Here is a 63,579-nt window from a genome sequence, read left to right as displayed (position 1 = left end):
AAGCGAGGTCCCTCTGTACAGAGAGATACCTGTGTTTATATTAAAAAAAATACCTAGGCAGCACGAGGGTGATGAGGGGACTGGAGCATCTCTCCCACGAGGAGAGGCTGAGGCAGCTGGGCTTGTTCAGCCTGGAGAAGAGAAGGCTGAGAGGGGACCTAATAAATGCCAATAAATATCTGCAGGGTGGGTGTCAGGAGGACGGGGCCAGACTCTGTTCAGGGGTGCCCAGCGACAGGACAAGGGGCAACGGGCACAAACTGAAGCAGAGGAAGCTCCAGCTGAACATGAGGAAGAACTTCTTCCCTCTGAGGGTGATGGAGCCCTGGCCCAGGCTGCCCAGGGAGGCTGTGGAGTCTCCTTCTCTGGAGATATTCCAGCCCCACCTGGATGCGGTGCTGTGCAGCCTGCTCTGGGTGACCCTGCTTGGGCAGGGGGTCGGGTTGGGTGACCCACAGAGATCCCTTCCAACCCCTGCCATGCTGGGATTCTGTGACTGATAACGCCGCATGTTTCTAGCAGTCGCATCTCGGGCCGGAGCAGAGCAGCTCACCCCAGGAGCCAGAGAGAGGAGGCCGCACAGCCCGGCTTTACCCAGCGTGGAAGATGCCTCGGGCAGAGCCCGCTGCTGCAGCGAGGCATGCTGTGCGACGGGCAGACGCCTTCCTGGGCAGCCAGGGCACGGCGGCTCCGCTGGTGCTCGACGGGGGGCCAGGCCGTTTGCTTTTTACCAGCAGTTTCATTGCTCAGCCCTTGAGCTCTAATGCTTGAGGGACACACACCTCGTTCCCCTTCTGCCCCCCACGCGTGTTCCAGAGCAACCAACAACGTGTCGGCGGGCGGTTTTCCCCTCGGGTCTCTTCCGAGCTCCAGTTTCAGCGTGCTTCTCGTCATGGGTGGAAGCAACATGCACCGAATGCACACGACTGGAGTCTACAGCTGCGAGGACTCTCCCTGCGCTGAGCCGTAAGCGGCACCAGGCAACCAACTGAACCCAAACCGACGTGGAACACGCGTTCCGGCAGCCAAACGGCTGCATCACTGCTGGCCTGCAAGAGGCAGGAAAGCCGTGCCTGCGCCCCAGCTGTCTGCCTGCGTTTCGCAGCGAAGCCGTGTTAGTGCTGTTCCTCTTCTCCTTGACAGGGTGACGGTTTTGCTGCGATGGCTGGTCAGCGGGGTCACTCACTAACCCGGGAGAAGTTACAAAGAGAAAGCAGGACGGCGGCCTGAACTTCGCAGTGCAGAGGGGGCCTGAACGACGGTGTTCACAGCATTTCTCAGCCCCACCTGTCCCAGCTCACCTCTCCTCCAAACCAGTGCCCCACCAGCATTTGGCTTTTTCCTACTAAGGAAGTACCTAAGCTGCGAACAGGAGAGGGACCAAAAGGCTACTTATGAGGCTACTTTCCAGCAATTCAAACATAAACCACCCTCACTGCAGTGGCAGCAACAAAAATGCAGCCCCCAGCCACATTACTCGGGTTGTGCGAAGGCCGACGCTCAGATACAGTCCAGATAAACCCCTCCCACAGAAGACACTGGGCTATCGCATGCAGCGGGTGCAGAAGTGAAAATTAGCTGAGGAGGACAGATCCCTGGGCTGTTTCAGTCCAGCAGCTTTGAAAGGAAACCTTCTGCATGACACACTGTTGTATTTCGCTTTTCCCTTCCTGCCTTGTTAGAGTTCTCCCCACACCCTACATTTCCACCTTCCGTTGTGCCTGGCAGATGCGGAAGCAGAGATTTTCCTCTTCCCAGATCACAGCTCCAAGCTCTGGTGCACAGCTGCAGCCAGTGCTGAGGAGACAGGGAGCTTCTGAGCAAAAGCTGTCTGCAAACCAAGGCACGTGTGACAGCTGGAGGCAATCAAGCTGTTGGATTTCCTCTTTTAAAGTTTATTTCTTCTCTCCCTGTTTCCTTCACTTATCCATCCTACCATTTTCCTCATGTCAGCACCAAAACCTCCTTCCCCGCTTCCAGTTTGACCAAATAGTGCTGGGAACTCTGTTCTGTTCCATGAGCAGCACAGGAAAGCAGCTCCCACCTCACCATTCCCCCCCAGCTACTGTGAACAAAGAGCACACTGTCAGCGAGAGCCTGGAGTGTTAGCAGAAGGCACCGAGATCCTTTGAAAAAAACCCCCTGAAGTTCACCTCTGTAGCTATGGGCCTGCAGCACACCACCTGCATCCCTCTACCGTCAGGAGAGGCTGTATGAACTGCACTTGGAGTCACACCCTGTGAGGTTAATGTCTAGATGATATTTAGCTTATGCCCACACCCCTGCAAGCACAGCAGGGGCTTCTCCATCTCCGTTCAGTGCTGGCTGAGTCACAGCTGCCGTCTGTCTCTCCAGCAGCTCCACACATTGGCTTTGCCACCCTGCAAGAGAAAGGAGCTACAACTCTATCACCCCCTCTCTTACTGATTAAGGGGAGCTTACATGGCAGGACAGAAGCTTTATGTGTCCCACCTGCACCCGAGGGATTCACCTAACATAGATCTATTGGTATGTCTCTCAGGGCTGGAAGAGGGGGAATGGCTTGAAAACCAAGCACAATGCTTCATTCTCTACCCTGAATGTTCTCTTGCAAAATTCCCACCTGCGTCACTCTTGGACAACCAGAGCCCTATACTTGTCCCCCAAGGGCCAGGATATTCACAGAAGATTGCAAGGCCTGGGAAAAAACAAAACAAAACACCTCACTTCCATCATTCAAGTCCCTGGAGACGAGGAATCAAAATTAATTTGTGCTTTCTACATTTGGAACACAGAGCACCAAAGCAGGAAACTCTCCTCAAGTTTGTAAGCCCTCAGGCAGAAACAAGGCTGGACGCAGCTGCTGCAGATTCACATCGCCGGAAAGGATGAGCAGAGCGAGCAGAGTCCAGCAGCGGGGCTGCCTGCGCGCTGGCATTGCCGGGGCGGGTGCATTGATATCTGGGGACTCGCTGTGCTGCTCCAGAGCACGGGGTGAAGTGCCTTCATCTTGCTTCTGCAGCGAACACACGCATTGCTGCCAGTTGCTTCCTCTGAGTTGAGAGGTCACTCGTGTGATTTCAAGCAGAAACATACCCACCCCCTCCCCAGGGAAGGTTTAAGGACTGTTGTTTTGCAATACAGAAGGTCCCTGACCAGCTGCTGCGGGAATTTTCATGGTAAATGCAGCACACATACCACCTTGCTCATGTCTGTCCCCTGCAGGGAGGGAAGGGGAAAGGGAAAGGCATTTTCACAGCTGTGTGCGAAATACATTCTTGAATAAAGACCACTTCTCATCCACCCATGGTTTAATGATTGCTGGAGGGAGATTCTACACCTTCTGAAAGGTCAGTATGGCCGTACCCAAAACGCCGAACAGCAGTACGTTCACCTGCTCCTGCCATAATGAGTGTTCTTCAAACAAGTCTTCAGACAACTTATTTTCTTACTTTCTCAAGCATGTTTTCCAGTCAAGCCCTTGTAGGTTGTATCGAGCGTTTTGGTAACAATTCTTATCAGAATTTAGTTCCTAAAAGGACACATGTTCTTTCTTGGTCAGAAGGAAACTTCATGTTTGTGCAGGGCTGCCAAGACACACATCAGAGTTGTTCTTCCCAACCATGATACTTTATCTTGAAGTCCCAAAGCACCAAAATTCTTCCAAGCAAAAAAAGTTATACGAGGCCAAGAAGTCTCAGTGAAAATCATGGGAAAAGTCACCAGAGCTTTAGGGAGGAGGAAAGCGAAGAAAACATTTGGCTCCCACTTATAAATAATTTAAGACAACCCAGAAGTATCTGTACAAACGCACATAGAAACAGAAGAATCTCATATTGCACAGATGTTGAGAGATTCAGCGACCTCTTGGGGGCACAGGTGGAGGATAAAAACCTTCACAGCTTACAGGCCTATAAAAAGACAGAGAATACAAATGCATTAAAGAAAAAAAGTAGAGAATAGGGTTCTGGAACAACACACTGCATGCAGTAACATCGCATCTAAGAATACGGTACCAGCAATAGCCATACAAGAAGAAAAACAGGCTATCAGTGATTCAGCAACAGAGCAGATACCAAGCATGTCAGAGCCCTGTTCCTGTTTCTTCTGCTCTTCAGCTGCAGGAATTCTACTCTTATTGCAAAGAGATGCTGCAATACTTGTTTGGAGTAAAACTTTGATAGTACAGTAGCTTTCTCCTGACAATTAGATGAAGAGCACTAGGAAGAGAGAAAGATTCAAAATCTTTTTTTCAAACTAACTACAAATATATTCCAGCTATGTTCTTGTCAGAGCCAAGCCAACATACAGAATTTAACTGCATCCACACATTAGTAATTACTATTTCAAACAGTTGAAGAATTTTATTAGCATCTGTACTTAGATAAGCCTCTGGGGCCTGGAGTTCAGAGACTTGCTCTGGTTGGACTAAAGGAATGTTTACAAGTTACTTCAGTTTGTGGTGGTCTGATCAAATCAAGGCAAAACCCCTCAAGACCTTTTACAAACCCAGCACAGTTCTTACTTTGAGGCCAGTCATACACATCAACAAGCGTGCTTTGCAGAGATCCGAAATTTGTAAAAGGACAGAATGTCCAAGGGAATTCCCCCTGCGCTACGCTTTTTATGTGTGAACCGCCGTAACAGCACCGCAGTAGGCACGTTACCAGCTAGGAAACCAGCTCCACCAGGTATTGCAGAAGAGAAACACGGATCCTGCGGTTCCTAACAGCATGTGTTTATAGGCAACAGACTGGTAGATTTTGTTGAAAGACACATCCGCTTCCTGCCTCGCTTTCTGCCCAAGGCTTCCCTATTGATTCACCGAAAGCTGATGTTCGAGCCGCATTTTAGCCCTACCTGCTTGCACCTCGAGGAGGCACTCTGGGAGGCCGTTCTGGGAAAGGCAGCCTCTCGGCTTGGTGGGCAACTGGGCTGCGGCTTCTCGTTGTTTCCTGGACTTCGTTGTCCTACAAAATGAAGAGAAGTGGTTACAGACCACCAGAATTTGGTCGGTCCTTGTTAGCTTCACAACAGAAGTGGCGACATTTTGCCATTTCTGCACATGCAATGCCATCCCCGAGCTTCTTTTCTTCTGCATGCACGTACTGAAGAACAGCAGACCAGGATACAGCAGAGATGAGAGCTTACCTCACTGTCCCCTTCCATCCCACTGCTGACACTCAATATGCTCCGAGTGCTGGAGCGGTTACTTGCACTACCTGGAGCGAGTAAGCAAGAGAAAAAAAACTGATTATTAAATCCTGGTGATGTGACTGCAAATCACTAACCCAGGACGACTCCTAACCCCATGCTTACCTCCTACACACATCATTTAATGCCTGTTTAGATTAATTTATTTCCATGGTTATTTTTCACATGTTCAGGATCCCAACAATGGTACATCATACATCACAGACCACAGAGCCAAACCATTCAGTTTTGTTTTCTTTCTAGCAGATTTCTGCCCTATCTAGGTCCAGGCTTCTGGTTAAATGCTCAAAACTGAAAGGATCCAGTGCCAGTATCGGCTGGCAAGTCAGGTAAATACTTTCACAAGTGTGACACACCCAACATTTCTGTGTATTTCAATTATCAGTCCCCAGGTCCTTAACAACTGTGTGGAGGTAGATGACTCGAGCACTGTCACACAGTCATTCCTGGAACAAGTGACTGCTGGAGAGGTTATTGCTCCCAACAGCTGTTCACCACCTCCCTCACAGCAACCCTTATTCACCACAGGAATGTTTCCTAGTCTGTTTCCGAGCTAAAAATTACAAGTTTGCCGAAACAACCTTCAGCAACCATTTATGCAAACCCATTTAACTTGCACAGACTCAGAGTAGGGAATGTTTTGGCAATCAGTCACACCATCTCTCAAGGGGACAGCAAGGCACAAACCTATCCTACACTGCTAGGGCTGGTTTCACGCATAAATACATAATGTTCTGTAGGGCTGCGCAGTACTGGAACACTGATGTTCAGAAACCTACACACTGAAAGGGAAGCTAGAGAGGTTTTCTCATAAGATGCAGTCCCTCCCTAGCCTTGGTGAGGTAACTCTCACTATCAGCTGGTACAAACAGCAGCACTTAAGAGTGCTAAATACCGTGTTAGAGTTCCTTCTCACAGCTCATGCCATGGGGAAAGAGAGCCAGGCTGCACACAGTGAGCTCTGCAGGCTCGATAACATTTCTCTCACGACTGCTTATATGCAAGTTACTGGCTCAGTCAGCTGCCTCTGGCACCGACTCCGGATGTGTGCCAGATTGCCAAGAGCCACAAAGGTAGCAGCCTCACTGGAACTCAGTTTTCCTTTCAGAGGACCAAAATCTTGACGATTTCTGCAAGAATTGCTCAGTCTGCAGTAATAGCGAGAATGCAGGATTTAATTTGCACAAATTAAACCTAATAAAAACCAAAGATAATAAAAATGTGCAGACTGTCCAAGTCACTCAAGAGGTCCCACAGTTCCCCATGAAAAATGCTGTCTCATCTACAAGAACTGAGGAAACGGCACGTAGAGACGGTTCCCAGTCTGCAATGTAACTATGCCCTTCAAACCAGAAGAGCACGCTGCCTGCTGAGAGTCACAGCAAGGGAGCATCCTTTTTTCCCAGAGAGCAGCTGCCACCTACTTTTGAGAACGGAAGATGGGTGATATGCCTTCCCTGAGAAGGCTCAAGGGAATCTTCTGCGCAGCTTTCAGGTTCTCCTCCTGCACAGATGCAGACACAAGGTGCCCAAACCACCTGATGTACCTGGAGTTGTTTCTCCAGTTTTGAGAACAGCCAGCCTGAGGCATGCAGGGTTTGGGCTGGCGGTGTCAGTATGGGGATTCAGGAACAGAAGTCCAGTCCCCTGAGCTGACTCCAGAGTCAGGCTGGAGAAGTGTTTTCCATCCAGCTTTCCTGTAGAGAGGGCAACACTCGGGGTTTGCTTACTTGTTGTGCTGGATGTGCTTTCTGTTTTCCAGTCTCCTCGCTTTAACTCCTTTTTTGGTGGGAAAACGTTTTTCCTGGGGGCGTATTCATATATTCCACATTCTGGTTTCCCCAAAGTATTATGAGAATGTCGAATGGGTACTGTAATTTCCAAATCTGGAAGGGAAAATGAACAGCTCAGAAGGCTCTTTGCAAGTATAGCCTCTGAGAGACAGCTTTGCACCTGAGAGCAAAGTCAGGCACAGTCACGTAAGGGCGCTCATAACTGCAGATGAATGAATCAAGATTCGCCCCACAGATGTGGCCATCCTTTCCTCAGTCTGGGAAACTGAGGGGTAAAGCAGCTTCCCTATGTGTTAGCCAACAGGCACGTGGATGTGAATATTAAAATATCACATAACTGTAATACACACAGAGACATTTCTGCCTGAAGAGCCTATTAATATTGTTAGCTGCTTCACTACCAGAGAATGTCAGAATCGGAGACTGTTACCTGCACTTTTGTCTTTTTTTTGCTTCTCCATTTGCCTCCTGGTTATGCTGTCTCGTAGCCGTTTCAGATTTTCCTAAAAACATCACAAGATATTATTTTCAGAGCTTTGGATAAAGGAGGATGAGCAACGTTCTGACAATACCAATATTGTATTTCAGCTAACTTTGCAACCGAGCTGTAACAAAGCCTGCCAGACCTGGCTGAAGTCCAAATCATGCCAACAGGTTTTAATCTATTCCCTTCAGAAATCCACGTGTGCCTTCCAGAAGTCCGTTTTTCTTCAGATGTTCATCGTGTATGTTAAGGTCACGTTTACAGACGCACTGTCAGCTGCAGGTAAGTAGCACATTGGGTTTAGAACTCCCTCTATTTTCTGTTTCCACTGTGACACTGGCACAGAAACAAGTCCCACGATCAAGTAACTGCACAGTCCTTTCTGTACTAACGAACAGGTGATTCTCACTGCAGGAACAGAGGAAGCTGCCACGCATCCCCCAGGCGTGAGGGACAATTCAGAAAGAATTCAGAATGTCCCCATGGAAGCAAGAGGGGACACCTGGAAATGTCACTGGGAGCAAAGTCTCCTCACCATTGTGTGGCAGCATACTGCACCTTACAGTAAGGGAAGGTAGGGAGGAGAGAAAAAAAGCGACAACTTTTCCAGCAAGAAAATATGGACATATGTAAGAGAAGGAAACCCCTGAAGAGGTGGAAAAGCAGACAGAGCAATTGCTGTACTGTGAGGCAAGATCTGGAGCAGAGACTTTGAAAGCTGCTCATGCGATGGGGCACAGAGCAGGCCGCTTCATCTCTGCTACAGGCTTCTACTAAAGTAGCACTGAGTTCTTTATTGACAGAAGGGATTCCTCTGACTGTTTCTGGGTAGAGAGGACCCTTCCAAGTGAGAATCAGGAGAAGAAAAGTCTTGGCTTTGTTCTGACAGCTCCCAAAGTAGTGTCACACACCGGAGACCAGCAGCTCAAGTGTGAGAGCAGTCTGCCTCAAAAGCCACAAACAAAAGGCTCCAAAAGCAGCAGGCAATGGTTTTGAAGAGGGAGCCTCACTCTAATGGGAATGGAGATTATAAACTAAGAGCGCTAGTTCCACCAGTCACTATGTTGCTACTGCCAGTGTAATGACTCCCCTCATTCGGCTCAGCCACCCAGACACTGTGCTTTCACTGATGACTGTCGATAGACCTTGCCCAGCTGCAAAGAACAGATAGTCCTGGAGCCGTCAGACACCCAAGGAGGGATCAGACAATCTACTAGACAGGACTTTCAAAAGGAAACACACCGATACACCGTCTGGGACACTGAGTCTTCACTGCTCTGAAATGGATGAGAACTGACAAGCTGAATGTCTGTCACAGATGTCCCCTGCCAGCAGGTAGGTGCTAGGTGACCTCTAGAAAGGTAATTTAGCCAACTGGATTTGGCCCAATTCCTAATGTGCAGATCTCCAAAACCTAACAATACTACTGCAAATCAAACAGCTCTGTAAAACAGCTACCTGCTTGCTGCTGCACGGGAACAGCCCCTCCACGCCAGGAGAGAACTCGGCTAGCCGGGGGACTGTGTTAGCAGCCTTCCTGCTCCAGCCAGGAAAGCAATGTACCCCCACTGAACAGCTTGTGATGTGTACCCAGAGAGACAGCTGTATTTCTGAAACACTGGAGTAAGGCTGTACCTGCTGGAACCGAAATGATTCCGATCTCTTCTTTTGGTTCAGCTGCCACTCCTTAAAATGAAGTACAGCTTCATCGACGGTGAGTATGCCCATTTTCACTTGCTCCTGTAATGTAATCAGCTGCCGTTGACCTGGGGTTTTCATTCCGGCGAATGGATCATATATGCTTGATTGAGATGGGTCCCTTACAGGCCTGACTATTGTCTCTGCAGAGAGAAGCACACCAAAAATATTACTGAAGTTGCAGCATCTGCCCTCCTCACTGAATACAAAGAAACTCAAGCACCCTTGATATACCAGAGATGCCAAAAATAATCAATATTACAGACTGAACGTTTCCCTAACCAGAAGAGTGTTTTGTCCTTACGCCATCCTGCTATTTGTCAGTGCTAAAAGCCCAGCTGAGAGGTAGCCTTGTACACAAACAAGTCCCAGGGATAATCTCTGTTCTTAAAAACATAATTTAAGTGAACAGCACAAAACGTAGTCCTTAAAGTGCTCTGCTTCCTCACTGCAAAAAATCTCTCTCTCCTCAGCAACCCACAAAACAGAGCTTTCACCTTGGCAGTCAAAAAGCTAGGTTCTTGCTAGGTAATCCGTGCAGTGTAACTCCAGAAACAGCAAGGTGAAAACTCATCCCACTGATGCTGGCTCTTTGTAACTCGTTTGCAACATAACGAGGAGTTCCCAACACACGATAAAAGCTCAAATGTGGTTCCTGGCACTCTGACAGCGCACAGGATAAGAGCTGAAAGAATAGCGGCACAGTTCTGGAAGTGCAGAGATCAATGGCAAGAAGTTCACTAAAGGTTAAATCCCAGGAAATAATGATCAACAAACAGTGGCTACATGCAGAAGATCAGAAGTGGGACATCAACTCCGTGAAGTAATATGGGTCACAACATCAAAAAGCACTTCAGTGATCATTATGGACCTGACTGAGTATAAACCCCACAACAGTGGGTATGCACAGTATGTGATAACAGGGTACTCCCCTCACCCACCGCAGCCAGAGTAAGTTTCCCATGTCACATGAGCTCAGAAAGGTTGGGTCACTCATGCAGGACTATTATCCCCAAAGTCTGGTAAAACAGACTCTTCTGTCACATTTCACACAAATGAAGCTACCTCAGCAGCTTTGCTTTTGGATTACTGGAAAGATTTTCAGGGTGAACTTCTGACTTACCTTTCTTAACCCTTCCTCTAGGGACATAGAGATTCTCAGCTCTTTGAGTTTTCTGTGCAAAAACTGTAAAACAAACATTCTTTAGATACTTCAGTGCATCTCAGGAAGACAGAAACAGCAAGGGTGATTATGGGAAGCATACACAATTCTGCACTGTGTTACAGCTCCTGCTGCCCTACTAAGTCCACTGCAGAAAAAAGATACGGAGCTGTACAGTAGAACTCCCCTTCCATTGACCTCAAAGAATTCAGCTCAGCCACCTCTAAGAGAAATGTGGACATGCTTTCCCCACAGCGCTGTCACGGGGGGAAGGAGGAGTCACTGAAATTACTCTCCCACACGTTACTGTAGTTCTTGCTAGCACATTTGTGAAATATGATCAAGATTTCAAAAACTGCCTAGCAAACTGAGAGGCAAAATTTTCTTCAATTTAAATTAAATTTCACCTCAGAGGGAGGTATTGAGGTATGGAATCATGTCCTATACAAATGCTATTGAATCAATGGTACTGTTACAGAGCAACAACATCTCAGTTTATTAGCTTGATTGTGTCCTTACAATATCAGGATCTTTCCTCTCTAGTTGGATTTGTTTATACCGTTTGGGGGTAATCTGTCATCCCACTGATTTCATTAAGAGCAAGCTCAGGCCAAGACCTCAGGATACAACATTCTCGCATTTTCAGAGTAGGCAGAAGATGAAAAACAGATCTGAAATTGGATCCCAAAGGTAATCCAGCTCCAGAGCCAAATAATTTAGGGGTCTCAAAAACGTGCAGATTTTCTTTGCGTTTGTTCAGCAACTGGAGCCCATGCAAAGGCCATTATACAGTCGAGCAGTCTACAGTTTAGGTCCTGGTACCCAACTCACTTTTGGAGATGTACAGCTCATTGTCCGGCTGTGGAGAGCTGGATTCTGGTCTTGGAACAGGAACTGGAGGTCTGCTAGCCATTTCCTGTGGAAAAGTATCTTGTTCCACCGAGTAGTACACATCTTCACCATACCGTTGGTAAACTCCTTCCTCCGAATCTGGCACGTCCATGCTACTGCCTACAACAGAGTGGAGTTCGTAAGAAAAACAATCCGACCACTTCACTGAACACTGGATCCCTCCAGATGCACTATGTACCACATTCTTACCAGGCAAAACCACCCAGATCTGCAGTGATTTCAAGTGCCAAAGCCCTTCAAGATAGGGCTTCATAAAGTCATTAACATCTAGAGGCATGTAGGTGTTTGCCACTAAGCCTGTACCATCTGTTTCGGTGAAGAAACCATAGCAGAAGATCTCATAACAGTTTTAAAGAACTTGAGGAACAGCCAGTTCAATTCATTCCAGCTCATTTACGTATTATAACAGTTTGCAAATCAAACAGAGCACTGGTTTCCAAAAGCTACTTGTGGTGGTCTACAAAGCACTACAGAAAATGATTCCTTTGTCTGAAATGAGCAACCACCGTCAGCTGACAATATATCTGATCTCAGAACAATGTGTGGCAGAGGGAGCTGGGTACACACATCTTGTACTTAACAAGACCAGCTATGATTATACCACCTCATCATCTCCGTTCTGTTCTCACTCCTAACATGATAGCAAAACCATCAAATGCTGTCATACCTGATTTAAAAACTAGTTTCTCTCTGTTTGCATGCTAGCAGAACAATTAAGAGCCCCTGGACTAACTCCCTACTCTGTTACCAAGTCACAAGTGAACACCCTAACCGCTGGACTGACTTTCCTTCAGTGATAACACCACCTAGTTAAGTCAATGCATCAGGACTGCCAGAGCACCAGCGTTGGCAGGGAAAACAGAACAAGATGTTAAGACTCCCAGACTTCATCGTGCTCCGAGTCCAGCTGGGTCACCCACAAAACGTAAGCCTGTATCCCATGGAGCGTGGTGAGTCAGGAAAAGGCTTGGACAAGCCAGTCATGCTCAGTGGGGTTAGCAGGGAGCTAAGGTCTGGCTTTGGTCAGAGAAGGCAGAGGGAGCATTGAAGAGGCAGAGCACAGATCAGATTTGGGACCCAGTAGTTCTTTTCCTCTTTCTAGACTGCTGCTTTCAATGGACACTTTTGAATAAAGCATCTGCATTAAAGTTCACCACTAGCCTGTGCTGCTCTACTTTATACTCAGCCTCTGCCCATGAGGGGAGCCTGCACCCACATCAGCACACCAGAATTAATCCCCATCATTAAGATAAGGACAAAAGACAGCCACTCCTGAACAGATACCAGCTGTGTGCTTGCACTCGCTGGTAGGCAGGGACTGGAACTAGGAACTAGAAACCATTCCTCCTCTTTGGTAAGAAACTAACTGCATTTGGTAAGAAACTAACAGCTGCTTTTTCTGTTGAGCCTCGTTTGTACCCAATAAGGCCTAGCTGTCCACGTCAAACAGTGTGGACTAGCTCCTATCCTTCACAGATCAAGGAGAAATCTCAAGTTCCATTTAATTGCTTTAACTGTGCTACTGCCATCCCTCTCTCCAAACAGGTCTCACCTTCCAAAAACTTGCGGAGCATTGAATCTTTCGTAGTTAGAGAAACTTCATCTCCAGCAACTGGAGTGTCTGGTTTGGACTGAAGCATCTCCACATCTGAAAAAAATCAGAAAGAGGAACCTGTGGATTATGCCCTTATACATGTGGAACAACGTAATATAAGAAAATGATGGAATGTTTCTGACTGGACTTGATTTTATTGTAAAAATCAGAGGAAGGCAGGCAACCGGCCAGACATTTGCCTCAAAAAAGGCTCCTAAGTTGCTCCGTTCAGTTCACTCTCCACAAATCTTTGCCAGCTGCCTGATGCTTACACTTGAGGGTGACTAACATTGCTTATTGAGAAGTTCTGACATAGCTCCAAGCAGACACTAAGGATTAGCAATTATTGAACGTGTGTGTTGGCCAGGTGAAGGTTTTCGCCTCTGCACAGTGCTCCTGAGAGGCCAAACAGAGGAAATCCTGTGACTTGGCAAAACAAGGCATTAAGGGCAATTTGCCCGTGACACAGAAGATAGTATTTGTTTTGTTTACTGGACAAAAGTCGAAACAGCTGGCTGAGCTAATGAGTTGGACTGGAAGGTGCTTACAGGGTCAGATGATAATTTAGTATTGAGAAAGGAGTGACAGCAAACAATGAGATACTTTGTCAGGTCAGTGTTTTGACATGAAGAATTTTGATTTTTAAAAAAAAGTGTCAACCTCATTGTAACCCTCATCCTAAAACTAAACCTAAAATGTTAGGTAACCATGCTCCTAATGATATTAAAAACAAGAGTGATGTAAACGAACTGTTGAGGCTCACCGATAATAAGTGAATTGTTGAGGCATATTGTGAAATATGTATTCCTATATAAACTAGATGGTTTGGGTTACATGAGAGAATATGAAATATTTGTGTATAAACGTCTTTATTATTTGCTGACCTTTCTTATTTTTTCCTGCAAAGATGAGATTATGAGAAAGGGATTAGAATATGCTAGCAAGATTTTGCTTTGTTAGAGTGTTGTGGGGTTTTTTTAACCAATAATTGCCAAAAGACCCACTGACAGTCACGTGAATGCACCCAGCCTAGCTCTAACCTCACAGGAATACCTCCAGCATAGCCACAGCAACTCTGCCTGTGCATTATATACGTGGACTAACCACACCAGCAGCTTCTCAAGAGCTCTGCAGTCCATGCCAAGCTGCATGCTGCTGGAGCTAGTGTGCTCACCAACCACCTAATATAAAGGTCACTTAAGTACTGCTGCACTACAGGGAAGCACAGATTTGACATTTGAGCGTCCTAAAGAATCAGCACTACAGACCTGTATTTTTCTGCAGAGCATTTTTTCCACCTTGCAGCCACCTTGACTATTTTTAACACAGCTTTTAGACAGGAACCTGTAGCAAACACCGCCCCAGAGGAAAGCTGCTGCTTTATGGATTTGGGGGCAGAGCAGCGTGTGACAGGTGTGCAACACTGCTTTCATTCGCTGTGGAGGGAACAGTACCTTCCCAGTGTTGGCTGTGCTCTGCGGGGTAACTAAACTAACAGTGCAACAGGATACTGCAAGGTTTGTTTTCTATCACATAGTCAACGCAGTTAAATTCATCAACTAATTAGTTCTCCTCAGAAGACATGATTACCACCTCGCTGCCCTCTTGCACACAGGCCTGCCTTGCATACAGATGAGACCTAAAATCTCACCCATGTACTAAAACTGACAAGAAGTTCTTGACTTTGCCAATGACACCTTCTGTTTTACTTGCTGCAGAAACAGGCTAGTGAGACAGAAGTGACAAGAAGGTGGCGCACACAAACTTCGGGTACCACAGGAAAGGTCCTCACATTTTCCTGAGGCTACTGGGAAAAGCTGGTCCGAAGGGTTAGCGGGAAGAGGGTTAAGCAGTTCCTAGATGTCTGAATTTAGTAGCTGAAAGATATTTATTCAAAGAGTTTCAGTTTTCTTTTGCAGGGTTTAAGGCTTCAGAAGGGAGCTCAAATGATCTGCAAGCAGACAGACATACAGAAGATGAGTTATGACCTACAGACCCTTCACAAGAGCTAAAATATCCATGTGCAGGATCCCTCTAGGAAGTAGGAACACCCTTCTCCCCTTAAACACCTCTAAGCAATAGACGCTGGGTATTCCTGAACATGAAGCAAGCTACCTCTTCACAGAGACCAGTTCTTTATTGTACAAGACAAAGGCTTCAATGCATTGGTATAAATCACAGCTTGGAACTTTATCAGCAGTTACATTTTTGCACACAATTCTCTCAGTTTGCTCAAGGATGGCAAGGAGGCTGCTGTTTCTTGCATTAACTCAGGAAAAAGATAACTATCAGTGAAGACAGTGTTGAAAGCTTCGTCTGAAGAGAATAAAAATGGTGGAGGAGGGAGAGGACATGCAAGAGAGGAGAATAAGGGCATGACCACTAATTTATATGTGAACTAACACCTACTCTTTAGGTGTTGGAGGTCTGCAAATTACAGGACAATAGATTTTAGTCAGCTGAAACTCCCTAGGATAAAGGATTAAATCTCTGCACGAAACTCACACTATCTAGAGTCTGAGTGCCCACACAGTTCAGACAGAGTCCGGACTTGTTTCCACCAGCCCCTGGCCACTGCCACTGCCTGTCCCTGGACAGAGGACACGCAGCCTAACTCTTTCCCAAGTAAAACCGCAGAATAACCCCCCCACACCAGGCAGTTGAATCTTGACGCAAATCAAAGAGGTTTTCAGCACTTTCAAGAGTCCTTGCTCTCAGAGCCACCTCCTGCACACAACTCCAGCCTACTCAGAATACTGTTTTGCAGAAATCAGCAGGAGGTGCTGGCGAAAGGAATGCAGAAAACGCAAAGCACTCTAGCTGATGCTGTAGTTCACACTACCAGACTGACAGGATGGAGATAACTCTCTTTTTGCTATTCAGCTGCTGTTTGTTACAGTGTGTGACTTGGCTAAATGACATTTACCTGCAACCTGGAGCATGTTCTGGAAAATTATGTTTGATTTCACAGGTATTGGAAAAGTGTAGTAAGAGAGAAGTGCTCTTCTGAAGTGGGAACAAGTAGATTAATGATAAGAAATTAAATAAGGTAATTCAGTCTCCTTATTAAAGAATAGCAAACAAGGCGACAGCAGGAGCTAGTAAGTTCCCACTGATTTAGTTAGGAGCACTTTATGGTCTGCACTGCTCAGGGCACCAAAACCTACCCAGGACAGAACGCTCCCCTCCAGCAGCAGGGGAGGCAGGGTTCTGCAGGTGAACAAAACCTCGTCCATTTTTTTTTTTTCTAATTCCATCACTTATCCCAAAACTTAAAGTGACAACTAGCTACTCAACACAGGTGCGTGCAACTCTCATGCAGCATCAGTTTAAGCAAAATCGGGCCCTTGCACAGCTTCTGCACTTTCTCTGTAAATGTTTCCCCAGGACCAAATGCAGAGAGGAAAAAAACAACACATAAAAATGCATTGAAAAACCAGAAGTGGGACAAAGAATACAAGAACTAACAGAACACTCCAGTATTCAAGTATTTGTTATTACTTTTAACTCACTACAGTGGCTCCAGTCCTGTGTTATTCTCAAAGCAGTTCCCGCCAGACAAATTGACCCCATAGTATCTAACCTTCCTTTGATCAGGCTCTGAAAAACCATGGTGGAAGCACATCTTGACCACAATAAATGGGCATGCTGCCACGGTATGGCTACACTTCAAATAGCTCATGTGTTGTCCTCTACACCACAGCCATAACTACTCACATAAGGGCTACTCTGACCCAGCGAAAGTACCTCCATAGGAGTTGTTTATGATTTCCCAGGGAGTTTTTCATCCTCACAGATCTTTAAGTCAGTACAAAAGCTTGAAGCTTTTATTTGTGATGGCGGTTCTGAACCAGCCAGCACTCCCACTAATTTTAGCGAGGGTTTGCCTGTGTGCTGGTATTCTAAACAATATCGAAACACCTTTACTTTAGGAGCAGCAATCCAAGCGTTGAGCATTGTGCCAATTTATCCTCACCTGTTATAAACCGGTAGATTTCAAGCACTGTTCAGACAAGCTGTAAAGATGCTCCAGACAAAGACTAACAGACTACATAAGAAAAACAGAGATTTTGAGTAAAAGAGTGGAAGGTAAGAGAGATCTGTGTGCAGGAGCAACACACTAGGAGAACTCCAGAAGAAGCAGGAAACACCCCCACATTCCTTGTGCTGAAGTATTACAGAGAAGCCATACACAGCACCTCACCAATGAGGAAAATATTTTAAAATGCAGACTCATTCAGCCCTGCTTCTCAGCAAAGGAATCAGAAGTATTTATTTTAGGGACAGCTTGGGTTTTTACCTTGCTAGTTCTACTAGCCCTGCGGAGCCTGCAGCACATTTGCTGGCAAATGGTTTTCTTGTCAGGAAGCAGTTCTGACCTAAATCTGAACCAATATGAGAGTATTTTCAGAGGCATTTCAGAGTCCAGTTCAAAACTGGTAATTCACAGGGAGCTTGATCTGCATCCACAAAAGAAAGGAATATCCCCTGCACAGTTTCTGGGAGATCTGGACATTTCAGGGGTGGAAGACGACAAGTTGGGCTAAGTGGTTTTAAACATGTTTTTTCCTCCTCCACCGTCTTAGTCAATCAACCCAGTTCAGAGGTGCACTGACTGCAGGCAGAGCTTCCAAACATCCAGAAACTCTCACCCCCATTACTGCGAACAGCAGCAGCTTTGTTCCTTAGGCATCCAACCCGCCTTACTGCTTATCTCCACCTGAAGGCAGAAGAATGCTGGGTTTGGCAGCAAAACTCCCTACAGCGGCCAAACAAAACTTCACAAAGAAGAGTTTATGATTTCAGCCGGAGAACCGAAAAAGTCTTCCGGACTTCATAGCCAACAAAAATGTGTTTTATAACATCGCTTCATCTAAAAGAGGAGAAAATCAGCCCAGGACAGATATAGTCTATAAGCAAAAGTGGTTCAGTAAGAAAGCTTTTCCCCTGAGGTAGCACACTTAAAACTGCAGAAACACTACAATTCCTTATGCAGGTACTGAAACTATAGTAAGCTAGATTCTCTGCTCATCATGAGAATCATAAAATATGTCAGTGGGATGAAGCCAGGCCAAACAGGCAGATAAGTAAGAACAGCAAATTCACAATTGCTTAACACAGGTACTTAACCTGATATTTGCAATCGGCCCCAATGAATATTAGTGGAATGGTGAAAAAGTTAAACATCTGCATATTTATCAGAATTAGGTCTATATTTTTAGCAATAAACAAAGTGGATTAGAATAATGATTTTTCATTTATAATCTCATCAGTACACATATTTCTAGATGTTCACTTTCTTTTGTTCTCAAGCTGTTGAACTGTTGTTCTCAGCTCTTGTTTTTCAGCTTCCCGGCTGTCAGTAAAATCACATCTTACACGGTGCTCTTTTCGACCAGTGTCTGTAAGTCAGAGTGTCCCTGCGTCCCTGGATCTCAGGAGGAGGACATGGTAGAAAATTTGGTCTCTTCCAAACACTAATTCACTTGCTCAGGGTTCAGGGTGTCCTCAAAGCACTGAGGAAACAGCTCTATCTTGTACACTGGCAATCAAAGAAAAGTTTAGAGCAATTTTATCAGCCAGCCAACATCAGACCTGCAGCATGGTTTCCTTGTGGTGAGCGCAGCAAAGCTATACCCAGCCCTCACTGAAACTCAGCTGAGGCGCTACCGTGTACGAGAGAGACAGATGAGCCTAGGCCTCTTGGACAGGGCTCTGAGCAACCCGATCCAGTTGAAGTTGTCCCTGCTCACTGCACGGGGTTGGGCTAGCTGACCTTCAGAGGTCTGTTCCAACACAAACCAGCCCATGATTCCGTGATTCTATGAAGATACATACAGAGATCTTCTGAGGCAGCAGGGACAAATCCAGCCATGGATTCATAAAGCTCTTCATCGGAGCCAGGATTCAAGGAACATTTCATTAGCAGATCAGTGGACAGATGAGCCATGGACTCATAAACAGACTCATCCTCCTCGCCTTGCATCAGCTCTTCTTTAATGTGACTCTTCAGCATATCTGCAGTTTCCTGGAGAGGAAGGAGGGCAACAAAAAAAAAATGTTCACGTCTCATTTAAATAAAGAATGTGGAGAATCAAAGCAAGCAAAAGATGTCTCACTCTCCCATCACTGATGGAAAAAAACTTCTAAAAGCAGCCCATTCCCAAAGACTAAGGCTTCTCAAAGGAATTAATTTCCCCCTATAGCTGTCTGGGCCCAGCCTTCAAGATGTACATAGTAACAATAGGTAAAGAAGGTGAAACAAGTAGGTGCTGACACATTCTGAATGACCATTACAGCCTCCCATCCCCTCAATCTCACGTCCTACCTGATGTCTGCAAACTCCTAGAACATAAGCAAAGCTCATTCTAAAGATACAAATGCTTGTCAAAGGCTATTTTGGGGCAAGCGTAGCTGACCATAAGGGGGAAAGCTTCCCACATGTGGAGCACTTGCAAGAAAGCAAAGTTTTAGCTTTGGTGTAGACTCAGTTTCAGTTTCTTGGCACTAGCAGCAGCACGTAATACCCAGAGTGGGAGTACACAGACCCTTTTCTGTGAGATTAACAGGAAACCTCACAGCAGGCAGCTGTTCATGTAATACAGGCAACTTTCGATTCACAGGACAGCAGAACCCTTTCCTCACATATTTGCAACATGGGGTGTGGGGTAGGCAGTGCAGATCTTTACCAAACCACGCAAGGGGGCAAAAGTAAAGCTTCATCCCAACTTCCTAATGAAGTTCCAACTACGTCACAAGCACAGCCGTATTAACCGGTGCAGAGGAACTTTTGCCAGAGAGAGAATTAGGTGAGTAAAGGGGTTTACTGGGATTTTCAGACACCCATTCTAGTAGTGCTTCTAGTCACTACCTTGCAGTGGACAGACTGGTGCAGATCATTTGTGTGCTCTGGTACTAAGCCGCACAGACAGCTTGATGGTTAGTAAGCAGGACCTGCTCTTAACACAGCTCTGTCACTGGTAGAGAGGAGGATGTAGGAGGAGAACAGTACTGCAGTAAGAGGCTGGAAGGACTTCCTAAGAACCTCTCACCCCAGTGCAAAGATTTTAATCACACAATTTACAGTTTCTGCAGCCCTCCTGATCTCAGAACAGGCAATGATCTTTATTTAGCCCTAATGTATAACCCTAAATTCATGCCTATGTCAAGAAGCAAGCCCCAAGTCTAAGAACCACCCATGCCTTCTAAATAGGACTTAAACACTACCGTAACCGGCTGGCAGATCTACCACCCACCATTCCAGTTACGCACAACTTTTCAGCTGAAAGCAAAGGCAGATAAAATCTGCTCCAGAATTCACATGATCCGAGTCAAGGAGCTGCTTGTTATTTGGAAGCACACAGGCTGAAAACAACTCAAATGGAAAAGAAAGGATAAACCCCATGCACACCGCAGGGCCCCACAGAACAAACTGCCTGGTGCAGCTGCAGTTGGGTCCATGTCATAATCTGGAGAAGTCAGAGTGCTGTTTTCTGGGGAGGGGCTTAGCTCAAAGAGAACCGAATTGTAAACTGGGTTCCCCAGAGAAAACAAGCAAGGAATGGACAGCTATCTTAATGCAGGAAGAAACGGATTCCCACTGGAGCAGGCAGACTACACAGATCAGCTGTGAGTGAGCTAATCGGCAATCCAGACTGTACTATGACTAGTCAGAGAGCACCTCAGATTGCACCTTCCCAAACATATTCTGTTCCCATATTACCACCTAAAGTAGGTGGGATGAAGGGGCTGTAGTTTTCCCAAGACCAGAGGTTAGAACAGTACATCAGGCACCAGCCACACCCCTGCAGAAACTTCATTAGATGGATGGATGATACGGAAACCCAGCACAGCAGTCTCCCTCTTATTTGCTCTGTACAAAAGCCCCAAGAACTTCACCTCCAGAGATGCACCCAACCCTCCAGGCTGGAAGGTCTCAGTGTGGCTGGATGTGTCTTCTACACCCTACCACACTGCACCCTTCATCACCCCATCACTCCTGCTTCCACAACGCCAAGCTTGGTGGCACTGCCCACACCTGCTGTGGGACAATGCAGAAGGACTGCTGCTTCCTCTTACCACATACTCATCGATGAACTGGCGGAGGTCCTTAAAGCCATGCTTTTCTGCTATGGTGTTTGGATAGTGGCCATATTTGTTGGCTACACTGTAGGCCTGCAGTGCTCCAGGGCATGTAAGCAGCAAGGCAGTGAGGTTCTTCAGCCCGTATCTTGCAGCAAAGTGAAGCAGTGTTGGCAACTCCTCATCCCTCTGATCTGTGAGAACACGAGCCTGTTAGAATCTAGGTTTCTCTCTAGCAGCAACAGAGCCAGTAAGTGAGAAACAAAACTCCTAGCAAACACACAGACCAAAGCAGGTGTGAAAGCCCTGAAATGTACACATACAGTTTCAGAATGGAACTAACTCCGCACAAATTAACTGAGGTAGTTAGTACATCTGCGGGCTTAAGTCCTATGGCCTTTAGTGGGGATTCTGGCACTGTAATAGCTTAACGTATGTAGGATCTCAAGTTTGCAAGGACCTCTTAGATCATCATTCCAGTAGGAACCAGCTGCTATAAGGCAACCATGCCATGGTGCCACACCAGTCCAACTGCTGAGTGCCTGCTGTGCACTTCAGAGCAGAGGCACGGGGTTGGGAGAAAAGGACTGGGCAGGGGAGAAACGCCAAGTGGGACTGGGAGGAGAACAAGGGAGAAAACATAGGAGACATTTTGGGCAGCATCATCTTTTCACTTTAGTTGTGTTTGAAGCTGTCTACATAGCCACATCTGTCAAAATGTAAGGAAGTGAGACTCATGCATGTAACAAAAAAAGGGTCACCTGACCCAAATGGCAACCCCTCTTCTACAGCCACCATCAGAAATTTAGCTTTCTGACTGAGATACAAGATTTCTGAGACAGCCTGTGCAGATACCACACACTGCAGTATTAAGGCGGTCCAAGGAAAAACTACTGATACAGACAAAGTTTAAAGGAGAAAACAAAAATCTTTCAGCTTACTTGTTGTCATATCTTCTTCTTCCAGCTGGTTGATTCCAAACAGGTGTAAGCCACTGGCAGGAATGTTCTTCTTGAGTGACTCAGTCAACAGTTTGTCCAAGGCTTCTATGCTGTATGGCACGATTTTAAAGGCCTAGAGACAAATGGAAAGTGATTTTGTTTGGGGGAGTCTGCAGATTCAGTGAGGGTGAGATTTACAAGGCATTTCTTTATTTAGCACATATCAGAAAACTGTAGGCATAAACACTGAAGGTAGCAATGTTCAGGTCAAAGAACACAAATAGCTTCCTGGTCTAGAAACAGAGTATCATTAATCTCAGCAGAGGAGAATCGTACACGCCACAACAAGACAGAGTACAATGAGAAAGTCAGTCATGCAACTGGAAGCACAGAAAACTGCTACCTCCTACTTCATTGACAGGTATAATCTTACTTCTGAAACTGTTCCAATCAGGTGTCACTCCTGCTCTAAGTATGAACTAGTCCATTTTGAATTGCTCTAGTGTATACTCTGCGTTTGGCTTTCAGAATGGTTCTTAGGCAAAGACTGGGAAGCATGCCTATTCCCCAAGCAGAGCCACAGCCCAGTAACAACTGCTCCACAGCTTGAACTAAAAAACAAAAGGGAAAGACAGTCTCCTCTGCCCCAGGTACGCTGGTCACTAACACCACTACTCTGTAGGCCTCCACTACATGGCTGACAAGCGACATGCAGGCAGGTAGCAAAGACAACACACCTGGAGAACCTGCTTGCGCAAGCTTTACTCCTCTAATAGGGTTCAGATACCCCAACTGTGCAAAACGTAAGAACTGAGGAGTGGCTTTAAAGAAGTAAGTGCTAAGAATAAACAAATGGTTTTATGTTACTCCACTTTATTCAGCTAGTATGAAGCTACCTTCACTACCTTTTCACATCTTTTCCAAGAACCCTTAAGTACAAATTTCCAACCAATTTATTTCTTTATGGTACTTTCTGTTATATCAAGTTCTGCCATCCCTATCTTTTCAATACTTCAAGGTCTAAATGTGAGTGTTGATTGACTGCATTTTTTTTTGTTTGAGTCACCTTAGCCAGCTATTTGCTGCAGAGACAGAAAAAGCACCCATGCTTTCACTAACAGTGGATGTTAAGGCTATGTGAAAATCCCTTAATAACCTTGCATTTCTTCATTTTCAAAGAGCTACTTCATGGTAAGCACTTTTGCTTATGCCCACTTGCCTAGCCTCTGAAAGAGCTGGTTCCAAAACAGCTGTTTCTGGAGTCGTTACCTGGCACATGAACTGTACTGGGTTGGCTGCGTTACCCAACAGACTGCTGATTTCTTCCATGTCGGTGTGATAGGTGATGCTTGCTTCTCCCACCATTAAGTCCCCTGAATAAATCTGCAGAGGTACTGTCCCAGAGGTTAAATCTTTGAAAAGAAAAGAAATCATTGTTAAGAACAATGAAGGGTGGGTGTCAGGAGGATGGGGCCAAGCTCTTTTCAGTGGTGCCCAGTGACAGGACAAGGGGCAATGGGCACAAATTGAAGCAGAGGAAGCTCCACCTGAACATGAGGAAGAACTTCTTCCCTCTGAGGGTGACGGACCCCTGGAACAGGCTGCCCAGGGAGGTTGTTGAGTCTCCTTCTCTGGAGATATTCAAGACCCACCTGGACAAGGTCCTGTGCAGCCTGCTGTAGGTGACCCTGCTTCGGCAGGGGGGTTGGACTAGATGACCCACAGAGGTCCCTTCCAACCCCGACCATTCTGTAATGGGAATGAGCCTGCATCAAATACCCTGAGAACAGGAAGAGTTTGGGGAAACTGCCAGCTGGATATCAAACCAGTTTCTGTTGTACTGAATTCATGAAGAGTCATGACAAAAAGGAGATGATGTTGGTATGAACACCAGGTAGGAAAGCACTTTGGAACTACCTTCTTCATAGCTATGTCAATGCACATCACCTGTGACATGCTAGGTCCTCTGCTAACAACAGTATGGACCACTAACATTAGCAGCACACCACCTCACTAGAAAACCCCACATCTCTCCACCCCAGCTTTCTCTGGAGCAGCTGCTAAGCCATGTCATAAAATATGAGAGCTGGGGAAGAAGGGGCAAGAAACCAGAAAAGTCACCAGGGATTTTTCAGCCCCTGTCAGTCTCACTAGTCTCTGAATGAAATCGCTTTAAGAGAGTTCCAGCTTTGCAACTTTACCTATGCACAGGATTTATTTCCTACCTGCATCTTGGGAGCTCCTTGATGTTTTGTCCAGTGTGCATTCAGAGGTCTGAACTTTGTAACAACAATATTTTAAATCCCGCTGAAATTAATCTTTCCCTGTACATATGCTTGGCTGTTAACAGCTCAGGAAATCATGAAATAGTTAGAGCCACGTGCAAAAGTAATTAAAAATGTATTTCTCTTACTGTTAGAAACTGCAGCGTTTACATCGTTGTACACTCCACCAACGTGAAGGTCATGCTTATAATTCAAAGTACAAGTTGGTTTCCAGGTCCATGTTTAAATTATAAGGCTTGATTTAAGACAGATTAAGTTGAACATTTTTATGTGGGTGAGGTCACCTTCTTTAAATCAATCCACCTCAGCTACGACAACTACTAAGCACTATTCTCAGAGCTGGCACGATGACTCTTCAAGAGGAGAGACGAAAGTAGATTAAATAAAATCACGCTGGCAAACGACGGTCAGGCTGTGAGGCTCTGAATCTTGTCCCTAAAGTTTAGTGAACCTATAGTTTAGACAACCTACAGTTTTGTAAATGTAAATATCTAGAGTGACAAACGTATCTAAATGAAAAGGCAAGCCAGCATAAATAGTTTCAGCTCTGATCACAGAGAGATCATTACACATTAAGCAGATGCTGTTATAGTCATGCAGTTATTTACTGGCACTTACCTCCTCCTGCTGCCCTGCCAATGCTAATGTGGTGGTGGCTATAACACACAGTTAAGTTCAAAGTGCTTTCTAAGCTGCAATCTGCTCTCGGAACTCCCAGCGAGGTGCAATCCTGCCGCTGCTGAGGGGAAAACAGAGTCCCCAGGCAGCAGTTTCTCTCACTTCCTCGTCACGGAAGTATCACAGATGAGAATGCAAGTTCAAGATTTCCTGGCCTCACGTTTTCACACGTTGCAACCTTTCCTCTTATCCCTCTGGCACTTATCAGGACAGGCAGGTTGAGACAGGAAGGAAGCAACAGGGGCAGGAGGGGGGTGGAAATCTTAGCCCAGCTTACTTGGAGCCTCCACAGAGATCGTGTACTCATTCTCCATCTCAGCCAGCACACGCACAGACGACGCATTCTCTGGAAAGAATTCAACTTCAGTTTTCACTTCACCATCTAGTTTACATTTCATGATAATGTAAACTCTTGTCTGCACCTAAAAGAAAACGCGTTACAACACTTGGATTCACAACACAAGAACACTTACTTTGTTCAGTCCCTTTTCTAGGGATTCTGTTCTCACTGCAACTGACACATCAATTGCCATCTGCTATTTTCACAGTCCTGAATGGTTTTTAGGAACATCTTCCAGTCATGGAGTAACTGCGCAGGTGGCTTCTAATACATGTATTTATGCTGGTGCAAGCTGTATGAAGCTGATAAAAGACCAGATATATCAGCTAGATTTATAACTTGATTAAAGCTAGATTTATAAAATGATTTACTTTCAGCTCTATCAGTCTCCTTCCTCAAGCAGCACAGCCCTGTTCCAAACAGAAACAAAGGAAGAAACTTAGACTTTTTCCATCTGAGGGGATGATATACTAAGAAACGCTGTTTTTCAGACAGGAAGCCATGATCCAAGCTCTCCACTTGCAGGACATGCACCAGAATTGTCACATTAGACTGCATCCAGGCTGTGGAGTTAATTGGTTCATTACAGTCACCTTACTCCACTTGCGACCCCTAAATCTCACCAGAATGGAAGAGGGGAAGTCAAGAGTGTGAACCTGCCTCACAGCACACAAGACAAGGAGCTATGTTAATGAGACTGTCAGTAAGTGACATTGCAGCCCAGACAACGCCGGGCACTGCATGTTATCAAGCTATTTCTGGGCCTAGGGAACCAAGCTTCTGAAACAGAGACACTGAGAACAGGGGGCTGAGAGAGAAGGTGACAGAAAAGGAATTGGGGACTAATTCCCAGGCCTGTAAAGCTGTCTATTACAGAGCAGCACAGCGGGTTGTACCAGCTCACAGAAAGAAGGTAGCCCAAGGAGTGGACATACAGTACCCCACACCGTATGCGGTCAGGCTGCACCACTGGGTGGTCCCCAGTGCTCTTGGATGATCCATGTTCTTCACTCATGGCAAGTCTTTGGGAGCAAACGGGGTTTTTCTCGTCTTCTGTTTCTGTATCCGTCACAGAGTCACAGCCTGAATCTAAAATAAAGCATACAGAGTCCTGTTACATCACTCCTCTTTGCTGAAAATGTGTATCATACACATACATCCTGAGAAACAGCCAGGGAGATGGTGGGGTGGAACTCACTATTCTTCTCAAAGCAATGCTCAGAAAAGGGGATCTAGTTGAAAAACAGAAACTACAGAGCTTCCTCTTTTTCTTTTTCCCTTAAGAGGATTGCTGGGGAACATTCGCAAAGACACAAAAGTGCTGGACTTGCACTGAACATGCTTATGCAATGAACAACGATGCCATTCTTTGCTGAGATGGGTAGTCCCTTCTCATGTTAGATAGGAAAATTAGTTTGCCAATGTCTATTGTAAGACTATCTGACTCCAGCTGCGTTCCGAGTACGCTGTAGGATGAGCAGCAGCCTTTAGTCGTCTTCTCCTAAAGCAGATGAAGAAAATCAACTTTATTTCATTTCAGCAGTATCTTTAGTTTTCTGAATCCTGCTTATGTTGCTCACCCCAGCTCCCAGGTTCATTACTATGTTGACAAAATACAACATGAGGCAGTAGTCTGAAGGGATCCTGTTCCTCTGGCAAGAACTATGAGCTCCTGTATCTATCTACACAGGAGTGAAACTGAAAAGTACCAGAGCCTTTGCCTAGTAGGAATAACAGTACTCTACCCAAACCGACCCCAGAGTAGAAGTAAACACATGTAACCCCACAATCTGTGTACAAAACAATGTTTTCACTCCTGTTTCCCAGTAACAGCATGGATATTGATGGAAAAGCAAACAAACTGAATTGGTATCACTGGCTGCAAAAAAAACTGGCAAGAATTAAAATAGATTACAGGTCTCCTACTTTTCCCAACTAGTGAAAGTAAATAACAGATGATTTTGCATCTACTTAGTAGAGAGCACGTGCTTTCTAGTTTCTACCTCTCGATTCACATGATTCACACTTTTTTCCCCTGTCTCCCAAAACATGGGGTGAAGGTCACTGACTTCCCCTTGTCAGAAGACTGGCATGAATTCTTAAAACTCTATCTCCCACAGCCAAAATTTTCCAAACCTTGCAAAACTGTGGAGCAGTCAGGGATTTAAGACAACATTTTGGAATTTATTTGTTATTTACTATTTACTGTAAAACCCATCTGTAAAGAGCAGTACAAACCATTTACTAGACAAAAATCTCAGATTTGAACTGGCAGAGTTTTTGTATTAATAAGAAATGTTCTATTTAAAATACTCAGTCCTGATGAGAAAGCCCTAAGCGACCAACCGCACTGTCTAACCTGTGGCATCCACACAATGAAGCTGCCAGCAGTCCAGGTTTTACTCCGAATGCCCCAGCCTCTGGGTACATCAAGTTTCCACAAATCAAGAGAGCCAAAGTTCTTAAAGCAGGCTTCTATTTGGAGTTCATGTCCTGATAGCTTCAAACAGCGAAGCTGGAAGTCAGTCAGCAATTTATATCTAGACTACTTCTTTATCATTATTACCAAAGACAAACTTAGGATATTTGAAATCGTCTGTCATGCACTTTTTTTTTTTAATATGCTTTCTATACATTTAAATGGGATTTTATGAATTGTACGAATGCAACTTCACTTTCATGAGACAGGTTTTAAGCCACCAAATTTTAGCAAAGCATTCCGCTGAAATTTTTGTCACAGATAGTGGTGCACATACGCTTCACTTTAAGTATGTGAATCACTCCACATGGCAAGTAAGCCTACTCACATAAGTACAAGTAGATCGCTGCTTTAACGTTTGCTGTAGAAAGAGTAGAGCCAAAAATCTGCAGCTCTGTAAAGTTCAAGTAAGGCATCACCACCACCATCGACATTTCTTAAACAAACCTAGAACAGTACATTTAATTTAGCAAACGGATTTTAATACTGCACCAACACAAACCTGCAGATTTGACTACGAAACTACTTTGACACAAGGCTATGTACTGAAGGTTGTCTTCAGGATTTTCAGACAGTGGTACTAAGTATTACAGGAAATGAACTGAGATTCTTAATTCCTCAACTCCATATTTTAACTGATACCGCAAGAGCCAGACTCCAATTTTGGGAACCCTTCTGTTAGGGAAGAGTGGACTGTTCCCACCTGGGAGTGCCAGGCTGCCCAGCTGCACAGGAGAAAACAGAGCACTGGTCCCACATCCTTCTCTTGCGTGACAGGTATCGTGTCAGGCGTTTGGCGTACACAGAGCAAGACACTATGTCTTTTGGGGAGGACGAGAAGAGGCAGATGTTACTAGACTAGTGTCTCTGTAACCTCTGTTGGTTATTTCCAATATGACTAAATCAGAAAGGCTAAGGTCACCATAGATAAGAGAGAGACCATGATGACCAAATTACAGCAAAGCATTCCTGCAACATATGCATAAACTGACATTTGCCAGCAACCTGACATTAAGGGCATCATCCCCATCCCAGCATGGAACCATTAGCATGGTAATTTGTACCTCACTCACCCAACATACGGTCCATTTCGGAGGAAAATGAAACCTAAAACTGTGGATCTCGGCTACAACATCTACAGGAAGCAAGAACAGGAGGGGAACAAGCAGAGAACAAGCGCCCGGGTCTCTCTGTCTTACTGATGTTATTCGATACTAGAAACAAGTTAGCAGATGAAGAATAACTTGAGCTTTTAAGAAGTTCTGGCATTGCCTGATCCTGTCTTGCACTTCCGCATTTTCATAACAGAGCTGACTGCCCAGAGGTCACATGCAAGAACAGAGCTGTTAGGTAATCCGGGAAGAAGCAAGCAATGTTAATCAGTAACGGGATTAACAGCTGACGGAACACGCACTCGGAGTTTCGGATATGAATTATTCATCTGTTATTTCATTCAGAAAATTCTGAAATTGCAATTTACCAACTTCCTGCATAAGTAGTGAAGTGATGCTATGGTCATCTTGCAAGTGCCAGTCATGTGCTACCGACTTGTGAACAGGAACCATCCCATTACACTCAGTAACATCCATGGTCTACAGGGACCTGTTGATAGATCAGGCTTCCCACGTACTTGAGTAATGACAAGCCATTTGCATATACAGATTCAGCAATTCTATCATTGCAATGATACCCAGGCTAGGGAGGCCATCACTGAGGAGATCAACAGACTCTTGAGAAAGTTAAGGGAATACCTGAATTGAGCTTCTCCATGAGCAGCTGCTGCAGGTCAAACAGCTCGTGGCTACGAACGGCTCTGCCCTGACTGGAGGGCGTTTCTGTTCCCCTTTAAACGAAGGCTAGCTCAGGCCACGCTCGAAGGTCTGTGAAAAACTGGTGAGAATAGCAGCAAGGGGAGGAGATGCGGTCCACAAAACCCAACCACATTTCCCCTTGAGGAACGTGCACCCCTCCAGGAAGCATCAGCAGCTGAGCTGCAGCGAGCAGCCCCACACCGGCCCCTCCTCACCAGCCTGCTCAGCTCCCAGCACCGCTGCCCTGCCGAAACTCACCCCGGGAAAAGCCCAGGGAAGACGCAGGCACAGCCGTGCGCTTCACGAGCCACTGAGCAGCTTGGGGAATGAATACAAAGCAGCCGGTCATTTTGACCCGCTGCTGTACAGCGCACGCAACTCACTCTCTCCTCCACTTCCTCCTGGCTAAGCTGGCAGGCTATCGGCATGGAGCCGGCCGCTGCGGTTTCTCAGCAGCCAGCCCTTCCAGCACAGGACATGTGAGTGCTCGGAAGGAGTCAGCAGCCTGGCCAGACCACTCTGCCATCCAGAGATTAACGCAAACAGCGCGACCGGGCAACAGCTTGTCCCCATAGGTTCTGCATGTGCAGACTACCCCCTTGCTAGTATCCATGATCACTTCCCACCCCGTCCATCGACCAGCTCACCAGCCGAGACAACCAGCTTTCACGAGGCCTCAGACCTTCACGTCAGTACACCCAGAGCAAGAGGGAAGGCCCTCAGAGAGAGCTCCTGCTATCACCTGAAGCTTGCAACAGGCCAGCCTCCTTTTCCAAGCGTGAACAAGGACATTAGGTCTCCCAGAGCAACTCCAGCTGCATTTACAAGAAGCAGGCGATTCCTAACAAAGTAGTCAGGGAAAGCAGCCAAAGTTACCTTCCATCAGGCCAACCTCAGAGCCTCTGCTTTACCAAGGAGATACACACTCAGCAGTGAAACATCTTGTGATAACCCCTCAAGACTGGGTTGTACTGTAGCAACATTTCCCCTTTCAGCAGAGCAGAGAGAAGCATGCAGAAAAGCAGCAGCCGAGAAGAAAAAACACAGGAAAACTTTGTTAAAAAAAAAAAAACACTTTGTAAAACTGTCCATACAGAACCAATAAAGCACGGGACATCTCCCCCTCGTCTCCAAACTCCTCACTCCACGCAGCTCATCTACAAGCACAGCACCTAAAAACAGGTTTTCGGTTTTACAAAGAAAGTGGTCACGTTCCATTTGTCCTGTGAAGTGGGAAGTTACAGTAAAGTAGTTCTCAGCCTCCATTAGGGAAACAAGCTGTATTTTACTATGCCAGGCTTGGCTTGAGCCAGTGTGCAGACACACACTTGTGCATCTCCTCAAGAAGCTGTGTCCTTACAAAGAACACAACTGGGTTATTAGGAGATCTGTTGACACAGGAACAGCGTTTCAGCAAATAGCGAGAAGCAAGAAGGTACAGTTTTTACTTTTGTAACCTACTAAGACTATATATCCCTAATACTCAAAAACACACACTACTCCACAGCTCCTCGATAAAGCACATCTCACCCAAACTTCAAGGAACAGGTTTCTTTCGTTCGATTTTAGAACTACAGACATGTAACTGAAAGCAGAAAAACGTTTTTGCAGCAGAGTGCAAGAGGCTTTCATGACCTTCATAAAAATTTAACCCAAGCGAGTGAATTTGTTCACTTTTCTTGGTTCAGTGTTCCCAAATGCTGCTTCCAAGTTATTTTTTAATCTCACCTTGAAACAAAAAGGATTTGTAGAAAGCTGTCACCAAAAGTTGTTTACAATGCCAAGGGCAACTCCACGTCACTCCTGTGGATACTGGAAGGCAGGGATGAGAAAGTGGCCAACAAAAGCCCTACTTGGGTTGCAGGAACAGGAAACTCAGCATATAGTTCTGAGAACAGTGAGGTTAGGAAAGGAAAGTCTGAAAAGCCACAAGAGTGGAGAGTACACACAAGAGAAAGCAGGAAGAAAAAAAATATGAAAAAATACCAGACACTAGAAAAGAGTGGTAAAGTAAAAACCTCAAGCAGATAGGGAACTGGCAGAGAACAGAAAGGTAACCCACAGGATCAAAAGTACTCTCTGTGTAAATACTCCAGTTTAGGGACAAACATCGCCAGTAACTTCCAGTTGGCTGCTTGAGCGTGGCTCAGTTTTTAATTATTCCTGGAACTCATTATTCATGCCAAGTGAAAAATGTCACTGGGGAGGCAAAGTCACTTGCAAAGCAACTGTGATCGGCCTGATGTACATCACCAGGACACCGCACATGCCATTTCCTGATGGGCAGGAGCATGGGCAGGAATCCCAGATAGGAAGTCCTTCCTGCATCAGCAACAGATGGAAGTGGGAACTGGATTAACACGCCACTGGAATTCTTGTCATGGACACAGTGCCACACAGGTGACAGCTGGGCAACTGCCTACCACACATCATCCACCCCAGAAACGTTCCTCAGCCTCCTCTGCCTTGACTGCAGGTGACTACTGGATGGGCTCTTCTAGCTCAGTTTGGGATCACTGGCCTGCAGCCCCCTCTTCCTCAGCAGCTCAGTAAGGCACATTCTTCATCTGCAGTGCTGCAGGCTGCATGAAGGCACCATACACAAAGATCTAAGCCCAGGGAAGTTTCACAGAAGCTCAGCAAGTTCCCCAGGATGACAAGACAACACTCAGCAATCCTGTCACAGGTTAAAGAGGAAATTGCAATTTATGACCTCCTGCAAAACACTGTCAAACTTACAGCTCTTGTTCATTCACTTGCAGCCTTGAGCTAAGAGCAGGACCTTTAATGTAAAGAACTGGATGCACCTGAGATAACAGTGACTGTAACAGCCACAGCACGCAAGAACCTCAGGGAAAGCACGCAGGCTGAATCCAGCACAGATTTTCCTCCAACCCCAGTAACAGACAAACGCCTGCCAAATACAGACCCCTCAAAATACTGCCCTGAGATTGTGCCAAATTCTGCTGGTAGAAACCTCATCAGATGACCTCGCACAGTCCAGCCCCTACAGTGCTGCTACTTGTCTAGAAAACACTTTGTTTCAGCTCAAAGGCACACCTCACTCCACAAAGTTATCCTGGCTTAGTGAGTCTGCTGAGCCGCACAAAAAAAAAATCTGTGCATTCTGGGGGCCGACATTCACAACAGACGGAGTCACAGCAGTTTAAAATGCAGCTGCACCCATCACAGCCCTCTTTCCCCTTCCTGTTTCCCCTTGTCTTTATTTTCACCAGGGGCTATGGCCCACGCAGCAGAACCAGCGGAAAAGAGCTCTTGTTTGGCTGCATCAGTGAGACAGGATCTCTGCTTCAGTGGCTGACACTGGGGGTGTAAGCTAAGCTGCCAGGCCCTGAACTTCAGCATGAGGAGGAACATTTATACCTTTCACTCCTACCTGCTGCAAAGACAGCAGCTGCCAGCTACGGGGCAAAACGCAGAGTCCCCCGTACAACACAGATAACGTAGTTTATCTGACCATAAGAGCAGGACAAAGACAGCTAAGAGCTTCTGAGGAAGATGCCCCTAGGGTTCTGACCACCCAGACAACAGGCACTGCGTATGCAACCAAAATCTCAAGGAAAAGGGGCTGGAATAGTTCACTTCAACCACCTGTGCCAGGAGGGGACAACACATACTGAAAAAACATATGCACGGCTGACGATTTTTGAGAGTGTCAAGAATCATGTTACATCCATCACTGATTCAAGTCTTCCTGAGCAACCACATGCAAGAAACATGAACATTCAACTTGCTGATTAATTCTCTCTCCTCTTGCAGTACCTCCTTTCTGTAATTTAAGCACAAGGCATAACACTTGCATGACAGAGAAGACTGTCCATATAAAAGTCCACAAAGCTGGAATTCCACCTAAGAGAGCTGGGTAGCTGCTTTGGAAACACCCACCAGCAGATCACTGCTTGACTGAAGGTGTGGTTGTACAAGTGGCTTCAGTAGATCCAAGGCCACACTACTACAGAAACGGCAGTCCTGCCCTCCCTCTCCTTCAAACAGTCTCTCTTGGAACACCACTCTTGCAGTCCAGTGCCACATAAGACCATCCAGTCAGATGAAAGGTGGAGAATGAGGCAGACTACTCTCTTTTGCAGCAGCCCATGCTAAGGTCAGCCCGTGCCACCGATGAGACCTCCCCCTAGGAAACTCAGTATCTGCCGTTATTCTCAAGTCACTTTTGAAAAACACATTGGAAGTTTTCTGTGCTAATAATGAACAGCCATGAAAATTCTGCAAAATGCAACCCTAGAAGCAAAACAACCGTCCAAGTGCACAACAAAGACCTTTGAAACAACCTGAAGTCTGTCCCATACATCTCTTCAGAGCTGCTCTGTAAAGTACCTTTGGTTTGACCGCACACTTCTGCAAAGGTTTTGCAGAAATTACTTCAGCTGTTCCAAACCTGGATGAAGCCATCGATGATGGTCACTGGGCTCTTATTTTAAGCAGGTATCTTAAAGCCTTGCAGTTCACAGTGGCAGATACTTAGAACTAGGCTTAGTCACTACTTGAAAGCAACCTGTGGGGAGATTATCAGATCTACAGGCTACAGAGAAACATGATTAGCATTTGCGATGTGCATGAAGTTTATTATAGCCCAACACTTCCTAACCACACCAGTTTCTATACTTCACTAGTTCCGGGCTATCGTTTCATTGCCTCTGTCTAGAAAGTTGGTATGCACCTACGGTAGCACTGCTTGAATCTCATTCTGCCATGAAAGATAAGCCATGAAGTATCCCTTTTAATGTGCACAAACTGGGACTTCATGAAGCACCTCAACGACACACAATGCACCTCTCCTGCAGCTGGGAAGACTATTGCAACTGCTCGATCCCGTTTGCTACAGATGGATAAGGACATGCATGCACTTCTTTCAGTATCACTTGGGGGCTTAGTTAAGGTTTCTCTGACTGCTTTCGCCAGCTCTCTGAAGTCTCTGCACTCCCAGCACCAGTCATTTCTAACCATACAAGTGTCTGCAGGGAAGGGCATGCTACCAGTATGTGCTCTCAACCTGAACTCCTGTGCAAGAGCATCAGAGTTTCCTCTCCTTGAGAGGCAGTGAGAACCAGCCAGGCCGCAGAGCTCCCATAGAACGAAGCGGACTCTCACTGCACCCAGAGGGCTGACTAATACCTCACCCGTTCCTCTTCACAGAGCAGGGTCAAAGAAGCGTATCTTCTATTTCGACACAATAAAACAGAGAAAAATAGTTTTAAGAATTCACTTAATTTTGCCCCTTCAAAGAGGGGAAAAAGAGGAGCGAGGGAGGGAGGGAGGGAGGGAGGACTGCAGTACATCAGATAATCGTGCTACCTCTTGTCTCCAATAAGCTGGTAGAAATAAATGCTGGATGTAATTCTCTGGGATAGGACTACTCAGAACATATATCTGCACAGAGCAATGAGGGCCAGAAGTAAACACCAAATGGTCCCCACCTTTACATTTCTCTATCCCTTTAGGTCTGTACATTGATTCCTGTCCCCTTCCTACCTCCAGCTTGCTTCCTTTACTGTCCTTCTGATATCCAAACAGACTCTGAAGAAGTAAGCAGAGATCACAAATTTGGCACAGGCATCCACATCTAATTTGCAGCTTCTAGAACCTCCTAAGGGCCAAAATGGATCTTGCAGAGAATGGCAATTGCATGCATGGGACTGGAAACTCTTAAGAAACATTGTGAGGATGTGGGACCACAGTATGAGGGCGTGAAGAGATCAGCTGGTGAGGAAAATACAGTGCTAGGATCTCATACAGACAAGTGAAGAGACTCCAGCAGGGCTACAGGAACATGGCAGTAAGGAAGAGCTGCATGACCTGGGGTCTGCTCACAAGCTGAGCCTCAGAGATAACAGCATTGGCTCTCTAGCAACGTAACACGTCCCAAAGCACCGCCTTCTGTAAGGCCAAAGATTAAGCAGGTAGTTTCATGGAGGCATTGATCTGACATAGCTTCATGATCCTTCTCTAAGAAGACGACCGGGGGTGTCAAATTAACTCACAGAACTCTTCTTGGCTGCTTCATTTCCAGGATGTATCCTTTAAGGGGGTGGCACAACTTTCCCATAAAGTACTTGGCCATGCCATGCCTCTTCCTAGCAAGATCACCTTCTGCATCCAATGTTCCTCAATGGCCATGCTTTATGAAAGTTAACAATCAGCACAGGGAAAAGCTGCTACAGTATTTAGGTCTTATTCTGCCTCCACATGCAACAGCAAACTCCACAGGCACTGGAAATCACACTACAGCACTCTCTTGTCAGAACACATTCCCACACAGGACAGAATGGACCTGTGGGGAGGGAGGCTGAAGTTCCCAGTTTAGCATCCCCTCCACTACTGCCTTACCTGCAAGTCTCGGTGTCAGGCTGACAGAGTAGTCCTGACTGAAGTGCCATCCGCCAGAACCAGACACAGCACAACAGGTACGGCAGCTGCTAGAGGCAGAGGAATAGTTACCGATGCCACTGTACAGTGCAAAGCGCCCGCACCTCATTGAAGGGTTGCAGCAGGCACCCGAGATAAGATCACCCCTGTCCTATGCCAAAGTGTGCAGCTCCATTAGTGCCTGGTGGCTTTTGTGGTTTCTAGTGAAAAGTTTCCTTCAAGAGTATTCAATGCGAGTTAACATATCTTTAATGGGGAGGAAAGAAAGGAAAGAGTGTTCAAATTTATCCACAAAAGCCACAGACTATTCTTCTAGGTTATAGTATTTGCTTTGTCACTCCTCGGGACATCTCAAGTATAAGGGTAGCACACCAGCCAACACTGGATCTCACTGTGCTTGTGTCCTGAAATAGTTACACGGTAAAGCAGAGGGGCATAAGTGCATCAAGGCCTAACATGGAGCTCGTCCGAGCAATCAGATGAACAAACTCTGACATCTTACCACAGAAAGACTACCGGCCAATGAGCTACTCCAGGAAAAAGCTGCCTTTCAGCAGAAATCTCAAGATACATAACAAATAGGAATTTATGCATCATCGCTGAACAGATCATTTATCATTAACCCCAAAGTAACAAGATAGCAGCTCCTGTCAAACTTAAAAAATTATTGTGAATTGAGGCCTCTAGCCCTAAATTGCATCAATGAGCAAAAGTTAGCAATTAACTAATTACAGAAGTGTCAGGCTGAAGGGAATCTCTCACGTACTACCACTTCATCCCCCTGCGCTGAGACACACTTCAGAACATCTTCTGCATCTGTCCAACCTGACCTCAAACTCCGAGTAGCCTCTTCCAAGGTTACTTTACAGCTTGAGCCCAGCACAGGACCACAGAGATGATTCAGGGACCACAGCATCTTTTCACACGAGGAGAGGCTGCAAGAGCTGGAACTCTTCAGCCTGGAGAAAAGGAGACTTGGGGGGATCTCACCGATGTTTACCTGATGGGAGGGAATGAAAAAAAAGGGGCCAGACTCTTCTCCATAGTGCCCACTGACAGGACAAGGGGCAAGGGGCACAAACTGAAGCACAGGAAATTCCATCTGAACACAAGGAAACACTTTGTTACTCTGAGGGTGGTCAAACACCCTCACGAGATGGAGGAACATTCCAGCTCACCCTCATCTACAGAGCGTCAGCAAAATTCTCATCCTCCTTCTCACTGCCCACTCTCCTCCATATTCACCACACGCTTCCTTCCACCCACTTCTGACCTTCCTATTCTGCAAGAAGTTTGCTGGTAGTGATCTATCTTTCTTGTACATTTTCATCGCATGAGAGCTCTGCTCAGCCAAGGCTGCACTTGCCCCCCAACAGCACAGTTCACAGCTGCTGTTACATTCACTTGTCGTCTCAGCAATCTCAGCCAGATGTCAGCTTCCCTGGGTTTTTCCCTGCAAGAGTCTGCTTGGGTACTGGAAGTTCAAAGCCACCAATTAATTAGTAAACGCTTTGGAAATATCAGCTGTGAAAGCAGGAAATCGGAAATTTTTCAAGACCACAAAGGTAGGGGCTGAAATAAACTGGAGAAGTTGAAATGTGCATAATACTAAACAGAAGTCAACTGAGCTTTGAGAAATCAGGAGGAAGAGAAAGGTCACCGACTCCAACTGTGCGGCAGTCTCCCAGCTGCCCAACGCACACAGCACAGCATGGGGTGGTACCACAAGCCAGACAAGAAGGTTTCAGTAGCAGGCTGATCACTGCACTTTGGCTGCTGACTGTACCCTGCCGGACCTCAGCTGGCCCGTACAGTGCCATCCTGAGCATTGCCATGTCCTTACGCAGTTATTGCACCACCTGAAAAACTTCCCCGCAGGTAACAGGAGTGCCTGCAAACAAAAACCTTCATGCCCTCTCTAGTTTGCCAGGACTGAGAAACTGCAGAAGTAAAAATGCCCCATCTACAAGAGAGCAAGAGCCAGTGTCAGCACAGAGTTAAGTGCTCAACAAGGCTAGATAGGCACTTCCTCATTTCTGAATTTGTACTAAATTAATAAAAATTAAAATAGCTTCCAGCATGTGATGTCTGGGGGTGTTGTGTTCCCATGATGCACTAAATAAACCACAGCCTAACAGCTGCGCTACAGGCAACAGCGCAGCCTGAGCAGGGCCAGCACGCAGGCTCCAGGGAGGCGTCTGCCCTCACCGTGTCCTCTCTCATATGCTCCACTCACCCGGGATTCAGCTATTAGGAAGCTGAAGCTTGGTCGTTTTTGCATCAGGCTTAGTTTTTCCAGGTGTGCTGTCACTGCTGTTAGAAGTACCTGTGAACGCATGGGGAGAGAAGCACTTCCCAGGCAAAGCCTTCACCCAAAATCCTAACAACAAAGTGCTGGGAGCAGAGCACAGGCTGTGTTTCTCTGTGAAAGAGGTCGGCTGTCACAAACACTCTCACTTTAAGTCACTTACACTGGGAATGGCTGCCACCAAACTATACAGCAGGTGCTAATTTTTTATTACCAACCAAGAAGAAAGTTTTCACAGTTTCACCCAAAAAGGGAACTATGTACACCTGGGGTTGTCATCTCATCAGAGGAAGCATCAGAATATTTGCATTTGAGGCCATTCACAAAACTTGGTCTGTAGAATCACATGATGGAAGAAGTCACCTAGTCGTTTTTTTCCCCACACAGAGGTAGGATCTGATACATTCATCTAAATACTTCCACCATGAAACCAGCTTATCTTAAGTAGGTTCTTCCTTCACAAGAGTCAGGGTGCCAGTGGACAGCTTGCCTTGGCAACTGCTCCGATGTGTACGAAGAAACAGCCTGACATTACCCAATTCTTGTGTGCAGCTGACGGCTCACATCAGTTAGGGCTCCCACAACGTAACAGAAGCCCAGAAATTCTGAATCTTTGTGTACCCTACTATTTGGAAAATGGTACAGCAGACTCCACAGCAAATGAGTTTGGTTTTATCTCATTTTTTCTCTCAGTCAAATCTTTTCTAGATATACTGAAGTCAATTTGAGATCAACGTATGCTTGTTCCAGTGAGAACACAGAAAATAAGCTGGTTTTTTTGTTATCTAAAAACAACAACAAAAATCCAAAGCACAATCTCCCTTTCAAAACACCATTGACATAAAGCTGAAGCAGAGGTTTTTTTCAGCAGAGAAGACACCTCTGGAGAAGGACTGTGCGTCCAAAGGTGAAAAGTCAGACTGTAGTGCCTTACCCCAAAGAAGTTTGCCACAGATGTATAGCAGCCAGCCCACTAAACAGCCAGGCACACAAGACTTACTCTCCTGGCTGCTCAGCCAGCCAGCACGGCGGTATCGGTAAGAGTCACCTCTGCCCCCTCCCAGGGGCACACCACTGCCAACAGATACGCTGTCCCAGCACAAGAATCAGATATTGAGTGCTTACCTTTGACAAACACTCTCTACAGAGAGAAGCAGTTGACCCAGAGTGGTTTCTGGCAGACCCATTCCCACACCTGTCCCTTTCCCTTCACCTCACATTCTCTTTGATTTTTAATACCCTCAAAAGAAGCAAAATGGGCGAAAGCCTCTTTGGTAGGGATCCACTTGGCTACGTGAAACCTCCCACCACAGCCAGTCCGTCTAACGAAGGACAGAGACGCTGAAACCTTCTGCTCCACCCGCAGCCCAGGAAGCAGGAGGCTTTCCTCTGCCCCGTGCTGTGCTTCATGCACTGAGAATGCAGCAGGCCAGAAGACACTAGCAAGAGCTGGCTTCGGAAGAGATTTCAGGATCAACATCCCTTTGTAGTCTCACACACTTTTCAGCCACAGTAGAACTTGCTCCTCCTCTGGCCTAAAATAACTCTGACAGTCCTCGGACATGTTAAGTAAAACCATTAACACCAGTAATCTGGGGAGATATTGTTTAAACCTCCTAACTTTGAATAGTGTATTTAAAATCAATAAAATAATGGTGCCGTACTCTAGACCCAAGTTTGGAGGAAAAGAGTAGTTAAACTTTTACTTTTGCCAGAAAGTGTCAGAAAAGTAATTTAGTCTCTGGTCAGTTTAATTTTTCAGAGTACAAAACCTCAGCTACTCTCTTCTGTCTTCTTCCAGGCTGAAAGCAAAGGAGCCAGACCACTTCAGCCCCAGGTTATCCATTGGGAAACTAAGACATTCTAGGGCAGTTTGAAAGGGAGATGCAAACTTTAGTTTACACAGGTTTTTAAAAGGTACTAGGAAACATCTGTTGCGACCTGGTAACCCAAGAACACTATCTCCAGCACAATCCCTAAGTCACCTTTTTTCAGGGGGACTGTTTTGGCCAAGATCATGACTTCCAAAATTTATTTTTACTGTGACAGATTTGTCCTCATAGTTATTGTCAATGTTATCCTGGCATAAAGCACCTTTATGCGCACAACACCAGACTCACTGGAAGACTGCACGGCCTCGTTTCTGCCACTAAATATAGATAAATCTTAATCCAGAATGCAACCACAGGACTCCGATCCTGCTATGGCTGACAAAGAACACTATAATCTTAAATACGCCAGTGTCGTAAAAACATCCTGACCAGCATGACTCTCCGGAGCTCTCCACCTTCATTTCAACAGAAACTATACGCAAGGAGTACCACACATTCCTCTGGAGTCTAGGGAAGTTCAGACTAAATTAAAACTCAGTACATTGGGCTTCTGTAGTCTCCAGCCGTTAATACTTCCACGCTAGCAAGTCCTCTGTGCTTGTTATGAGGTAATCACTTTCAAACTGGTTGGGCTGTTTTTAAAGCCATTAGTGCAATTCTCCAATTCCCTACCGTTCCATCATAGGTAACAAGCTGATCTGCTGCCAGTACGGTTATATCTCTGACCTCAGGCCCAGTCCTAGAGAATAGACACTAGACAACCTTATTTTCATTCTGGTATGACAGAAATGTAAGTCTGAAGGAAGATAATTTTCCATCGATCGGGATCAATAAACTGCAGGGTACAATCTTTACAGGCAGAACTTTAAAGATACTCAGTTTTTACTTTCAATTTAATTCAAAACCAGGCACCTCAGATAACCCGCAAATTCAGAAGTTCTCTGAGAGTCAGTGGCAATCTCTCCTGAACTAGGGACCAACTGATGAGGCACAGAAAAGCTGGCTTCCAAAGCTTCCTAGTTTACAAGGGTTGTGCAATTTGCTTTAGCTTTCTATTTCAGTAAAACACGTTACCAGTGTTAAAATGAGGACAAACAGCATTCATGTATCTCCCCCCCTCCAACCACTGACCACGAAGCACAGCTCCACGGCTGCTACCTTACCTTCTGAAATAGCCTTCTTGACAGCTGCAAGGTAAGCATCGGGCTCATCATCGTTTGTCAGTTCTTGCCACTGAGACCAGTCCTTGAAAAAGGTCAGGTAGTCGTCACAGTCCGTAACACCGCAGAACAGCTTGACTACTTTGTACGGGGGCCATAAGGCTTCCTGAAGGCTCTGCAGGACGGGAGGGAGATAAAAACTCTGCACCAGCTCAGCAGACAGCAAAAGGATGATGCTCCGACTTCTGTTGAACAGGTCCAGCTCCTGGTCGGAGATGGCAGACTCGCCTTCCAGCTGGTAGCTCAGAATCCGATGCTTTCGAACGTGCCGAGTAAAGAGGAAGAGGTTCTGGAGGTACTGACACCATTCAGTGGCGTCACTTGCATACACAATCAGCACATCATATCCTCCAGGGATTCCTGTACCGGTGCAAGATGATCAGAGAGGAGGATTACATTCAAAGCAAGAAGTGACCCACAGCTTTGCCATAAAAAACCCACAGGGCTGTCCCTATAATTCACGTCAGAGGCTCCAAAGCACTTCAAAAGAACAGCAGATATAGCCAAAGTGAGCTGTTCACAGCCACAGAGCAATTCTAAGGGTGGCTGAACTCCTACTTGCATTTACCCCACTGAAATTTAAGTAGTTTTTTCATTCTCGAAAACCTTCCTATGAAGTAAGGGGATTTCCTGTGTAGTTTCAGGTGAAACAAACCACATGTGGAGATGTACAGATTTAAAGCATGTTGATAGGAAAAAACCCACAAAAACCCGACCTCCAAAGCGGACTAGCTTGAAAAGGGGAGTTCATCTTTGCATGTGAAGTGAAACCATTTTAGGCAGCTATAGGATCTCTGCAACACAACTGCAGACCATTACATGCTCAAGCAGAGTATATGCCAAACATAGCACACACAAAATAAGAAAGGCCTTTATTTAAATGAGGTCCCACAACGCTTACAGCAAGTCACTACGGCTTCCATGGTGTTAGACATCCACTCTCACTGCAGCAGAAAGCAAACTGCTTGCAAAGTGTGCATGCAACGGCAGGGCACACCAGCCCCAGTGCTCGCGGCATGGCAAGCCTGCGATTCAGGCTTCAGACACTTCGCAAGCCTGTGTTAGAGTCCTTCCCCCAGAACTGCCACACGAAGCTTCCCCAGTCATTTTGGCATGACAAATCCTCTCTACAGAGGGAAAGGAGTAATACAATAGTGGTGGCCATAACACAGCGCAAAACACGCTCGCCAAAGTTGACTTATTCCAGAATTCTCTAGAGACAGCTCCTACCTACGCATTCCTGCATTTCTGTGCACTGGAAAGAAAGCACTTTTAAAACTGTTTCCGGCTTGCTAAGAAGATCACACGCAGATTGAACCAATACGATGTGATGCAGTGCTCTCCCACCAATCTCAAGAAAACTTTTAAGTCTAAATTTAATTTTCCTGTTCACCTGTGAAGAAGTTTACGCGATTTTGAGGATTACAGCTCTGGTCCCATGGTAAATTTCAGTGCTGAGCATTTCAAATCTTGTTAGCAAATTATCTTCTTCTAACTCCAGTTTGACTCTTTAAAAGTGTCAACCTGTCCAACCTATCTCCATCCAGAAGCAAGCAAAGACAGATTTTTCTAATTAAAAGCAGCAGGCAATACCTAAAATTTGGCATGCTGAAAAGAGCACCTGCAGAGGGTGAATTTACCAGAACCAAAGATGACAGTTTTGCAGTCACCTTATCAAAATTCAACCAAAACTGAACAGCCTCCAAAGACTCCATTCTGCCATCTTCCCCTGAACCTTCATTAAGAAATGAAGGCTAAAATGATGTGTAGGCTATGGCACCCCACCTCTAAACCATACCATTACCAGCTTTAACTTGCAGTTGAGCAGAAGTGATACAGTTGAGAAGTCAAGCGTGGAGACATGCTCTGTGCTCAACCAACAGCCTTACGGTTACCTGCATAAATGGAAAGTCTCTAGCAGTGAAAGGATGATGTCCTAGCTCTGGAGAACACGGACACCGCGGCTCAGCAGTATTCACTAGGACAGCTGCATGCTTCTCTGTGAACACAGCTCCTGAACCCCAGAGAGAAGCTTGCAGGAGACAGCGTTGTCAACAGAGGTGATCCAGTAAACTCAAAGCAAACAAACGGATCCAAAACCTTGGGACGTTCAAGCTAAGAGTGCAGAACTGCTGTGAAAAAAAGACGGCTTTCACACCAGTGAGAACACCACTATCGCAAAAACACCGCTTCTGGTTGACCACCACCTGACAAAGATGACAGAATCACATGTGCAAAAACAGGAAAACCAAGCAGAATTCACATCAGTAGTTTTATTCTAGAACGCGCCGGAGTACCAGAGACTTCTGCTTCCAGTGCCACGTGCTGATTTACATGCAGTACAGCGGGAAAGGGCAGCACAGCTATCTGCCGAGAACGGAGCCCACGCGCTGCAGCACAGCCAGCTGAGCCCGACCTCATCAGATGGGGAGACGACGCAGTGACTCTCCGAGCTGTGCCCAGGCTCCTGAAGTCCTGCCCTGGTGCTCTCTGGCAGAAGTCCCACCTCCAGACTCCAGGGAAAGCATCAGTGTCCTCCAGGGCATTTTAACGTTCTGTAAAACAGAACATCTGATCCTACCATGCATTTTTAAAAAGAGCACAACTTCCGCAACTGAACCTGTTCAAAAACAGGCCCTTCTCCAGTCTTTCAATGAAAGGAAGCAGCTGTGCTTGGAGAGGACGCAGGGTGGGGGAAGTCATTGATTTTAAATATTCATTGCATTGTAGCAGTGCTAAGTATGCGGGAAACTTCCCTTCTCCGATACATAGGCAAAAGATGCAAACCTGACAGCCTCTCTGCAAGTCCCCTGCCAGCTCCTGTCAACTCCTATCCCCAGAGGCAACATCACCCAGAGCACTGTAGCCTCTGCACCGGGTAGGAAGGAACCTCACCTGATGTTTAGGAATGGTATCGGTTCCCTAGATAGCACTGGCTCTACCTGCACGTCATTGCCCTTAACAGGAGGGCCCTCTTACCTCAAACTCCCGTAGCCTTTTACACTTCCAGGATAAACTGAGGAACAATGCTTTTAAAAGGAGAACTGAGAACTAAAATTACTGATTCCACTTTCAGAGCCAAGGAAATTCTCCGTGTTCATAAGCAAAAATACTGGAAGTGGGCTGTGAAGACCTAAATAAGCTTACGTCAGCAACAGGATTGTTTCAAAGAAAACAAAAATCTAGAAATAGTTGCAATTGCAGCACCCCCTCTTAAAAGAAGGATGACACAACAATTGCTTTCCTGGATTTCTCTAACCAAATATCTCCCTTGCAGCACCAACTACTGCCCAGTCCTCAGGGAAAAGAGTAATAAATGGAGAACACAGAATGTTTCGGACAGCGTTTCCTACAACGCTTCACACATCAGTTACAGAAGAACTCAGGGAGCACACTCCAAAGCACAATGTAAACTCTGCCTACCATACACATACAAGGAAATCCCTAGGTGAATACCAAGCATTTTATTTCTTTAAACCCTGACTTAAATGGATGCTTTGACAATGCGTTCAGCAGGCTGGTTTTGAAAAACACACACAGCAAGCCTTTAATTCAAGTAAGAAAGATATGGAACAGCATAGGCAACAGCAAGACAAAGAATGATTTGTGCCAGGCAACCATTTGAAAAATCTTTCACGCTCTCAAGTGTAATCTAGTTTAAATTTTAACAATACCTTATTTCTGCATTCCTAAACTTCGGGAATAAAAGTGACTTTTGCTTCTGTTTACAAAATGTCAGCACTACTAATAATATTGCAGGGCATGCTTAACTATTTATTTCACAGGAAAACATCCAGGTGTCGTTCTGCTGCAGTTTGCAATGATAAAACACAACCTTTGGACTCTTTTTGAGCTGTAACTGCCTCTTCAGTGCTTAGTTGCACACTCCATTACACAGCAACAATAAAAGACTGATGAGACCACAAACCAGCACCACAGAAATGCCTAGGACCTCTAATTGAGGTGGCAGGCCCACAGACCGAACAGCAGAGACAGAACGTGATACAAAGCTTTCCCTAGCTTACAAACTGCACACAGAATGGAAGGGGATGGAGCAACTCTCTCAAAATCACAGACGGCCCATGGCAAGTGAATAAAGGTATACTGCAGTGACACATAGTCCCTCTCTGAGAGGCAAACAAATCAGGCTCACCTTCCGACCATGTTTGGGAGTAGTGAGGTGACAATCTTTGGGTTCAGAGCAAACACGGGAGAGTGGTTTATGGCCGTATCGTAAGGTTCTGATTACCTCTGAAATAGCTAAAGAACTCTGCAGGAAGCTAGCGCATCAGCTCTGGGTAAGGCTACATCTTGCCCACTTAGCACTTCCCAAATTTGAATCAGCTGTGATCCACTATAATTACCCAGTATTTCATTCTGCAAGCCAAAAGGTTTGATCTTTTGCAATTTACAGATCATAAATAGGTTTCCATTGCACCTGTGAGTCCCACAGAGCAAATTCAGTGCCTCTAATAAATACACTGCTTTTCTGTGTCACCTTTCACATCCCTCTCCTACATAGACCATGACTTCTCACTGTCCACAGACCAGGTAAAAGAGTGACAGACAAAATCTTTACTCCAACTCAGATGATCATATGCAGTAGCAAGCAAAACTATTTTCATTCGCTAGATCAAACCCAGATCAAGTTCTGACTAAATGAAAAAGCGCTATGTAGCCTGTTATCAGGATTGGGATTCACATGTTTGGAGGATACACAAACATGGCAGTCCAAAACAGCAGTCCTTGATAGGGCGGGATTCACTTCCTATGAAAGACAAGTGCCTGCAATATAAATGAAACCCAACCCAAGGTGTCTTAATAATCAAACTATTAACAGTGAGCGCACTGCCAAGAGGTGTCAGAAGCTGCTGGTGGGCCATTAAAAGAAGTCTGCAGCACCTTCCATACTTCAGTGTCTGAAGTGTGTGTATTTAAGTGATGTACGAGGAAACAAATGCATTCTTCGCCTAGCTGGAATGCATAACAAACTAATAGTGATCACATGTGAAAATTACTAACGTCCTAGCGAGACCTCTCACTTTGACCAGAACACAAAACTTTTGCTTTAAATAAAGTGCTGCAAACAAGCAAGAGGAAATAGCAGAATCGAAGCAGATAAAAGTTTTGCAAACTAAACTTCAGTGATAAGAACACGAGATTTGCATTACGATATATGAACCTAAAGTTGTTCTACTTCGAAGGGTCTCTGTGAAATCACCTTCTGTTTATAGGGAGAAAAGTAGTTTCGCCCACCAGTCTCCTGAGGCCTCCATTTAGCTTATTTTTACATCACAAGGAGATACGCGTCAGTGAAACACTAACGTTACTTCACACCCTGCGAATGGCACGTTTTTCCTTTTTTAGATGAAACACGTATACTTCCCTGCAAGGAGGGGAACTTGCAAACTGGGCACTAACAAGACTTACACAAGACAGGCTAAAGCCCTCTCCCCCTGGGGTTCACAGTTCCAGCCTAACCCGCTTTACCCACACATACGTTGACTAAAACTCATCTTCACTGATGGCAAGCTAGCTTAGTTTGTGATCCCGTGCCACCGTGGCAAGGGGCAACAAGTCATACCCCAAAAAAGAAGTATGCAAATATCAGGGGATAAAGCAGTGTTTAGGTAGAACTGACTTCTCTATGAAGCATCACAGAAAACAGAGCACTGGAACAGGCTGCCCAGGGTTACAGACACTGCCCAGAGGGGCTGTGGAGTCTCCTTCTCTGGAGATATTCCAGCCCCGCCTGGACGCGGTGCTGTGCAGCCTGCTCTGGGTGACCCTGCTTTGCCAGGGGGTTGGGCTGGGTGACCCACAGAAGTCCCTACCAACCCCGACCATTCTGTGATTCTGTGAAACCCTCTAGGCGGTAACGGCCGGGCAGGAACGGAGCCCTCTGCAGACGACTCCCCTCCCACAGCCCGCTGAGCCGCCAGCCCGCAGCGCAGCCCAGCCGCGGGGAGCTCCGCCGGCACCCGCCCCGAGCACCAGCCGAGAGCAGGCAGCCGGGGTAGCAAGCGCAGCAGCCTGCCCGCCCAGGAACGACCCCTGCTGCCCCGCCAGCCCCCCCACCCTCGGGCACCCCGGGACCGCCCGGCCGAACCCCGCCGCTCCCCCCGGCTCCCGGGGCCGGCAGCCGCGGCACCTACCGGGGCCCGCCATGGTGCAGAGCTGGCGGGGAAGGGGCCGCTCCCCTCCCCTCACATCGCCGGCGGGGCGGAGTGGAGTGGAGCAGAGCAGAGCGGAGCGTCCGTCTGTCCGTCCGTCCCTCCCGCGGCCCCGGTCCCGCCTCCGCCCGGGGCGGCTCCGTGCGGCCGGTACGCGGCGGGACACCCCCGCGCCACGGGAAGGAAGTTCGCCCGCGCTCCACGGGTGGCCGAAGAAACGGCGGCAAGGGAGCGAGGCCACGCGTGAGGCCGGTACCGAGCCCCCCGCCCGTCCCCGGCACAGACCCGCAGCGCCGGCGGGGAGGGGACCGGGCAGACCCGCGCCGCGCTCCCCTCCTGCCGCCTGCCCGCCCGCAGCTTCGCGGCTTCCCAGGGAAAGGAGAGCTGCGCCGTGCGGAGAACGCGGGCACGCCGCGCTCTGCGGGTTCCCCTTTGGGCATGGATTTCCCTGCAGCTACACTCGTGGCTGAGTGCAGAGAAAACAGGCAGCAGCGGGACACCGGGAATTCAGAGGGCTGGAGTCAATTCAATTTTCTCGCTGAAGGCAAAGCAACAGGTTCTGCCGAAACAGTGATTTCAGACTATTCCTTTGAAAGCTTGCAAAACCCACTTGCACTGCTCGCATCCAGCAACATTTCTTTGCTGAGAGTCAGCGCAGCCTTCCGCTGACGCACCTTCAGCACAGCGGATTCCTCACAGCCTGGTTCCCCAGTCAAGCCAGTCACTCCCCAGCAGCCGGAGGACAGGCCGTGTGCAGCTTATCAATAACCAGCAGCTTAACACCACTAACCAGCACTGGTTACTAACAGTAAAGAACCGACTGTCTCCTACTAGTCAACCCCACCTCAGCAGTTGGTCAAACTCTCCTGTCGTCTCCAAACCTTCGTTTACCCAAAACCTACTCTAAGCTTGTGTGCCACAGCCTGTCTTCCAACAACAGTGTTTGCCCCCACAATGAAAAAGTTCTAGGAAAAAACCCACTTCCTGACGATGCAGCCTTATGAGAAACTCCAGGTACGCAGAGAAGAAACCAGCACTTCCCCATCTGAATCCTCCCAAAAATGTACAATAGAACAAAGAACGCCTGGGCACTGCAGAAGTGTGCAAACAGGATTTACTTGGGATTCGCATGAGGGACAGAAATTTACTAGTTGGAAACTAGCCAAGAAGGCCAATGGCATTCTGGGATGCATCAAGAGGAGTGTGGCCAGCAGGTCGAGGGAGGTTCTCCTTCCCCTCTACACTGCCCTGGTGAGGCCCCATCTGGAGTACTCTGTCCAGCGCTGGGCTCCCCAGTTCAAGAAAGATGAGGAGCTACTGGAGAAAGTCCAGCGGAGGGCTACAAGGATGGTGAGGGGACTGGAACATCTCTCCTATGAGGAGAGACTGAGGGAGCTGGGCTTGTTCAGCCTGGAGAAGAGAAGGCTGAGAGGGGACCTTAGAAATGCTTACAAATATCTGCAGGGTGGGTGTCAGGAGGATGGGGCCAAGCTCTTTTCAGTGATGCCCAGCAACAGGACAAGGGGCAATGGGCACAAACTGAAGCAGAGGAAGTTCCAGCTGAATATGAGGAAGAACTTCTTCCCTCTGAGGGTGACGGAGCCCTGGCCCAGGCTGCCCAAGGAGGTGGTGGAGTCTCCTTCTCTGGAGATATTCAAGCCCCGCCTGGACAAGGTCCTCTACAACCTACTGTAGGTGACCCTGCTTCGGCAGGAGGGTTGGACTAGATGACCCACAGAGGTCCCTTCCAACCCCTACCATTCTCTGATTCTGTGAATAATACACATACATTAAGAACTAGTAAAATAGATGGATACCTATATACATGACTTCTGATGACTGTTCCACATTATTTCCTTTGTAAATCTGTTCATCTTCTAACTTCCAGAATAAAACATTAAAACCAAAACCATATCTCTGATGCTAGATGAGGATTTTAACATGCTCCTTGGAATGAGCTTTTAAACTCTTTCTCTCTTTAAGGCCTTGCATACAAAGGGCTACAGCAAAGCTTCCTCCTTTGTGAGAGCCCATGGGGCTTCTCCACACCTATCAATGTCACTTAGGATGCTACATATTTTATTTAATCAATGCAAAGCCCACAGCAAACCTCTTCAGGGTTTAAACTTCCTCAGTGACTAAAGCAAAATTAATGTGCCTCCCCAAAGCAGCTTACATAAAGTAACTGCTAGCATGTTGTTTCATCAACCTCCACTTGAAAAATCAGATGACAAACTGATGCGAAAGCCCTGCACACGCTAGAACATTAGGCTGGCCTAAGGGAAAGACTTGCACAGCTTGTAACGAATTAAGGACAGAATGAGGAAACAGAGGGAGCTTTTCATCCTCCCTTACCCAAAAGTGACTGCGCAAGTGCTAATCTTCCTCCAGTTCACTGCAGCACGTGAACACAGCTGCATCTGCAGCATTATTCTCAAGGGTCTGCCTCACCCCTGTCCACAGAAAAGGACTAGATTGTTCTTTCCAGAGTCAGTGCTTTGTTGCTAGGTACTTCTGAGGGGTAACAACAAAAGGATTCAGTGAGTGTTTCAATACCCGTGCTATCTCTCTCCACTGTTTCTTGGCCACCAACAGAGAAGACCTCTCACGGGAATGCTCTTCTGAGGTGAACAGCACTCCCTACAGCCTTAACAAAAAAGAGATGCCAGCCAAGGGGATGGACTGAAAAGACCCATCAGGAGTAGGTGAGGGGAGCAAAGGAATTCACAAGTAGTAGCATAAATCAGTCAAATGTGCTTACTTTTTAGAACCCAGGATCTCCCACTGCTGCCTGGGGGAATACAAGACCAAAACAGCTTTCCTTGCATGGTTACTGCCCTGCCAGGTCATCTGGAGAGCCGCAGGTAGAACACAGGGGAACACACCTAGACAGCCATGCACCTCAGAAGCGATGCAGTCACACAGCATCTGGGAACAGACCTAATCAGCAAAGGCCTGGCAGGAGAGGGCGATACTCACTAACCAGGTGAGAAGCAAAGTGAGCCAGTGACGCAAGCACAGCTAGTAATTTCCCCTGTTCCTCAAAGCAGTTACTTCAGACAGCAGCACTTAAAATAAGGACAGTTTACCAGCAATGACTGCACCTCTTCCTTTCTGTGGCAGACAAAAGCACAGAACTTATGCTGAGCTTTGCAGATGAAGCTCATAGCTGTAGCTTACTGTGGATGGAAGCTACACAAACTGAGAGAAATACTGGTTCCCAGGAAGAGTTTCCTTTCTGCAACACAGCCCTGAGTTATTCCATACGTAACGGGCAGCCCAAATCAGGGACCTCTGAAAACAGAGTACACTCATTCAACAAGCGCTCCGCTGAACGCCCTTTTTCTATACTATGGCAACAGCCCCTGTACAAAGTGACAGACTCTTACAGTACAATCCACCAATACATGAGCTGCTTTTACTTCCCCAGCACTGCAAACGTGTTACCTTCTAGAGACACAAGCACCAGGTGTGCTCTGCTGTGCACAGGGCCTGCCGAAGCACGCGTTCAGCAGGCACCACCTCACTGCACACAACAGGGACAAAATCCCCATGCAGCAGGGCACAGCAGTATTCAGAGATGGGTAAGAGCAGACGGGTAGGTAGGAGAAATGTAAAGAGCAGAATATTACCCACCTACTACTGCTTGTCTGACTCTGGTAGTCCTAGCTCAGGGCTTTCAGTGCAGGGTTCTTTCCTTCCTTTGCCCTCAGCAAGCTTTATGGTATACTCTAATAAAGAGAATTTTAAAAAGGCCCATCACAATGGCAAGAAGAACAAAGCACTCATCAGAGCAAACCTTCAGTTTCTCAGGAAAAAAAACCTGTAGTGGAGACATGGCTAATTTAAAGACAGGGCAATATACAACAGCTGAACGAAATCTCCTCCTTATGGGGTCCCAAGCACACTAACAGGCCACGCTTGTCCTGATCAGCCTCACCTGGGGCTTCCACACCCACCCTTTCCCATAGGCCCAGGAGCTCCACTTAAGCCTGGCCTGGGCCTTCACTGCCTGTTTAGCCCATTTTGTGGGTGTATCTGTTTCAAGTTTTACTTCTAACCTCCCCTCCTTGGTGCCCTTCAAATCTGTAAGTAACCTTATACCCAGTTCTCTTCCCTGGTTTAATCTTATGGACGGTCCCTTTAGCCCCACAGTGTTACTTTTACCTCAGGCCTTCCTACAGCACCGCCTCCCTTTGCTCCTGAACAGGCTCTTGGTCTGGATCCTAGGCCTGGCTTACGGCTCACCGGTGCTGGGACTGCAGCTGAACCCTGCCGCCAGCACCTGGCTCTGCCCGCCGTGTCCGGGCGGTGTCGGACTGCACCCTGCTGGTGAGGGCGCCGAGGCTGCCTGCAGCCCCCGCTCCGCTCTGCTCCTTCAGCTCCCCGCCGCTCTCCTTCCAGAGACCACGTTTAACACGGATCGCCACCAGGAGTGGGCTGACGCGGGGTGGAGGGATGTAAGCGGCATGAAGCGTTCCAGTATCCCCATGCGCGCTCCCGGGTTCCCTCACAGAGACTACTCTGGGCTCCCACCACCTCCTCCTCCTCCCCGCCGCGGGCTCCCTACACCCCGGGCAGCCTGTTCGCCCTGCCAGCGCCCTTCACCCAGCCCCGACGGCCGCCACCGAACGCGCCCTTTCCCAGGGCGGGCCGCTCCTCAGGGCCCGCCAACATGGCGGCGGGGCGGGGGCGGAGCGCGGGCGGCGCACGCACGGCACGCAGGCCGGGGCGCACGCGCGCAGGCGGCACGTGGCGGCGGGGCGGCATGGCGGAGCGGCGTGCGGTGCCCAGCGACCTCTTCCCCTTCGTGCTCGCCTTCCTGCGCGAGCATCGCTTCGAGGGCGCGGCGCGCGCCTTCGCCAGGGAGGCGGCGGCGGTGAGCGCGCGGGCAGGGCGGGAAGGGGCGCGCGGGCGGGGCGGGAAGGGAAGGGGCGCGCGGGCGGAGCGGCGGGCTGACTGACTGACTGAGGCGGGTTCTCCCTGGCTGTAGAAGGAGCAGGACCCCAACGCCGCCTCCCTCCTGGACATCTTCAGCTTCTGGCTGAGGTGAGTGACGCTCCGCGGCGGAGGCCGCCGTTACCGGAAGCCGGGGGGGGGGCCCAGCCGCTGTCCGGCCCTCCCCTCGCCGTCCCCAGCTCGGCCCCTCTCCCTCTAGGTCTCCGGCGGCAAAGAAGAGAAAGCTGGTCGCCAACGGCCCGCAGGCGAAGAGGAAGGCGGCCTCCAGCAGCGAGGACAGCTCCAGCGAGGAGGACGAGACGCCCCCAGCCAAGAAGCCAGGTGGGGCTCGGGAGCTGCGCTGGGGCAGGTCGGGGCTGCCTGGGGCACTGGCTCCTCGCCTGGATAGTGTGGCCAGCAGGAGCAGGGAGGGGATCGTGCCCCTGTGCTCAGCGCTGGTGAGGCTGCACCTCGAGTGCTGTGTTCAGCTTTGGCCCCCTCACTACAAGAAGGACATTGAGGGGCTGGAGCGTGTCCAGAGAAGGGCAGCGAGGCTGGGGAGGGGTCTGGAGAACAAGTCTGATGAGGAGCTGCTGAGGAACTGGGGTTGTTCAGTCTGGAGAAGAGGAGGCCGAGGGGGGACCTCATCGCTCTCTACAACGACCTGACAGGAGGGTGCAGTGAGGTGGGTGTTGGTCTCTTCTCCCAGGTAACCAGTGATAGGATGAGAGCAAATAGCCTCAAGTTGCACCATTGAATATTGGATTGGATATTAGGAAAAATCTCTTCACTGAAATAGTGGTCAGGCGCTGGCCCAGGCTGCCCAGGGCAGTGGGGGAGTCCCCATCCCTGGAGGGGTTCAATAAACATGTAGATGTGGCACTTCGGGACATGGTTTAGCAGGCATGGTGGGGTTGGGGTGATGATTGGGCTTGAGGATATTAGAGGTCTTCTCCAACCTTAATGATTCCGTGGCTCTATGGAGAGCTCAGCTTCATAGGACATTAGTAGGCTAAAGGGAAATGGCCTTAAGTTGTGCCGGGGAGGTTTAGATCGGATATTAGGAAAAATTTCTTCACTGAAAGAGTTGTAAGGTATTGGAACAGGCTGCCCAGGGAAATGGTTGAGGCACCATCCCTGGAAATATTTAAAAGACACATAGATGCAGAGCTTACGGGTGTGTTTTAGTAGTGAAATTGATAGTGTTAGGTTAATGGTTGGGCTTGATGATCTTGGCTGTCTTCTCCGACCTGAACAATTCTATTCTTCTATGACTGAGCGGCTCGTTTGAGGTGCTTCAGCAGCTGTCGAGGGCTGGATTTGCTTTGACTGATCCTGTCTCTGGCAGGTCTTTTGCCCATAGCAGGTAGGGTGTGTTCGACCTAGCTAAAGGTGATCTCTTTATCCAGTTGTGATTTAAGAATGTCAGGCTTTGTGTCTGCAAGAAGGTTTTAGCTGTTTAGTTTGTCTCATTTGGCCGAGGCTGGTGAAGCATTTGGGCTGTATTGAGTTTTGAAGGTGCTATTGAAGTAGCACCTTCATTACCTTGTCTGTATTGAGATGCTGCTTTCCAAACACTCGGTTATCTTGGCAGGGTTACCCCTACTTGCTTTGGCGCATTCAAATTATGGGTTGATTTAAATACTGAGTGAAATTAGGTTTTGAGTGCAGGTAAATTGGGCTGATACTCTCTTCGTGGTGGGTAGCTCCCTCATAATTTTTTTCTGTGCTGTTTTCCAGGGACTCGTTTTTACTGACAGCTTTAAAGAATGATTTCTCATCCTGCTGTTGTAGGAAAACTGACTCAGGGTTTCTAAGAGCTTTCACATTTGTTTAAATACGTGTAACTTAAACTCCTGTATAACTAGAATTTATTGGGCTCCTCTGTATTGGTGTGCACTGTGACCTGTCTGATGCAGGGCAGTTGTAGACACTATCCCTGAGTTCCAGAGAAGTGTCAGACATCCACACTCAGCTGCTCTTTCTGTGAGGTTACTGCCCTCCTTTCTCTTGAGCCTGTGGACTGTGTCCTAGTGCTGCCAAAAAATACATCCCGCCATTGTGCTTTGGCGTGTGGTGAGCTGTGTTTTTCCCTTTTTATCTGGAATTGTTCTTATGTCTTGCTGTAATGATGGTGTATGCAGGTTTGTGTGTATCTAGCAGCAGATTTGCTGGAGAGTAGGATTAGGCAGGGGGAGAGAGACACCGAAAGAAATCTAGTCTTTGACTTGAGCCATCCTAAAGCCGAGTTTGAACTTAGATTTGATTTTTATTTGTTAGGAACAGTGGCAAATATAACTTGAGGCAAAATGATTTCTTTTGCTCCACGTTATCAAAAAGCAATCAGTAACAAGGAAGGAGTAGATATGGCTAAAACACTTTAAGCAAAGTGTCTGGAACTTTAACACAGCGTTGCAGTGGTTCTCTCTGGATGTGTGTGCTTGTTCAGTGGGTTTTTGTAAGCTGGTAGGTGTGCAGACCCAGTTAATGTTATCTCAGTTTGTGGGGACACTTTCCTTGTGGGGTGTCTTTCAGTGATAGAAGTCTGCACTTAAATGTATACGTGACAGATAAAATCTAGAATTTGTTTTATCCTCTTGCCTACCCATTTTGGAGTCTTTTGCCGCACCCTGCTCTATAAACAAAGTCAGTGTTATGAACTTCAGTCATGGTTTTATGAACTTAGTATATCATTTTGCCCTGATACCGACTAGTACAGGGCATAGGTAAGTGAAAGTTTGAATTAACTCGTTGTCAATGTGTGCTGTCTGTCACTTGCAGCTAAAGCAGCAGCTGTGCCCAAGACAAAAGTAGTTCGTCCAGCCAAGAAGGCAGAGAGCAGCAGCGAGGACTCCAGTGATGATTCAGACTCGGAGGAAGAGGAGAAGCCAGCAAAGGTGAGCGTTTCTTTCCAGCTGCTTCAATGTGCGTTTAACAGTAATGGGTTATTGCAAATTTGACCAGCAGATTTCTCTCTGACGTTGGGCTCACTTTTCCCTGACTGTGAAGTACCTAGGCTGCTGCAGGTGCAATGTAAGAAGACATTTCCGTAGTGGGCAACTTGCCCTTTGCACTGGTCCTGTGAAAAATTAATTTCATATCCAGTAGTCGCTGTGTTTCATATCCCAGTCTGCTCTTTGCTTTTATCCTAAGACTGCCAGGGCTTATATTTTTTACAGAGAAAGGCTTATTTACAATTAGTGAAGTAAACTTATCTTTTTCTACATTATATGTGTATATGTAAAAAGATAATCTTCACTTTCCTTTTTCTCGCTGCAGTCACGGTCTTGAGAAGTAGAGGGGAGGAAGAGTGATGTCAGTGTACTCTAGAGGAGAGCAACCAGAATTGTCAGGCAGTATTTTCAGTGTTCAAACTAGTGTGATTTGGAGAGGGAAGAGAACAGTGCCAGCCTGAGGGTTGTCCTCTTTTGAGGGGGTAGAAGTGGAGGCTAAAGTGCAAAGGAAGTCTCCCATGGGCTACTGGGAGGTTTTCTGGAGCAAAATTGTTATCCAGGGATTTTCAGGCCCTAACCATTAGGCAGAGTGGCATTTCCAAGTCAAAATGGTAACCTCTGTGAAAGACAGCTGTTTATACTCTCTGTACATGTCCTGCTTATTAGCCTCTTTCTTTTCATAGCTATAAGGGCTAATTATTTTTCCCTTCTGTTGTTTAGAAAGGCGCAAAACCTGTGGTGAAGCCAGCTGGAACTAAAATCCAGCCTCAGAAGAAAGCAGAGACTTCCAGTTCGAGCAGCTCGGATGAAGAAGCACCAAAGAAACAGCCACCAAAACCAGCAACACCTAAATCGGGTACCTCTTATTCTGTATTATGAGTGAAAGTGCAGAACCAAAAAAGTCAGGGGAGGAGCGATGGGGGTTGTACCTACATGTAAAGGCATATGTATTGACATAGCAGTCTGAAAATCTGCTGTCACTGCCATTTGCCCTCCAGTCCAGTCTGCTTCTGATGTGGAAGAGGTGTAGAGCTATTGCAAATAAAACATCTCTTCTCAAGTGCTGCATTGCTTGCATAAGTAGCTGTAATCAGTAACCTTAACTCAGGTTGTGCTTTTGCCAGTGTCTTCCTCTCAAAGAGCAGGGAAGATCTTTGCTTAGCCTTTAGTCGTAGAACTTCTTGATGAGGTGGAATAGACAGTTTTCTGCAAACTTTCTCTAGGCTTGCAGTAGGTAGGATAAAACCGCAGTTTTGCAGCACTGCTTTAATCTACCCAATTTGCTTCCTGTGGTTCTGTCCTCTCTGTGATACTTCAGGCTGAATGGAATTGCCCCTCATGTCCCATAGCGTATTTTCTGATGTCCCTTTTTATTTGTCTCAAAAAGGGGGTAAAGCTGCCCAGGCGGCCACCAAGGTGGTCAATGGAAAAGCAGCAAGCAGTAGTAGCAGCAGCAGCAGCAGTGAAGATTCTGATGAGGAAAAGACAGCACCAAAGAAGGTAAATTAGACCGAAAAACTTCATGAAAAAGAAAAAAGTCTAGTGGGGCTGGGTGTGTCTGTCTTGCAGGGACTCTGAAGTGTGTAGACAAAGGCACAGACCCCACAGATGCTGAGCACAGCATTTGTGGCTCTTATACCTCCTCCTCCTCCTTTATGCAGGGGAATTATGTGTTCCAGCACCTCTCCATGCACTGGCTTTCTTCCCTAATACTTCTGTACTGCTTTCTCTGCTCCTTCCTCTTACAGGAAAATATCTTACTGTGTCGTAACCATATTGTAGTCTCCATTATATGTTCGCTTTTGCATGACTCTCTTGTGCTTAGCTATCTGCAACTTTGAGTTTTCCACTAGGGAGTGTTCAAAAATATTTTCTGCAACACAAAAATAACCGTGGTTGTGCTTAATCAAGTAGCAGTTGCTACCAGTTCAGTTGGTTCTGTGCCCCTTAGTCAGAGGAGCTCCTCATTAGGGACTCGTGGCAGAAAACGACAGCAGAGTGGCCAGAATGATCACGATGCTCATGTTTCCTAAAATTTGCATTTGAGGATCTTTGATCTTTCTCCCTTTGTCTTCAAAATTTGCTCTCTTAAGTGAGGCATAGAGTTAAACAAGATCCACATCCAGCTGTCCCCACAAGATTTCTGTAAGTACTTTTATGTGTATTTCTTCCCTTCTTGTGATAAGGCTGTTCCCAAGAAATCACCTCTGCCGAAACCTGCAGCCACTCAAGCACGTCCACAGGCAAACAAACGCGCCAAGGAAAGCTCCAGTAGTGAGGACTCCTCTGACAGCTCGGATGATGAAAAGCCACCTGCAAAACAAAAGCCCAAGTCTGGTAAGTACCAAATACCATTGCTGCTATGTGGGAGGATGCTTTCTGCTAGTGCTGCTGTCCCGGGAGAAGCAGTACAGCAGCTTTTTTCAGGTGTGCTGTTGGGGTTAAGCTTACAGTTCAGCTCCTCCCTCATGAGAGATGGGGAGTGGGAGAGATTATGACAGACTCTGATTAGTTTGCTGCATGTCTTCTATTCGTGTAGCCTATAAGGACACCCTTCTTGCAGGTTTCCTGTGTACCAGGATTTGGGAAGTAATTTGCCAGTGGTCTGGTTATTCTGTAACTGCAGCAACTTAAGCTTTTTTAGTTTTTTGTGAAGCGTTCAGTGTTCAGTTGCAGCCCAGCTGATCGGCAAAATGGGCCTGTGTTCAACCTAGTGTAGTGCTTTCAGGATTCTGGTAGAACCGATCTGAGTGGAGGATCAAACGTTGAAACTCAGTCTGATCCTCTAACCAGAGGAGCTGAGGAGTCAGTAAATGAAAACAATCAACAATTGACATATCTTTTTTTTTTTCCAATAAAGTTTGATGATAACAGAAGAGGAATAAATGGAACCAAATAGCAGAAGTGCCTTATTCAAACTACAACAGACATCTTGCATGCTAGTGGCATTATCATGCAGGCATCTGAATGCTGTGTCTCTCTTTGTAGGTCAGTACAGTGCTGTACCACCTCCTCAAGCTACACAGACAAAGAAGGGTGTTGCCAAGGCTCCTGCAAAAAAGGCTGAGAGTAGTGACAAGGCAGAGCAGGTGTCCCCAAAGAGAGGAGCAGGTATGTTGTGAGGAGAGGAGGCTGCGAAGGAGGTACTACATGATGCAGACTGTTTTGGCAAGCTCTTGGTTTTGCCTGAAAAAGCTGTGTGACTTTGGTCTATGCTCCTGTTTGCTGCTGTGGAAGTGTCTGATTAATTTGAAGGCATCCCACACAGAACACCGTACACGACCTCTGGATTTGGGCTGTGTGCAGGTTGGATTACTTTGCATGTGTTGGTTTGAAAAGTCATGAGGATGTAGTTTAGTGGGAGTGAGCCAGGCCCATTACTACAGCTGGCCAGGTCCTTGCTTGGCTGGGCAGGGAGCTCTTTCACATCTGGAAAGGTTTGGATCTTGGGGTAAAGGTTTGATGCATATGTGGCCTGTTAATTTTAGACTTGCTTTTGCAGGCAAAGCAGTGGTAGCTAAAACAATCCCCGGCCCCAAAACCAAAGCTGTGACTGCCAAGAAGGCTGAATCCAGTTCTGACAGTGACTCAGGTAACTCAAGAGAAAAAGTTTTGATTTTTTGTTGATGTTTTTATTGGCCAAGCTGTTATACAGTGATGTATCTACCAAGATCCTTATCCTGTAAGCTCGAAAGCTTCAGTCTCTGTAGCTAGCAAGGTGTGAAATTGAATAATATCAGCCTGCTGTGCAAGTGGAGCCTGAGCATGAGACGTCAGTGAGACCACTGGCAAGTGCAGAAAGGTCTGCATGTTGCTGGGTGGAAAGGGGGAGGCATCGCATGTGTCGGGTTTCTCCGGGAAGGTTGACAATTATGCTTTTTGAGGGTCTGTGTCTTAAGCTTTTAGATGTGTTACCCCCATTGTGGACTTTGGGAGAAGTTTCAGAAATAAAAAAAAAAATCACCATATCAAGTTCAAAATAGACTCAAAAGATGCCTTCTAGTGTGACCCTAGAAATGGGGGCAGTGTGCTTTGTCTTCTGTTCAGGTTGAAGGTTTGCAATGCTGTATTTCCCACGTAGGTTCCCTATGCACTACACTTCCCCTCCAAGTTGAAGGTACTCCTGTTGTATACCTCAGCATCTCTGGTGCCACAGCGGGGACTGCGGGTGACAGCTGCCTGTCTGCCAACAGACAGCTAGCACCAGACTGCAACAAGTGGCAGGAGTTCTGCCTGCTGGGTTTTTTGCCTAGTTTTGCACAAATGGACAAGGTTTTGATTACTGTTACTGAAGTGTTCAGAAATGTTGGAGTAGATCAGGCTTAGTATTCCAGATTGCTGACAGATGATACAAAGGCACATTTGTACACAGTCTCCAGTCCATCCTCAGACTGCTGCTAAACACCTCTGGTACAGGAAATAGAAAGCTAAAATGATATACTGTCCTGTTGCTGCCTCGCTTTCCCTGCTTTATAGATTTTGTTCTGACTTCTTGCCTCTTCTTTGATCTTTACCACATAGCTTCTTTTCTTGATGTTTCTTCTCCCCGAGTTTTGTTCTTGGTTGTACCTGTACTTGCTCCACTCCCTTACTCCATACCACTTCTCCTACATTATTCTCCAAATACCTGCTTGCTTGTGCATGCATTAGTGAAGAACTTAAACTGCTTGTTTCCACTTCCTCCCAACAAAGAAGATGCGTGGAAAGATGAATGCTGTCCCCTGACTGTTCAGGAAGTGGCCATCAGGCGCTGCTTATTGCCAGCTATCTCGTGGCTCAGCCTTGGGCCACAACCTGTTTTGCTTTTCACTTCCCTATGAGTTATATCCATGTTATTATTAAAGTAACTTGCTCCAGCAGCTAATTAAAGAACATCCTGATTTTTTGTTTAGATTCTAGCTCTGAAGATGATAAGAAGGAGGTAGGGAGTAAGCTCCCAGCTAAACCTGTGATAAAGAGTGCTTCCAAACCAGCAAAAGTAGCTGTCAAGCCTGGGCAAGGAAAGAAAGACTCCAGTTCCTCCTCGGACAGCTCAGGTACTGGGATAGAAGAAAATGAGAATTTTCACCTGCGCTTCGTGCTTGCCCAGACCTCTACTTCTAGGCAAGGTGTGAGGGTGCAGCTGGGCAGGAGTGCCCATAGCAGTGCTGCTTCAAGCAGCTAATGAAGTGCATTGCGTATCAATGTTTAATGTGCATGTTAGCTTCGTGTTTAAGGAATGGGGCTTATCCTTGATTATCTTTTTCCTTTCCTTTCTAGATTCTGATAGCTCTGACAAGAAGGCCCCTGTGAAGCCTGCTACTAAAGCAGTGACCCCTGCAACAAAGAAGTCACAAGCTGCCACAAAGAAAGCACAAAGTAGCTCTGATTCAGATAGCAGCTCCAGCAGCTCTGAGGATGAGAAGACGAAGAAGAAAGGCACTCCAGCTAAATTAGCTGGCAAAGTGGGAAAGCCAGTGTCCAAACCTTCTACCCCAGCTCCCAAAGCAAGCACTTCTGACTCTGATAGCTCAAGCAGTGAAGAAGAAAAGAAGCCAGCAGTGAAACCAGCCAGCAAATCTCCAGGGGCAGCAAAAGCAACTGTGGGGAAGAAGGCGGCTGCTTCTAGTAGTAGCAGCTCGTCTGATAGCTCTAGTGAAGAGGAGGAGAAGCCCAAAAAGGCAGGGAAGGGGACACAGAACGGTTCTAAGACCACTGCCTCCACAGAGAAAGAAAAAGCAGCCAAACAAGCAGCCAACAACCTGAAGTCTAAGCCAGCTGGTGGCAGCAGTAGCAGCAGTGAAAGCAGCTCTGAGGAAGAGACTGCAAAAGCCAATGGAGGTATTACCTACAGTCTGGCAAGTGGGTGGTCAGCCAGGCAGTGTTACTGAGCTAAGCATGAGTGGGAGCCTTTCCTAAACGATATTCAGCCTAATCTCTGTGTGGTGTTAGATTATGCCATCTGGTGCAGCACCGAGAGGGAAGGGCTAGTTCTTAATTTGGTGTGATCCTTTTTGTCTGTACTGCATACCTGCTGGCAGTGGAATTTGCGGCAACATGAAGTACGTTTCTGTACAGTTGTTGCCAGCTGCCTTCTGTGCATGCACAAGATTGCTGGTGACAGCAAGGCAGGCTGCTGGAGGACCTCATCTGTGAGTGGGACACCATATATGATGCCCCAGTGCACAACCTTGGTCTGTCCCTCCAGAAGGAAAACAGCTTTGAATGCACTGGTGATGTATGCAAGTGCACACTGTGTGACTCCACGAACTGGCAAATTTTAACCAACTTTCTCAAGTGCACTAAATCAATTATAGAGGTACCCTATTCCACAAAATTACCCATTGGGATAGGATGGCAAAATCCTTGCTGACCCACAGGGACTATTAGTGTCTGTTATGGCAGCCTGTTTTCTGGGTGAGGCAGTGCAGGGACTGATTCTCACACCTGTGTTGACACTGGGTTTGCATTCCGGAGGAGAGGTACCATTACCTTTCCCAACACTTGCATTTACTCTCTTTGAAATTTTACTGCTGTATGTCTAACAGGCACGATCAGGAAGAAGCAGAAGAGGGAAGATGTTCAGGAGCCAGAGACGCCGCGCAGTAAAAAGGCAAAAATCAAAGCTAAAACACCACACACAGTTCCTAAGGCGAAACAGGTGAGTGAGGGTGGGCTGTGGTGACTGGTGGGAGAGGCGTCTCTGCCTCCGGAACAGGTAGGCTTGTTTGGGATTTCCTGGGGAGGCTGGGCCCACAGGGTTATTCGTGGGTTTGCTCCCTCCTCGAGCACTTGAACCTTGGTTGGAGTACCCTAGGGAGTGCACATCTGTGCATAATGTTATTCTGGCAAAGGTTGGTTGGATGTGCCTGCACAGGGGCATCCCTGTGCTGCCTGATCCGAAGAAGGGAGAGGACTGTGAATCTGAGAAACAGTTAAAAGATGGAGGTGATGTGAACAGGGCTCCATGTTTGCAGGGCAAGGAGGGAAGGAGGTTGTCACTGAGGGAGTATCGCGCATGTGTATGCGCTGACTGTATCTCGTTTTCCTTACCAGCCATCCTCTCCGTTCCGCCGCGTGAGGGAAGAAGAGATTGAGCTGGATGCCCGTCTTGCCGATAACTCGTTTGAAGCGAAGGTAGGGCTAGGTAGTGCCCAGTGGTGACACTTGGCCTCTGCAAATGCGCGTGGGCAGAGCAGCCTTGGTGTGCTTGTGGGCAGTTGTTTTTGCAGGAACGTTTTCCACCAGGAGGTGCTGCTGGGAGGGGTGTGAGCGCTGGCAGGGCGTGCTGGGAGAGTGCTGTCAGCCACACTGCTCACGTACTGGCGTTTGCTGGGCAGGATGAAGGGCAAAGCATTGCCTTTGCTCTCCTGGGTACTGACCTGAGCTTCTTTCTCCTCTCCCCCTTCATCCCTCACAGAAAGGAGCAGCTGGTGACTGGGGTGAGAAGGCTAACAATGTCCTGAAATTCACTAAAGGCAAATCTTTCCGCCATGAGAAGACAAAGAAAAAGCGAGGCAGCTACTGCGGGGGCACGATATCGACCCAAGTCAATTCTGTCAAGTTTGAAAGTGACTGAGAATGCTTCCTTGGGAATTTGTAAACCATCTGCTCACCAGGGTGACTTGGCTGGGCACGTGGATGTTATGGATGCCAAGCCTGCCTGGAGAGCTGCCTCCCCTCGCCCGTTGTGGGGCAGGCAGCTCCAGCATAGGAATGTGGGAGAGTGGTTGGATGTTTCCCTCTCTTATTTCTAATTCTGGTTTAGGTCTCTGATTTTGAACCATCCTTCAGCTGGTGTGAGTGGCACCACTAGGGTGATCTCCCTGACTTCAGTTTTTCACAGTCTGATTTTAAAAAGCTGGCAGTGATTTTTGTTTTTCATTTCAGTTTCATGCCCTTCTAGTAAAAGAAAGAGAAATCATTCTCTTGTAACTTAAGCTTCCACTTCCTTTTCAGCCAGTTTAACTCGGATACCTGTGAAATGGCAAGCATTGTAACTTGCCTTTGGCGAGTCACCATAAGGGCAACAACTGATTTGAACCCTCTGGCTGTAATCCCCACCCCCACCTGATATTTCAAGTTTGCAGCTGCTGCGTGGCAACTCTTCTGTTTCCTTCTTTCACGGTTTCACCTTGCAATAAACTCCTACCTTTCTCCTCCTTCCGCTCCTGTTGAGGTCGCTAAGCAGAGTAGCTAGAGAAGCCGATTCTAAATACGCCTTAGGAGCTGAGTAACTGTGTTGCTTGCAGTTGGAAGTTGGGGGCTGCTGTCAGAAAGACCAGGGTCTGTAGTACTAGGGCGGCAGTCTGGACAAT

The 63,579-nt window shown here is 47.0% G+C and overlaps 2 protein-coding genes across 2 annotated transcripts in view; one reads left to right on the top strand and one right to left on the bottom strand.

Annotated features, from left to right (window-relative positions):
• Positions 1 to 3,272: 3,272 nt before the first annotated feature.
• PIK3AP1 (phosphoinositide-3-kinase adaptor protein 1) lies at positions 3,273 to 47,498 on the bottom strand. Its single transcript, XM_075422775.1, has 17 exons — positions 47,373 to 47,498; positions 41,161 to 41,577; positions 26,103 to 26,251; positions 25,100 to 25,244; positions 23,129 to 23,271; positions 21,860 to 21,992; positions 20,916 to 21,112; positions 18,675 to 18,864; positions 12,795 to 12,890; positions 11,162 to 11,341; positions 10,292 to 10,354; positions 9,106 to 9,311; positions 7,417 to 7,489; positions 6,924 to 7,079; positions 5,131 to 5,201; positions 4,840 to 4,949; positions 3,273 to 3,890 (listed from the first exon to the last, which is right to left on the bottom strand). Exons 1-17 carry the CDS (start codon positions 47,383 to 47,385, stop codon positions 3,836 to 3,838), a joined length of 2,397 nt encoding a protein of 798 aa, XP_075278890.1. The 5' UTR covers positions 47,386 to 47,498; the 3' UTR covers positions 3,273 to 3,835.
• A 4,643-nt stretch (positions 47,499 to 52,141) lies between these two features.
• The window catches only part of NOLC1 (nucleolar and coiled-body phosphoprotein 1), a 12,637-nt gene continuing 1,199 nt past the window's right edge, over positions 52,142 to 63,579 (top strand). The window contains exons 1-14 of the mRNA XM_075422774.1: positions 52,142 to 52,269; positions 52,384 to 52,439; positions 52,549 to 52,670; positions 55,110 to 55,225; positions 56,003 to 56,138; positions 56,670 to 56,782; positions 57,469 to 57,619; positions 58,271 to 58,393; positions 58,785 to 58,874; positions 60,175 to 60,318; positions 60,542 to 61,102; positions 61,810 to 61,922; positions 62,318 to 62,398; positions 62,682 to 63,579. The exon at positions 62,682 to 63,579 is cut by the window's right edge and continues 1,199 nt beyond it. Of these exons, the coding sequence (XP_075278889.1) occupies positions 52,159 to 52,269; positions 52,384 to 52,439; positions 52,549 to 52,670; positions 55,110 to 55,225; positions 56,003 to 56,138; positions 56,670 to 56,782; positions 57,469 to 57,619; positions 58,271 to 58,393; positions 58,785 to 58,874; positions 60,175 to 60,318; positions 60,542 to 61,102; positions 61,810 to 61,922; positions 62,318 to 62,398; positions 62,682 to 62,840 (2,076 nt within the window). The 5' untranslated portion in view covers positions 52,142 to 52,158 and the 3' untranslated portion in view covers positions 62,841 to 63,579. The remainder of the gene's footprint in view (positions 52,270 to 52,383; positions 52,440 to 52,548; positions 52,671 to 55,109; positions 55,226 to 56,002; positions 56,139 to 56,669; positions 56,783 to 57,468; positions 57,620 to 58,270; positions 58,394 to 58,784; positions 58,875 to 60,174; positions 60,319 to 60,541; positions 61,103 to 61,809; positions 61,923 to 62,317; positions 62,399 to 62,681) is intronic.

Source organism: Opisthocomus hoazin, chromosome 6, assembly GCF_030867145.1.
Source record: "Opisthocomus hoazin isolate bOpiHoa1 chromosome 6, bOpiHoa1.hap1, whole genome shotgun sequence".
Classification (NCBI taxonomy): Eukaryota; Metazoa; Chordata; class Aves; order Opisthocomiformes; family Opisthocomidae; genus Opisthocomus; species Opisthocomus hoazin.
The sequence above is the reverse complement of the archived record's forward strand: the minus strand, read 5'-3'. Positions and strand labels throughout refer to the sequence as shown.

Excerpts from the sequence above, each read along its gene's own strand:
- PIK3AP1 (XM_075422775.1), bottom strand. Across the intron at positions 7,490-9,105 it reads AATCATTTCGGTTCCAGCAG|GAAAATCTGAAACGGCTACG; the intron begins GTACAGCCTTAC and ends TGATGTTTTTAG. Across the intron at positions 7,080-7,416 it reads AAAAAAAGACAAAAGTGCAG|ATTTGGAAATTACAGTACCC; the intron begins GTAACAGTCTCC and ends TTTCCCTTCCAG.